This window comes from Chanos chanos, chromosome 6, assembly GCF_902362185.1.
Source record: "Chanos chanos chromosome 6, fChaCha1.1, whole genome shotgun sequence".
NCBI lineage: Eukaryota > Metazoa > Chordata > Actinopteri > Gonorynchiformes > Chanidae > Chanos > Chanos chanos.
Genome location: NC_044500.1, coordinates 28,377,058 through 28,428,596, shown reverse-complemented (window position 1 = coordinate 28,428,596; position 51,539 = coordinate 28,377,058). Strand labels below are relative to the sequence as shown.

General features: G+C 42.0%; 1 protein-coding gene across 1 annotated transcript; it reads right to left on the bottom strand.

Annotated features, from left to right (window-relative positions):
- Nucleotides 1–2,443: 2,443 nt before the first annotated feature.
- Nucleotides 2,444–24,089, bottom strand: nckap1l (NCK associated protein 1 like). Its single transcript, XM_030777275.1, has 30 exons — nucleotides 24,012–24,089; nucleotides 23,495–23,587; nucleotides 22,401–22,457; nucleotides 21,640–21,782; nucleotides 20,753–20,843; nucleotides 20,151–20,288; nucleotides 19,409–19,457; nucleotides 18,699–18,855; nucleotides 18,299–18,355; nucleotides 17,977–18,073; nucleotides 17,533–17,642; nucleotides 16,825–16,957; nucleotides 16,178–16,259; nucleotides 16,020–16,078; nucleotides 15,086–15,231; nucleotides 14,327–14,459; nucleotides 13,732–13,851; nucleotides 12,494–12,633; nucleotides 11,945–12,076; nucleotides 10,562–10,780; nucleotides 10,045–10,175; nucleotides 8,164–8,261; nucleotides 7,710–7,803; nucleotides 6,721–6,803; nucleotides 6,190–6,270; nucleotides 5,318–5,411; nucleotides 5,029–5,145; nucleotides 4,416–4,525; nucleotides 3,098–3,187; nucleotides 2,444–2,560 (listed from the first exon to the last, which is right to left on the bottom strand). The coding sequence occupies exons 1-30, from the start codon at nucleotides 24,072–24,074 to the stop codon at nucleotides 2,444–2,446; spliced, it is 3,234 nt and encodes a 1,077-aa protein (XP_030633135.1). The 5' UTR covers nucleotides 24,075–24,089.
- Between the last annotated feature and the right edge of the window lie 27,450 nt (nucleotides 24,090–51,539).

Below are 51,539 nucleotides of genomic sequence, written 5' to 3'. Positions count from 1 at the left end.
ATTTCTGTTTGTTGACATTTGGTAAGCCCTCTGAACTCTACGTGTTTTCACTAATGCTCACCATGCACAATGTAATAAGACACTGTTGATGACGGGATAATTTCCACCCAATCCCCACCCTACTCTTCCCTTGTCAAACACAGGGCACTTGAGCTTTTTCAGTGTAGTCTCTGACCTCAGTACATCCATTATTTACTGCATGTTTCCTTTTCCCCTACAGATTTGACCCATGGCTGTGTAAGCGCCAAGTTTTTTACTCGAGCCAAAAGATGGACATCATTAACATTTAATATTTGATGTCAATCAGACAAGTTACTTCAATAATTAATTATTTGAGCTTAACCATATTCGTTATTGTGTTAAGTTAATTAAGGAAAACCCATGTTCGAAAAACGCACTTGGTGTATCTCTGCTTCTTAGAAATGAGACCCAAAAACAGCATTTGTTGCTATTCATACTTAGACCACTACATCATTTTCAACATCAAATCAACACACTCACAGCTGAATGAATGTTTTAGCCAGCAACTCTCACAACATCTTAAAAAAACAAAGAAAGAAAAGAAAAAAGTACTATCTAATTCAAAACGGCAGTCCTTATCGGCGAAATTACAGCCCTTTAACAAATGCATCTCAGCTAGTCAGCATCTCACATCCAGCCACATCCACTGTGTAAATAATCAATTCTACACTTCATTCAGAACCTCGGTTTGTATTCCTGTTTTGTAAGCATGAGCTGTCGTATGGCTTCAGCTAACTGGTTCAAAATGCCTGACCAGAAACTCTGGTGCCAGTCTCCCTGTTGCCTGTTCCCTTTTCTCACTGTTAATACTGAGTGTCAGCGCTGACAGGGCGTAGATCAGAGATATATTAGTGCAGCTCTTACAGTGTGATGGAGGGTTTCCAGGAATCCAAGCTGTTGACAGAGTTCTTCTCTCTGGTGTGGCTGGCCATCATGGTGGGCACGCTCTCTCTCTCTCTCTCTCTCTTTGCCTCACCTCTGCTTCGCCTCATCACCCCTGCTCTCACCTTTTATTTTCCATCCTCCGTCAGCATCCTGGCCCCGGGGAGGAAACTCTAACAATCGCCCAGGACAAATGGGACAGAAAATGCTTCTTTACTGCTCCTTGACAGATGAATACTTGACAAAACAGAGAGATACACAGGAAGAGATGGAAAGAAAGCTACTCTGTACTCTTTTAAGATACACTGTTGGGTTATGATTCATAAAGCTTATTCATTAATTAGTATTTCCACCTTGGTCCCATGAGAAATGAGACTATTTGGAATTGGTACTTCAGTTCAATGAAATGCCACAAATTGCTGTTGCCTGAATAATTTGTTTAGGGCTGTGTGTATTTGTGTTTTGCCAGCTGTCTGTAGAAACCTCTACCCTGTTTCTCTTGTTCTCTTTGAAAACCACATGCAAGTATCCACCCACGCAGACAATCACATTGCTACAAGACTTCTCGCCCTGTATTTTCACGCACAATGAAATTTAGCTACCATTTTTTTTAATCTAATCAGACAAATTCAAGAAAAAGGCAGGTCATGTAGAGGCTTTCTGAAAAGACAAGTCTGCCTGATGACCCTGTGGACACACAGATGTGTGTTGTTGTTTTGATTGAGAAAAACGTCTTTGAGAATCTCTCGTATAAATATTTTTTTGTAACCCCTTATGTAATGTTTTTATGAACACCACTAAATGCTGATTTCATCATCTGTAAGTAGACATAAAGCACCCCATTGTTTGGGTGCTTGCTGACAGTGTCATGTGGAGCTTAAGAGGGTAAAATGACAGGGGAGTGAAAAGTAGGAAAAACATTGATGTCCCTGAGATGTGAATTAGAGAGTCCTAATCGAACCTGTTTTCTCTCTCTGTTTTTCTTTCTGTTCGTCTCTCTGTATGTATGTGTGTGTGTGTGTGTGTGTGCGCGTCTGTGTGTATTTGTTTGTCCTGCTCTCATGTTGCTGTATCTGGGGAACAGACCTTTTTTTTTAGCTTGCTGGTTCAGACAGGAAGAGTGTGTACTCCCACTGAGCATACTCACACACACACACACACACACACACACACACACACAGACGTCAAACCCACATTTCCCCAGCATGACAACTGGTGTGAGGACAGGGTATGAATCTGCAGACAGATGTGAGCAGTGCAGTGGGAATTTGTTGGTATAAAGCAAAGAAATAAGCACATTTCATTTTCACACATCACATCTCAGTTTTATTCAGGAAAAATTATGAGAATATGTCATTAAAACTATTACAAGGTCTATATTTTATGAATACTATGACTCTAATGTGAATGACATTTATAAATGATTTACAGCTACGATTAAATTTATTCATTATGACAGTCACAATTATAGATAGTAGTACATAATTAAAATCATCCTTGTCCTTTGCTGTTCTGTTGGGAAAGACTGTAACTTCTTCCATTAGCCCAGTGTATAAATAGAGGTTTTGAAAACCTCCCTGTAAGCATTGCGCAGAAGCACATAAGGGAAACAGCTCTCCAACATGTTTTGGCTCAAAAAGGGCGACTCCTCCACTATCTAACACACACATAAAAACACACACAAGTACATATCAGACAGTATAGAGATAACACAGTCATGAATCACTGAGAAGACTAATAACTTTTGTGATCGAACCACAAACTAGCAGCACGCCTGAATTTTCCTTTCTTTGCTGCAAAGGAAGTTGGGGGCTTATTTGACCTGCAGTTGTTATTCAGGGTACACTCTCAGAAGGCGGGCCATTTTTGAACAGAATGGCCATGATGAACGTTTAGTGGTTTGAGATGGTGCTTGTAGTGAGTAAAAGTAGAAAATCACTGTCAAATTTAGCCTTCTTCTGTGATGAAAAAATGGTACGAGCATTTTGATGGTCCATTACTTATTGAAGGGAACCACTGAAGGGTCAATTGCATTAAGCAGTCATCGGATTCTTTTGTTGATTTGAACTTTCCTCTGCAAATTCCAGCTTAAATGTTAATTGAGAAAATGGAGTGATAGAGCGATTCTAATATTGTTTGGACTTTAAGTTGGAGTTGAAATCTTTGTGAGAGATACAATAAGGGAGACACTCACCATGTGTAAGAGGAGATAAACCGAGTCTCTGTTCTTGATCTCTGTTCTCTCCACGCTCTGACCCAGCTGCAGCAGGGTAGAGGACGCCACCTACACGGAACATTGAGACAGATCAAGATCACCATCTGTGAACTGTCGCACGGACGCTCTTTATGGAAAGATGATTTGGCTTATAGAAGCCAGACAGGGTAACTGTTAGTGAACAGCAACAGCAACAACAACAACAAAGACCACCCAGGAAGCTTTGAATCCTCATAACTGCATTTGTCATCACTCTTTTATAAACGTCAGTGTCTTATTCGCTGGCATTGAAAAACAGGAACATGAAGTGCCATTCAATTTGCTTAGCATCAGTTTGTTAATTTCCCACATTTGACATATGTTTTCCTCTGAATGTATTTCCTCTGAATCTGTTAGAAGTCATTTAATCTCGGCAAGGGTAAAACCTCCTGTTTTCAGTCAAGTTGAGATAAATTGAACTACTTAAATTAAACCATAAGTGGAAACAACAGAAATTCAAACTGGGTGAGAGTCGATTTTAAAGACGAAGAAAGAGGAGAAAAAGGCGTTTTAGTGGGGGCAACTAGATTTAGGGTATAAATATTCATCAAGCTCGCACAGCAGAAAAGAGGCCTGCCCAACGGCATGGAGACATGGGTTTGTACCCTGGTAGAAGCTATGTTTCTGGTTTGCCAAGTCGTCCACACAGGCACAACTGGTAGTGTTCATGTGTTGGAAGTCAGCAGGGGATTGTATCCCTGTTGCTGCCATAGCGACTCCCACTTGTTGGTTAGTGGCACTAAATTAGTGATTTATGATCTGAGGAGCATAACGTGTACCTCAGCACACATTATGGTTTGCTTGAAAAGTCCTCAGTTTACTAGCTCCATAAATCCAACTTCAAAATAGGTTGGAGATATGTGAAAACATGCAGAACTGGAAAACTACATGACTCACTGAAACTATATTATCATAAACATGCTGAAAGTATATTATTAGACTAACTTGAACAGATCATGTCGCCTGAATAAGTAAACTTTACACTTAATTTACTCGAAAAAATAGTCTTGGTTTAAGAAATACAAATTTTGCTAAATTGAAGAGGATAATTCATGTTCACCAACACCATAGTTTTTTCAAGTTTTTTCTTTGTTTCTATTTTTCAGGAGATGCTGTATGCACATGCTCTACATATATATGTGTTTGTTTTTAGGCATAGAGCAAAGTCCTTCCCTATGATCCAATTTTAGATGGTTTCATACGCATCTCAGATGGAGTGGTCTGATAAAACGTATGTCTGTAATGTAGGTCAGCTCACCAGAAGGAACTCTTTCAAATGCTGCTCAATGTTCTTGTTCAGAACGGTGAACATGGCGGCAGCCACCTGGTTGATGGCTGTGGCCAAACAATGAATGTTGTTACGGTGGCCTGTTTTGGAGACAAACAACCAAATCAGAAACGACTGAACCACAATGACGTTGGATGCTTTGTGCTAAACGGACAATGAAGTGTTCTTAGCACACATTACACAGATGTCCACGTCACCCACCCCCTGCCCCCCACCCGCCACCAGCCATGGAAACTCTTAAGGAAAGAAAAACACCATGTAAATGCCATCCTCTGCTTTCTTGCATATTTGGTACTGAGTGAACTTTTTTTTTTTTTTTTTTTTTAGAGAAGTCTCCAAGCCAAGTGACTTGGGACACCAGGCAAGAAGCCAAGACTAACTCCAAACATACACGTCAGCATTCAATGCCTGTAAACAAAAGTCCTGTGAACAAACATATTTAATGTGATCCAAATTCTGGAGTCATCAAGACATTTTGAATTATTGCAATGTGCAGAATCAGTCCACTGGGCTGTGGTAATCGTCTCATAAAAAGAGACAGTGTATTCCAGCAGAGTTATGACCACTGACTGTCCAGTCCTACCTCCATTTTCTCGGCTGTAAAAAGAGTTTTCGTCCAGCGCTAGAATGGGCAGAGATACAGCGATATAGATTAGCAGCAGACAGGCTAGTTTGACTTCCTCTTCACTGGATGAATTGTCTGCAGAAAAAAAGAAGAAAAATCAAAACAAAACAAAAAAAGAAAGAAAAGAAAAATTGGGTTTACAAAGCCTAATTTATTTTGTACACCTTGAATTATGAAACATCATATAAAATCTTGAATCAGTATAGATAAGAGGGCAGATAAACAAGGTTTCTCCCATAGATGATACCTGTGCGCATGTTTGCTATGGCTGTGACCAGGGCAGGATCTATGTCACATGACAAACCAGCTGTGGATGCCAGTTCAAACACACTGAGTGTGTCCTATGCAATATAAAACACAAGGCAGAGAGTGTTTAGAGCCTGAGAGAACAGCACAGTGTGTCACGTCATTCACACTCCTTCTAAACATGCATACAGATATTAAACAACACCAGAGTGTTTTAAATAAATATTTATAACAGAAAGATCACCAACATAAACACATACACAAACGCAAACACACACTTTGGCACTTGTACACACATATACACATACACACATACACTAAGTGAGGAGAATTTTTTAGCTGTGAGTGATGAGATGTGAACGTATTACAGCATAACTAGTGTTGACGTCATTGGAGATGTTGGTCTGAATTTATCATGTCAAGAGAGACGCAAACAGGGACATTTTTACCCACAGACAAACCGCACTGACAGCTGATCAAAGTTCGCTGGCCCCTCCAATGGCTTCAGCGTTTCACACACATGCAGATGCACTTGCATAAACGTTGCATTCAAAATGCAGTCACTTATGTTAAAATAAACTATGTTCTCCAAATGCAAGATACACATAAATGCATTTTACACGTAAATATGTGACCATCTATTCACTTGTATGGACAAATGGTGAACTTAAGTATACCCATGAAACTCTTCAACATTCTCACTTCTTTTTTTGCTTTTTGTGGTTAGCTGAATAACCTCAGACCTTCAGTGCCTTTATCAAGGCTTTGATCTGCTTCAGTGTCTCATAACCTACATAAGCAAATCGTAAACTTTCGGAAGGAAAAACTTCTAGTGCATCTCTGTTGTGGGCCTTGACATGGGAAAGTTTTTACCTTAATGTCTGTGTCAGGGGTGACAAAGTCCCTTAAGCACTCGATTGGTCCCATGAGAAACGGGCAGTGCCTGTGCATGATCTAAAACAGCAAGAAAAGAGAGAGAGAGAGAGAGAGAGAGAGAGAGAGGAAAAAACTAGAACAAACATTCTGTGGACTCTTTGAAGGAGACGGAGCTCTAACACATGTCTATATGGGTGTGCATTTTCATCCTTTAAGACATGGCTTTAAAGTGTTTTGCAAATGACTCATAACCCATCATAGAAATTCTGCTCATTACATATTTCAAGAAATACATAAGAGTACGTAGTCTCTGTTACATGCTCATTGAACGATATAGCCTGACCTTATATGGATATGTATACACTAATAAACATAAAGTGAGATATGATCAGTTGTGACAGCTACTGCAAGATGTATGGATCTTTAGTCAAACATATTGCCATTGGTACGAAAGGAATATATTGTATGATTTAATTTGTTCCATAGATTTGGTGCACAGATTGTAAATGGGGGGAAGGAGTCACATACATCCCCCAGTGCGTCTTGTGCCATTTTTCTGAAGGACAGAATTACACCAATGATTGTCATTCTTTTCAGTACGTTTTCAGACGCTGCAGAGAGAGAGAGAAAGAGAGAGTGAATGAGGATGTGGACAATGCAGTATTATCATTTTTAAAGAGAAAACCGCCAGCTGCCAGTAATCGAGTCCGCAACAGGGCTTGCAAAATTTCTAAATCCCTGGTGGCCCTTCAGGCAGGCATTTGTCAGATTATGGTAGCCCGAATTGAATTTTGACTAGCCCAAATAAAAAAGACCGTTTGTTATGTAGATATATTCGAGAAAGCAATAAAAAACATTTATTTAACAAGCACAAACTGCAGCAATCATCCTGTATAAATCAATCAACAATCACCAGAATAAATATTCATTTAGATCTGTCAATGCACTGAAACTTCAGTATGATAACAAAACAGATTAATGGTAATAATATGTATAACATAGCATACATGCTAGCATAGCTAGACACAAAAAAGTTCAGGCAACTGTTCATATAAACTTTCCAACTTAACACTACATCCAGAGCTGTATTTTTATTCATTTTTGACAACACTGTCCTACAAACCCGTATTTCACTTAGGGGATAATTTCTGATAGACAATTAAGTTTTCCTGTTGGGCTACCAAAATGTAACACCATCCTGCCCGACAGGAAAACTTGATTGTCCCGTGACATCAGGCGAGTGATTTTGCAAGCCCTGCCCAAACTCTTTCAATGCCACTATCTCTCCACCTGTAGTGATTCTTTTTAGAATAAAGATCATCCATTTTAGAAAGGCTGAAGTGATGGATTATACATTTGAGTTGTGTGTTCAGTAAGAGTATGCAGACCCCCCTTGGGGGGGGGGTCTCAAGCAGATCTGCTAGCTTTCATGCACCAAATCAAGCAATGTTTCATTTTCTCTGTCTGACATCATGAAAGAGTTGGAATCCCATTCTGCCACTCAGTAGTCACATCACCTGTCAGTCTCCTCTGAAGACCGGCCATCACCTCTGGTTTATCAAAGTTGGCTCTCATCTGCACCAAGATGTCCATGTTTTCTATGACAAGTTTCTAAAAAAGTACCAAATAAATTATGTGTGGGAAAAGGTCACATTAATGATGTGAGATAAGAGGTGTTCAGTGTGCATCTGAAGGTGATATGTCCATGTTTCTGTTTGTCTCTGTGTTGTATATATAATCGCTGAGTGCAACTCCGAGACATAAAAAACATTCTTTGGATCAGGGTCGTGAAACCACAAGAGAAAGAAAATATTCACATTCACCAGAACGCTTTTCGTTCATTAAATGCTTTAAAGCAGCCAAAGTAAAAGTGGATGGATCCCCTTTTTCAAAGTGATAACTTTATTTATTTATTTGTTTGTTTGTTGGTTTGTTTGTTTATTTAATTGGTTCTGAATGTTGAAGTCTCACCTTTAGCTCTCCAACCTGAGAGGTAATGTGCCACATCAGATTCTCACTCAGAAACTTCAGGCCGTACGGACCAATCAGGTCTGCCAGGGCACGTAACTCTGGACACACAGATCAAAGACCCATCAATCCACAACGTTCAGAACACCAGTCCAGGATTACATGAAGTAATTCAGTGGCTCTCACTCTGTATATATATTTCTCTCTCCATCTCTTCCCGCTCTTTATTTCTCTCTCTACAGTGGCTATACTGGCACTTATAGGGATAATGCAGCTCTCCATTTCCATTTGGATAACATTGCTGCCATAGTCCAGCTACTTGAATAATGTTTCGCAACAGAACTTAGTAACAGCATTAAAAAACAAACAAACAAACAAACAAAATGGATTTGCACATTTTGTTCTACTCACAGAATTAAGCTTGTCAACCTTAACACTCCTAAAATAGACACATGTAGGCCTCACTGTGTATCACTGTGGGTATGTGGGTGATTATCATTTGCCTCATCTGTGAGTTTCTTCATTTCTCTATTAAACCATATGTTTCAGGGCTGGCCTGGGGGGTATTCCAGAAAGCGGATTAAGTGAAGAGCCTCGTGGCTTTTTTTTGCTAGGAGAATGAAGCCATAGGACTCTTCTATTAGGAGGTTTACTACTTGTTCTGAGTTAACTAACTCAGAGTTTTCACTAAACCCGCTTTCTGGAATACTCCCTGAGAGACAGTTACGCTGTGTTTGTAACTGAGATCATATGGAACATACAGAAATATCAAACATACATAATGCATACAGAGATGGAGACAATATGTTTTATAATAAGGCTGCATTAGTGATATGTAACCCTTCACGTAACCAGAGCCAAACTGTGGGCCGAACGTGGGTGTTTTTCCTCTCTCTGTCTCTTTCTCTCTCTCTAGCCTGTAGCCATGTTTAGGTAAGAATATGCAGGCCTGGTGGAGGTGATGAGATGGGTGATGAGTGACTGAGACATGTAGAGAGCACTGAAGTGCCTTTGAAGCCCTGGGATGAGGCAAAATTCAACTGATGGAGCAAAACACATATGGCAGCATGTGTTCTCTCTCTCTCTCTCTCTCTCTCTCTCTTTCTATCCTTCTTTGTACAGTCTCTTAAAATGATTTCCAATGAGGCTAAATCTAGGAAAAAAGATTCTCTTCGGGAAAAAAAAAAACAAGCCTTTTGAAATAAATACCATCAATGAACACCAATCACATACGTTTGTAATATGATGAATTGATCCAATTGGGAAAGAAAATGAAATCACAAACACTCACACATATGAAAAAAAAGAAAGAAAGAAAAAACAAAACAAAAAAAAACCATGCTGCAGTGCCTAAAATGTTCTGCTCTGTGTTATGACACTTCACATTACAGTAGTGTAATCCTGCTAATCATTATTTACCTAACTGGTCCCCTGTGCCTTCAAAAGAGTCTGATTCATTTGTGAAGTGCGTTTAATATGCATGTCAGCATCTCCTGATAAACAGGTGATTAATTGATGACTGAGAGACGTGCACATACTTCTGCTGCATTAGCGACTAACAGCATGCTAATTAGCTAATGATGTGTCATTGTCAGATGTGTCCTTTGAATGGGGCACATTCAAATAATGAGCACTTTGAATCTCTTAATACTAGTTATTCAGCACTTAAATAGCGAAACATCACATTTTAATTTTTTTGTTTGTTTCTTTGTTTTGAATGATAACAACATTATTTCATGGAAATTAAAAAATTCAAGAGATAGGTGTTGGGGAGTGCTGCTTCAGTTCTGCATTTTACTCCCACCTACCCTAGGTTTCACAATAGCTAAGTGGAGAAATAAACGAGGAAGTGATTTGACTAAAACGCTAACTGTTGTGTCTCACCGGCAACGTCTGAGTACTCCTCAGCCCGGAAGGCTTGCTCATTCTCAGCATTCTGGTTGACAAAGCAGTGCATCGTGGGACAGTGGATGATTACCGCATTGCTAGCCTGACGCAAAAGGCCCTCCAAGTACCTGTGGAGGTGGGGATAAGTTAAACCAGTTAGAAGGTTGGAACCGCAGTAACCATTCTTACTAGTAAAAGAGGATTTTTGGACGTTCATAGCAAAAAGATGTTTACAGATTTCTTAAGGCTAAATGAGGTGTGATATGTAAAAGATTGAAACAAAAAGGCAACCCCCCCCCCCAAAACAGCCCTTCTGGAACCTGACCTAAAAAGTGTTTATTATTGACTGGAATACTGCTTTGTCATCATACGCAGCTGTATCATAAAAGAGGTGCTGAGTCATACCAATTGAAGCACTTACTTTACACTGTACCCTGCTCTGTGCACAGATTATGGCGAAAAAGAATTGTTCACGCTAATTCACAGGAGGAATGTAAACCGTTCTAACTCTCACCAGTTGGTGTAGAGTGTGGTGATGGTCTGCGCTCCATAAGAGTCGAGCGGCTGCGTCTGCTGCAGGAGAACGTTCTTTACCAGCCTGGTGACGTCCACGCTAATGTAAGAACTCAGAGTGTGAAGGCCAGCTGTGTAGGCCCGGATCCCGGCCAGAAGCTCTGATGGACGAATAATATCCTGGGTGGTCTGGTTATAATTAGCCATCTGTACAATGATCCTAAAAAGAAAAAGAAAGAGGGGGGATGCAGTGTCTATCAGACCACAGTATTCTCAATGAACCCACGTTGCGCTTCAGTAAACGTTCACTGCAGGGGATTGCTAAATGAGTCCAGCTTTGTTTCCATTTCTACACACACACACACTGCTGCCTGGGGGGGGGCACTGATTATGTCCAACTGCCAATCACAAAAGGTTAACGCCAGGCCACCGGCAATAATGGCAATCACTCCAAATAAACTCAGGCTTTGGGTGAATTTATCTGGAAAAAAAACATGAACGCATGCTGATGGCGAGCCTCTTATGAAAACTCAATTTTGCTTTCTCTCCTAACACAACCCCCTATATCTGTATGTCAAGCTCTCAGATAGATCGTTAATTTAAATTTATGTTGCTCCCATGTCACCCGGAATGGAAAATTGGTAGCTTGCTGTGGAAAGTCTTTTGTGACAGATCATCTCAAGCCTCTCAGAGCTTCTCTCTCTCTGTCTCTCTCTCTCCAGTTCACTTAAGCTGTTTTCTCCCCAGCCACTGTCTCTGTGTTTTTAGTGGGCACTGGCCAGGGAATTTCCCTGTGTCCCTCAGTCCTGGAATTACATTCTAGCCAACATGTAAAGCAGACTATTGGTTTTTGAGGCACAGATAAGAGAGAGAAAAGAGAGAGAGAGGGAGAGAGAAAGGTTGTGAAGTTCGGTACTGACTCTGCCCTGAGCATAGGGACCAGGCTACAGGAAGGGCACTACTCTGAGACAGATCCCAGCTAAGGTTTGGTCGACACAGTCCTTACGCAAAGTCAACAGCAACCTTTCTCCTGCAGAGACAAACTGTTGTAGGGTTTTGTTCCGGGCTTAATCTAGCACACAGGACTGTTATTCATAAACTCACTGGAATTTGGACCAGAATGGAACAAACAGTTGCACACACAGTGTCTCCTTAGTACAAACTTTGCACACTATTCATGTTACATAATGTAAATTTTTTATCAAATCACTTCATTATAAATCTATATTCACTATCAGTTAACTGAAGTTCGGACTATGGTAGGGCTGTCTCATCACATCCCATTGTCAAAGTTAAGTATGACAGAAATGCAATATTAGATGTGACATTACATGTGACATATACATAATGCTGTTTGTCATTTGTGTTAAAGAGATGGCAGTACTTGGCCAGTCGGGTCTCCAGCTGTGAGAGCAGGAACTCAGAGGGGACGATAATGTGCTTGAACACAGTGATGTCTGAGCCGTGACTGAAGGAAGCACACAGCTCTGTCAGCGTCAGATGCATCTTATCCATACTGAGAGAGAGAGGGAGAGAGAGAGAGAGAGGGCGGCTTTGATTAAATGCCTGGAATCGCAATTTTCCTTCAGCATAAGTCAAAATCATGTGGTGGAAAGCATTTCCACTGATAGCGTGGGCAGCCCGGTCTGCGAGTGGAGGCAGAACTTTTCTTGATTATTTGCTATGACTGTGTTGACTGGAAAAAAGGTAAGTGCAAATGTCACTGTGCGGTTGTGTAAGTCTGTGTGAGTGGCATTTGTTTACCAATCTCTCTGATAGCTATAATTTGCTCTAACTTCAGTGTAATTCAAAACTAATCCTATTTCCTCGTCTACTCTAACACAGACGTTTACACAGTGAGCATATGCACCCAGGACACTGGAACAATACGAACGTGCTTCACAGCTAAGAACAAAACTGATGCATATCTCACTTTGTGACGATGAATCTGTCCTTCCTCTGGCTCTCTGTTCCAGGCTTTTCTTTGGGCATCTCGCCTTTCTTTGGCACCGGCTTCTTCAGCTTTTTATTACGCGCTGTGCTTATGGTCTGAGCACTGTGTTTGGGCAACAGCTAGCACACGACACAGAAAATGAGTGTGTTTGATACCAGCTAGCACACAACGCAGAAATTGAGTGTGTTTGATACCAGCTAGCACACAACGCAGAAATTGAGTGTGTTTGATACCAGCTAGCACACGACACAGAAATTGAGTGTGTTTGATACCAGCTAGCACACAACGCAGAAATTGCGTGTGTTTGACAACAGCTAGCACACAACACAGAGAAAAGGAGTCTGTTTGACAATAGCCTGCACATCACACAGAGAAAATGAGTGTTTTTGACAACTGCTAGGACATAACACAGGAAAAATTAGTGTGTTTGACAACAGCCAGCACAGAGATATAGATTGCGTTTGACGATCGCTAGATCACACCATACAGAAAGAGAGTATGCATGACAGTAGAAATATGACATTTTTCTCACAGAACAAGCACAGGAAACAGAGGAATGTGAAACAGTCACAGAAAGTTTTTAATAATCAGTGTCAAGCATTATGTGTTTTATATTTGCAGTCCAAAACTAAAATCATTCAAGACCAGAATAAGCATGTGATAAAGTTATCATAACATATCTACAGCCAGCTGTTGTATTCCCGGTAAAAATCTACACCACTATGGTCAGTAAAAAACTTCTGTCACATCCAAATCCAAAACTGTATCAACACACTTTAAATTTCAAATAAAAGATATGAGACAGTTTATATTACGGCTCTTAAGGCTCCCTGACACATCTGCTTTGACCATTAACTCTGTTTTCTCAGCCTCACGACAGGAGGATTTTCAGTTATTTCTCCAGTTTATTGTATGTACCTTTGTGTCCCCTGAAAAACTTCATGCTCTGTTCATCTAAAAACTTCATCTAAAAGCCCTCTTCATTCTTTGCTCTTTGTGCTAATAAATCGACTCCCCCCCCCCCCCCCATCTCTCTCTCTCTCTCTCTCTCTCTCTCTCCCCTCTCCCTCTCCCTCTCCCTCTCTGCCTTTCTCTCTCTCTCCCTCTCTCTCTCTCTCTCTCTCTCCCCTCTCTCTGTCTGTCTGTCTGTCTATCTCTTTTTATTGAGTTCCTCAGAGGGGGACTAAATGAGGTTACCATACCATGGAGAACCCTACCTGCTCCTCCAGGTTACACTGCTCAGCACATATCTCCAGGATAACTGAACTGGTCTGTCGAGCTATCTCCTCCAGGAAGGTCACGCACAACTTAATGGTTTTCTTCTCTAATAGGTCGGTCTAGACAGACAGACACACACACACACACACACACACACACACGCACACACACACACACACACACATCCAGGACACGTGTGAACAGGACAGGAAGAAAATGTCAGATTCATTTCCTCTACATCTGTCACTCTGTAATGTGTGTGTGTGTGTGTGTGTGTGTCTGAGAGAGAGAGTAGGAGAGAAAGAAAGGGTGAAAGAAAGAGAGAGGAAGAACATGTGTTTGGGTGACTGTGTTTTTACTGCAGGGCTGGACTGTGACCATGCAATCAAACCTAATTGTATCTTAACTGCTTTTTCCATGGCCACAGAAATGGCTGATTGTCTATCAAAGCAACAGCTTTAATCAAAGACAATCTAAAATAACTAAAGAATCAAGTTATTTTAGCTTCCTCTTGGTGAGTTAGCTTTATATATTGGTTACTGAATAGGGACTAGCTGATGGCTGTTTGTAAGTGGAGAGTTGCTCACTACTGACCTCTTCAGGACACATTGGATGTGTGGCCTGGCTGAAGTGAGCACAGACCATGGGAAAGGCCATAAGGTACCGCTGCATGGATGTCTCCTCACTGCTCTGTGAGAACATCTTCTCAAACACACGTGGATAGAACCTGAGAGATGGACATAAACAGAGCTAAACCACGCTGACTTTCAAAACATTAGAAAAAGACCTTGTCCTGTGAGGTTAGCTTCACAAACATTTTTCTTGTTCAGTTTAGAATCTATATCTCATGTTCATCAGGTGATTTGACATTGGTTATAATAAAAGCAAAGCATCAGATCAAACTATATATAAACAATTGAATAAATTATAATGAATTTTATTATTGCATTACTTAAAACCATAAATTCCTTTGCACTGACACATTAAGTAGGAGACGTGTCGCACAATCTAAGAGTTTATTTGATAAATCTACGAGGACTGTCATATCTCACTTCATCTGTGTCATTGTCAACTGTGAGTGAGTGGATGTCTCTGTCCAAATATTCTTTAATGCCTTTTTTCTACCTCTGTCTTCTCATTTTAGTTAACCACAGGGTGGCCAATGAGAGATGACATATTGTAAAAACATTATTTAAATTCAAGACAAAGGCTTTATTAGAATGCCATATTCCACGCCATTCCAAGGGTGTGGACAGTTTGTGAAAAGCCTTTAAAACAGAGCAGAAAAGAACCACTCGTTCAGAGGCACTGAGTACATATTTGACCCAGGTCAGGATCTGCTTTTGGACATACCCGAGGATGGAGAGGTCAGCGGTCTCAAACAGGAGGTTGTCCATATTGTCCATCATCTTGGTGTGGAACTGGATCAGGTTCATGAGCTTGGCCAGATCCGGGTACTCTTTCAGAGCCAGCGTGGCTTTGGCCACACTAGTGTAGGCCTGCATCAACAGAACACAGTACACATCAGCATCAACTTTCATACAGAAAAAAATAGACAGAGTTCAACATTAATCACTGTCCTCACACTGTAAAAATTCTTATTCCGTAAATGTATTCATAAGTTCTTACTCTATAAATGATTTATTCAACTTAAAAATTACATGAGGTGGTTAAAAGGAATTAAATTGATGGGATTTTCTTTCAAATTCTATCCACATTTTCCTTTAATTTGACAAGAAAATATTAAATTAAAACCAGTTTAGAGGAACTAAGAAAATATTTTGCACTTAATAAACACAGTATAGTAGCCAAAGGCCTGTTCTACTTTTGACAGTGCAGATATGGATGACTGTTCAGTCTGATCCAACTGTGTGTAACACAGGTCAGATTTATTCACAAGCCATAGGTGATACACATACATTATGCCTTTTAACTGGATGATGTGAAGTCAGTCTCAGAAGTAAAATTTATGTTTGGTTAATCCAAGGCATCAGTGAGAAAGACTACACATTTTATTTCTTGAAGTCTGAAGTATTTTTTAATCTTTTTTTTTTCATATCAATACGAGGCAAAAGAACAAAACAAACAAATAAATAAATAATAATTAAAAAAAACAGCAGATGTATGAATGATGACGCACTGTCAACGTGACAGAACAGCTGAGCTCTCCATCTGCGGAGAGTACAGAGTACAGAGCTGTGGTTTTTAATAAGGACAGCAGAGAAATTCTCCTCAGATTCACTACAAAAACACATCACTGTGTATGTGTGGATCGGGTGGACAGTACCTGTAATCTCAACCAGTCCAATCTCAGGGACCTGAAATCAAATTCATCTCCGTTCTCCACTGTAGAGAGAAAGACACAGGCAAAACATCAGCAATAGTCTTTTCTCAGCTGAAGTCAAACACATGGCTGGGATGAGCGAGACAGGAGGGATTTCTCACGCTGTTTGAGTGTCATGGCAGACAAGGCAGAGACAAAGGAACTCATCAGCACAGACTCTTCCTCAGGGCAGACATACATACTCTGCGGAGGGAATAAACGACAGAAAATGAACTCCTCTATCTTCCTGTCTGTTATCAGGCAGATTCAATATCTTTATTTTGAGTATGAGTAAAAACAACCTCCTCCGGCGGAAGAATAAAGAGGAAAAAGGAGATAGGAGGGAAAAGAGGCAAATCCATGTGTCTGCTGTTGTAAAAGGCCCTCTTCTTTCTGAGCTGGGTGTATTCTCTCTCACTAATTACAATTCCTGGTTGGTTTTAACTGACTGATTATGATGATGACTGCTTGAGATAAATAATTTCATCAAGTATTTAGATTACATGAAAACCTCTTGTGTAGGATCAAGAGACTGTTTTCCTCATTTTATAATGCTGATAAGTCCTAAGATTCATGTGCAATGAAACCACTAGATGCGGTAAAGAACTTCAGAGAGCATTGATAGTTGAACTTGCTTGCACTGGCAAAGATTAGGTTTCAGAGCTGTGGTCCAGTAAGCTATTCCAATTACTTTCTCACAGCCAAAATGACCTATTTGGCCTCAGTGCGGTTTGTTTCAGTGTTACATTTGAATGGTAGGATTCAGTACCTGGATGGTGTCGTTCAGTGCCAGTGCGTCAAACTGGGCCAGGTATTGTAAGTGGTAACGCTGAATGACGTATTTATGGCGACCCAGAAGACCGCGAAGCTTCTCCATGTAGAACAGTAACTCTGCCATATGCCTGCAACGCAGACATTATCACACACACACACATACACACACATAAACACGCACACAAACACACACACACACACACACAGATGTGTGCGGGTGTCACAACACTTCAAATACAGCAACAAACACACTCATATTATGCTGTTTTACATTACATTGCATTAACATTTCACACTTATTTTATCACATAATTTATCTTGTGAATTAGGATACTTATCCTAGGCAAATACTGAAACCTACGCATCATTGTCATGCCACTGAAGGAATTTATGTGGAAGTGGAAATTCTCATTAAAAAAAAGAAAAGAAAAGGGAAAAATCTGCCAAGGATTTCTTCAGCCTACCAATGTGTACATCATATAAATTTCATTGCATCAATAATGGTAAAACAAAATCTATATTGTGTTTCTGTGCAGCTCAGTTCTAGAATCTTTGTTGCCATTTGATAAACGAATAGAAAATGATTCTTAAAACCATGTTAAACCATGTAAAGAATCTCCTGTTTTCCTTCACGTTGATGATATAAGACAGTCAGGAATAGGCTTTGTAGCTCTTGTCTGCTATCTGTTTAGCATGGACTCACGTGTCAGTGTAATCCTCTGGAGTCTTAGTTTTAGGGATGTTCTCTGAGTGACGGACCAGCCAAAGGACCTCGTCACGGGAGAACGACAGAGCCATGAACACAAACAGGGCCTGTGGGAGAAACAAGGAGGCAGAGAGAGAGAGAGAGAGACAGACAGAGAGAGAGAAAGAGAGATGGAAGGAACAGAGGGAAAGTTAAGAGAAAGAATGTAGCGTCTCCCTGGTAACCGTCAAAAAATTTTTTTTTGGGTACTGATTATCTTTTATCTCCTATTTAGGAAGTTCCCGTCCTCTGACACGCCCTGGTTTAAGAGATGAAGTATGCATGCTCTCACATCATTCTGCAGTCTCTATACACTTGGGTGTGTGGACTGAGAGATGCCTCAGAGAACCAGAGGGGAATGATTTGGACTTTTGAAACAGATAGAAATGTATTGTTTCATACTTTCGGCCCAAGCAGGCCTGGTTCGTCCTCCAAGACCTTAGTCAGCTCCTTCAGTGCGTGTCTCAGGAAGATTCGTCTCTCTCTGTGCATCGCTCCACTGATAAACAAACATAAACACAGCTGGGTACCAGTGCACTTTACAGAAACCTCCTCATTACTTTCAGTTAAGTGGTAAAATTTTACAGCAATTTAATGAAATATTTTTTCACAAAATGCACAAATATGTTGTCTTTTATTCAAATGGTTCATATAGGCTCATTCTTAAAGCATGTGTCTAGAGACCATACTGAGATCACACTGAGGCCAAAATAAACAAGCTCACCAGTTTGCAATAATGTGCTCCTTACACTCTTTGATGTCTGCAATCCGTTTACTATATCTGAAATTTAAAAAAAAACAAAAAACATTCAGTGAATATGTCCATAGACCACAAATATACCACACACATATACACACATATGTATTCACAGATGTACAAACACAGACATACACACACACACACACACACACACACACACTGTTCAACATACACTACATCAACAATTGAAAACTCTTGGTTAGGTATTGGGAACACTTTACACTTGTACCTTAGAGCAGCATTATTTAAAACACATTTAACCACAACTTCTTATTTTAGTTCACTGACTCAGAGCAGCAGTTTGAAGTTGCAGCAGGCTCTCTAAGAGTCATCATCCACTTGCCCTGTGCCTTTTCTCTCTTACCCCTTCATATTGTCAAAGTGATCCTCTGAGACCTTGTGTATCTGAAGGATCTCGTCTCTGACCAGAGTGATGTAGAGTCCACTGCGTAGTCCCATCTTCCACAGCTCCTGAGACGCCTGGTTGGTGTTCAGACTGTTGTGGCACAGCAGGAAACCAACTAAACAGCACAGAGACAGCAAAGGGTCAATACAGAGACAGCACAGAGACAGCACAGCGACAGCACAGAGACAGCACAGAGACAGCACAGAGCCAGCACAGCGACAGTACAGAGATGGTACCGAGACAGCACAGAGATAGTACAGAGACAGCACAGAGACAGCACAGAGATAGCACAGAGACAGTACCGAGATAGCACAGAGACAGTACAGAGAAAGCACAGGAGAACAGGAGCACAGGTTAGAATGTGAAGGTAATGTCTCAAGGCAGTGCATAACATGACACCATTGTACAGATAAGGGGATGCAAATATTGAATGGTATATCAATATATTATCCATAGCATAAAGGCAGACAGCCCTATACACAGTGCTACAAAAGTATATATATCCATAAATGATGATATGTCATTACATAACAACATTTATACCTACCACTTCCACAGTTATTCTAGGCATAGTGTGATGTCAGTCCCATTGAAAAATCTATGTCATGATATGATTTTGGCAGGAGAATTGTAAAAAGCCACTCAGGCTGATGGGGGGAGATACTCACTGATGATCCAGCGCTCCATCACTTCCATAGAGAGATATTCACATGCCATCTGTAAGAACACTCTTAATCAAACCCACTTATACATCATTGTGTATGATATTCACTTATATCCTTTATATGAAATTCCCTTATATTCATATACCCGACCCTGCTCAGCATTGCTTTATTTAGAAACACCTCAGAGTTTGGTTTAAAGTGTATACCCATAATAGTACATTCAAAGAGAAATGTGTTTTCCATTTTAGTGCATTAGAGCTGCATACATTTAAACAGATGTAAGTTTTTAAATTATGCATGCCAATGTAATGCCTAAATGATGTACTTTATTTAGTCCGCAAGCGTTTAACCTTCATTAAAAAGAATAATGAATAAACTGTGAAGTGTTTTGACCACAGCTGCACAACATCAGACATGTTTGGTGATTCACACCCTCATGCACATTTGCAATGCTGCTTTTTTTGTATGGTGTGTGTGTGTGTGTGTGTGTGTGCGCGTGCGTGCATGTATTTGTGTGTGTACGTGTGTGTGTGCACTTGTTGGCTCTTACGCCTGGTAAAAACAAAAAAACACCAGAGAGCGCAGTGTAACTGCAGAATCTTTAATGACAGTCTTTGAGGCAGGCTGGCACCATTTGGCTAGCGCTGTTGGCAGTGGCTTTGAGGCAGACTGGCACTGTTCGGCTGGCACTGTGGGCAGTGGTAGGACCTTTGGTGGTGGGGTGGTGGCAAGAGGAGTTACTTACAGTTTCACAGCAGGCAGGGCTTAACATGTTAGCGGGGGCACTGAGGAGACTGAGGAGCTGGGCACTGCGCCATTGTTCAGCTGGCAGGTTCCTCCGCGGGTACACCAGCTGCAGCGAGAGCAGGGCCTCTGTCACCGCCTGTTAGAGAGAGAGAGAGAGAGAGAAAGATAGTCCGACAGACAGGCAGACAGATAGGTACGTATAGAGAGAGATATTCACGTCAGTGTTGTGAAACAGAAATGATGTCTTAAGAACAGACATAACACAATGATTTTCTGCTACTGATGAATACTGAAAATGTTCAGAAAGGAGAAAGTCTGAAGTATTTGCTTTAGCAGTTAGTGTTTCTGTGCTTTCTTCTACACGACTAGTGTTTTATTTAGGAACTGAGTTAAAGAATGCCGTGGGTAAACGTTTCTATTTTTTTAGAAGTACAGTTCTAGTCCTTTTTCCAGTCAACACAGCACTCAGAGACCCTGCCCTCACTTGGCCTCAGTGAAACATCATGAAACGTGAAACACTGAAATCTTTTGGTTAATCCTTTTATTTACTTATTTATTGGTCTGCATGGGCTTGTCTGTGCTCAGCTCAGCCTAGCTCACCTTAGTATGAGGCCCAAACTCCTCAGTCAGCTTCTTCAGAGGGTGATCATACTCCACAAACATCTGTCCAAGCCGAGGGTAGGAGGGGTCACTGCAGAGTCAATACGTCAATCAAATGAGCTACTAGTACATCACAGTAATGACAAGTGACCAATCAGATGGCTCTGTCAGGCCCACTCTCACATTATTGCAGGTAGGGTGGTGTTTTTAGGTCTTATTAGAATAACCCCACCTACCATACCATGGTGAGTGTGGCTATGAATTACCCAAGGCAAAATCCAGTTCTCTTGAAACTCATTGTTTGTGTTTTAACTAGCATGACAAGCCTATAAATCAGATATGGATCAGATCAGTTGGGGACAACGCACACGAACGGTCTTTGGAGACAGAGAGGGTTTTAAATGTCATTGCGATGCTACGGTGTTTTCTAGAAAATTCTAATTAGGATCCACTGTGTACTCCACCCAATTAGAGTGCAATTTGTTCAGGGATAACAATGCATAATTACAGGTAGTCATTATTGAACGGCGTGACCATTCAGTGTCTCTGTAGGCCTTGAAGTCAGTCATAGGAGGACGGTTGCTAGGCAGCTGTTGTCCATGTCAGAGTTTGCGTGAGATAAATTAATAATCACGTATATGATCTGTCATTCATGCATAAGGACAAGGTAAATGTTAACATAATGATGTTTGGTAGTTTGTGGGTGTCTGTCAAGCTATTCTCCCCAATGGATGAAACAAGATAAAAGAAAAAACGTGTGTACGTGTGCATGTGTGTGAGAGAGAAGTGTAGAGAGAAAGAGAGAGAGAGAGAGAGAGAGAGAGGCACCAAGAGAGAAACAGAGTGAGGTTGAATCCAGAGAAGTGAAAAGGTCAGGGCAGCTTTACCTGCTCCCGTTGGACATCTCATGGGCACAGTTGTACATCCCCACCAGCGCCTTTCTGTCATCAACTCGGCCCAGCATGAGAATGACTGAGGCGTAGGTGGTGATCAGGTCCAGGTAGTTTTTAGTGAAGTCGAAGTTCACTGCCTATAAACAATTTTCAACCAAAAGATGATATTAAATTTGCATTTACAAGACATGCTAATGCTTTGCTTTTTTTTTTTTAACTTATTATTAAGACTGTATATAACCCCATTGCTGTAGTTCTCTTTATGGCATCATAGTTAGTATTATAATCCTGTTTATGACCTCAAACGTAACAGTGTAGTCATGCTTGTTGTCTCATAGTTATTGTTGTAGTTCTGTTTATAACACCTCATAGGTATTATTATAATTATGTCTGCTACCTCATGGTTTATAAGAATTGTCAGTTTGTCTTCACATAAGATTAAACTATGTGCAGAAAACCAATCAGACACAATTGTTTTATTGTATTTTAGCAGAGTGGCATGAATGAAAATATAATGATCATCAAATCCTTTCAGCTGAAAACATAATGACTGTCTATTATCAAGGAACGAAACATGAACTTTAAAAAAAAAAAGTATTATTCATCCTAATTAATTAACCTCACATTCCCACATTTAATTTAATTTCAAACCTTTAATCTATGGATACTGTGAAAAGATTACATCATTCAAGTGTTTAAAATTCATTGAGTTATTTTCTGTGAGAAGACCTTTTTGTCTCTAACACAATACTTACAATGTTAAAGAAGCATTGGCATGCATCTATCGTGTTAAGCAGTTCATAGACATGATCCTGATGAGAGAGAAAGAGAGATTTTGGGGAGGAAAATTAGAAACAGTTCTGACTTCTTGACCCAGTCACTCTACACAGAGGAAGACTAAAAGGATGTTATTTACTTTGCTCCTGCAAGTGTTCAGGCCTTTCAAACACAGATATGTACAAGCAGTTCAAAGCCATCTTACTTTAGAGAGAAAGGCCATATTATTGAGATGAGCACAAGCAGTTCAGAGCAGTTTTAATTTTGAGAGACAGGCCATATTATTGCCTCCACTGTCCACTGAGCCATAGTCAGCACCTCATTAATGTTCGACACCTTCCCATTCTACACGTCTGTAATTTTCCTCACAGAGAATACAGTCTGACAGGCTCTGTATGAGCCAGGAGAAGTCTCTCTCTATCATTTGAGGTGACTGTTACCTTTTCTTCGGGAAACGAGAGAACAGTAATGGACAGATTCCCTGTAATGGCTTGGTAAATGGCCATGATGAGAGGAAAAGACAGTTGAGGCTGATAGAGAGTTAGTTTGACAACCGTTAATGAAAAAAAAACTGTATGACTACACTGTGATAACTCAGTTATTGTGTACTGAATGAGAATGCTCTGAGTAGGGTGAGAATCTTTTATGTTGAATATACTATATTTTTAGGGCTTGTTCTATGTTTTATGTATTGAGAAGCTTTTAATGAACAGAACATTTCAGTACAAGTCCATGTGTGCATTCGTGTGTGTGTGTGTGTATGTGTGTGTGTGTGTGTGTGTGTGTGTGCGTGTGTGTGTACGTGTGTGTGTGCGTGCGTGTGTGTGAGTGTGTGTATGTGCGTGTGCGTGTGTGTGTGTGTGTGTGTGTGTGAGGGTGCGTGTGTGTGCGTGTGTGTGTGTGTGTGTCTGTATACACATTTGGCTCCACCTGCTGGTACTGCCCACTCGAATGCTTTTTGGTCAAGACAGCTTCAGAAACTGTTGTAGTAACCTATTTACCCTATAGGATGGAACTACCAAAAACAGGCCAGAGAAACTGAATTCAGTGTGAAAAGGATGAAGAGCCTCACCCTGAACTCCATGACGTCGATGAAAGAGTCGTAAAAACTGCTTAGCCCGTCCATCACGGCTGACTTCTGTTTTTGAATACTGCCCAGGGCTTGCTGCAGTATACATGTTAGGGACAGAGTTAGCCCGTGACAAAATCACACATTCACAATGTTTCGGATTCAGTTAAGAATTATTCTATGAAATATACAGTAATATCTGTATTGTGAGCTACACTGTCAGTTATTCTAGAATACACTGTATCAATAACCGTATAATAACATTAATAACATTTACATTACATTGATATGTTATCATTTGGCAGATGCTTTTATCCAAAGTGACATCCAAGACAAGCAGAAAACAAACAAAGCATATGACCATTAAGAAACTGTCTGTTGTGTAAGTGCCTCTGCTCAGTTCAGTATCAGACCACATACAAGTGCAAGGGTGTTGAAGGAAAAATAAGAGAGAATGAAGCAGAAGACCCCATAACAGGTATTCAAAATGAAAAGATAAAGGTTGTGACAGAGTACTTACAATGCTTGCTCTGAAGTCTATGTTGGGGAATTTCTTGTTGATGTATTTGACGGCAGGTTCCATGGCTTTCTCAGCCAGAAAAGATGGCCTGAGTTTAGGATCTGTACAAACCTGGGGTTAGACAGAAGATCAAATACGATTACAAATACAAATGCAAGGTCAAATACAATCTTTAAGTGACGAGGCTTCTCAGTAGATCTGTGTGTATGAATGGTTAATGCCGTTGTTGATTATAATTTCCTCTTGAGGTTATTCACACTATGAGAGTTTTGATATGACCTTCAACCTTTCAACCTTGCTGCCATCTCATTGACCTATAATCAGTGTAATTATCTTGTGTGTAATTTGTAATTCAGTGTATTTATTAATGGGTGCAGTGTGCACTATTTGCAATAATCAGTGCAGGTTTTTGTAATATAATAATCCATGTTGAAATAAATCAGCACAACAAATGTGGAAAAAATGATGGTTGAATTCGGGTGGAGATTTATACACAAGGCTGACAGCGCTGTTTCCTGTTGTGTACTTCCTCTTTCACTATCTTTCTCTGTAGCCTTGTAATGCTAAAGTGAGCCGAGGAGTTAAAACAGTTTGAGCGAGGTTTAAAAACCGGCTTACGACATTACTCCTGCAAACTGTCCTCCACATTCAGCCAAACTCATAAACACCATTTACAGATGCATCTTCAGCAGAATAACCTGTCAAAATGTCAAATTAATACCTAAACACAGATTACAGCCATTCTCAATGACGTGACAGAATCTGTTAATTCTTCTCGAACCATCTCCCATTACAAGGTTAATAATTACAGTCTGATTCTGTATGCACCATCTGTTCTGTTCTGCACCACCTAATTGTTTCTTTCGTCTTGTTGTTATTTACGGGTGTATCTTCATGTATGGTGCCAACACCCTTGCATTTCATGTGGACTCTTGTACAATTTATGATTTCAGTGTTAAATTTCAAAACATTCTTTTAATTTGCCTCAAAATTTCAGATAAAATAACCATAGTTGTGTGATCTTTTAACAGAACCAGAAACTCACTTTCTCTCTCTCTCTCACACACACACACACACACACATAAACATACACAAAAACTCCGGCACCCATCACAATGGCTTTTGTTCCTTCTTTGAGTTTCCTACCCTGACCGATGTGATATGTCTACACAGACACAGTGTAGCGCTCTTTCCTCGTACCTTTTTGATGTGGTTCATCCTGATCAAAACCCCTCGGCCCCTCTCGTTTAGAAGGGTGAGCTTCTCCGCCAGTTTCTGTTGGTAGGCCATGGTCCCGGTCAGACCGGAGGGACCTGCTGGAACTGGGATGGGGCGACACAGGAGATCTAACCTTCAACGATCACTGAACAAGTGCACCCAGGTCACACCCTGCGAGGGGAGGGCGTCACGACCGAGGGCAGGAGGAGTCTTGGCTGCGGTACTTCAGTTTGGACCAACTGATGGTTAACCATCTAATAAGTCAGGAGCTGCGTACTGCTGTATGGGGTGGATTTCCTGCATTGACTTTTAACATGGCAAAATCATATTTCATTAAACTGAGTTTATGTTTAGGAAGAGATAAGAGGACGGTCACAGAGCAGAACATGGCGGAACTGGGGTTATGACTTCCTGTTTGTTGGTGCAGCTGTCTGACTTTTCTCCCCTCGTCTAAAAAAGAGAAGAGGATTTCTTCCTACATTTTATTCTTTGTTCCTCATTTTCCTTGAGGTGTTGTTTTTTTTTACCACACAGCACATTGAACTGGTTTGCCTTGGTATGTTGCTGAGTTTGGTTTGTAATGCCTAATTTGTCATTTGTTGCTCAGATACATCAACAGTAATGCAACCTGCCACATAGTGATTCTTCTTCTTCTTCTTCTTCTTCTTCTTCTTCTTCTTCTTCTTCTTCTTCTCCTTCTTCTTCTTCTTCTTCCTTCGCTTGCTGTTTTTATGTGTGTATGTATTTATTTATGTATTGTTATTGTCATTGTAACAAAGGGATGTTTAATGTAACATTTGTAATCAGTACGTCTGAAGGCTGATGGATGTTGTTACAATATTTTACCACAAGATGGAGATCTTTCTTTATACATTCAAGTGCTGCTGGTCTGGACCAGGGAAATGTTCCATTCTCTCAATTTCAGCGGCAGATCGCCTCCACCCCCATAAAGCCTGGAGGAATACATCATATTCCAGAGGACTGATCACGTCCATTCAGATTCTACTTTTATGTTGGAAAAGAAGGACCTCACTACCTGTTCAGCCTACTCAGGACCATTAACCTTCAGAAATACTTTGAAATTGATACATGACAAACATTCTGTAAAAGTTAGTATGATAAGACTGTCAGTGTACATCACCGATAATTGATATGATTGATTTTGTAGAAATGTTTGTGAACATAGGACGTAGTATCTGATATAGCAAGGATGATGGTCCACAAGCCTGAATGGATTCACACAGTCCATTCAGGCTTGTTTGCTGTCGCAGGGTTTGAAATGAGCCAATGTTCAGACATTCTTGTGAGAAAATCAACAAGCGGAGACTCATTTAGACTCCTTATCATATATGTGTCATTTTCTCAGTGACTGGAGACACGCATTTATCTGTGTCTGCGTATGTGTCTCATTTTCACGATGTTCCATGGAGAAGTATGTACCCAGACAGATAAACAACTATTTACATGTGCTCACATTAAATTTTCTGTCTGGCTGTCTGTTTCTATTTGTATAGCATGTGTGTGTGTGTGTGTGTGTGTGTGTGTGTGTGTGTGTATTTATGAATGTGGGTGAGTGCCAGACAGCATACAGACTGCAGCTTTCGTGGGTGGAGTCTTCAGTGTGGGCTGATATCCAGATGCTGAGGTGAGTGCGGCAGGTTTACGGCAGAAACAATGTACAGAGCAGAGGGGAGGGGAGGGGCGGCTCCTTGACACACAATTTACAATTTACAATTTAGTTATTTGGCAGACGCTTTTTACCAAAGCGACTTACAATTGGTGCATCAGTCGGATTTCTAATACCTTCAACAGAGATCATAATAAGACTGAGCGTCAAATTGCCCTTTCGCATTGCGCCCCTGGAATACTTTTACAAACAGAAATACAAGACAAAGGTTTTTTTTTCCTCTAGGGAAGGGAGGTTAGGCATTGGGGGACAGGTGTGTTCTAAAGAGGTGGGTTTTCAGTTTCCTGCGGAAGATGGTAAGAGGCTCCGCAGTCTTGACTGCATGGGGGAGGTCATTCCACCACCTCGGGGCCATGGCAGAGAAGAGGCGTGGTCGGGAGGAGCGGCTGCCGGGTTCCCGGAGTGAGGGGACCGTCAGTTGTCCGGAGGACGTGGAGCGGAGGGTCCTAGTTGGGGTGTAAGGCACACAAGTGCCCATGCCTCCATTTGACCTCAGGTTTTAACCAGGCGAGACGTGGTTGTCAGATTACATGTCAGGGAAAACAGGGGACTCAGTTGCAGACTCACTGATGAATAAATAAAATGTTTATTGTGCCAGGCAGAAGTCTTTCAATACGCTAGGCAGAAAGCGGAATCCAAAAAACAAGCAGAGGTCGTACCACAGAGCAGTCAGAGGGAGGCAAACAATCCAAAACGGCAGGCAAAGGCAAAATCCAGAGACAGGCAAGTGTTCAAAAGCAGGTACAGGGCAAGGCAGGCAGGCAGGCAGAAGAGGCAAAATCCAACAGGCAAAAGGTCAAAAAAACAGGCAGAGGTCAAGAACAGAAGACAATCAGGATAACAAAAGGCTAGGACGACACACTGTGGAAGGCGGTACGAACTGACAAAGGGTAGAACAGGCAGGGTTTAAATAGACAGACTAATACTACTTCAACGAGACACAGGTGAGCACAATAAGTGAGGGGCGGGGCCAGGGCACATGGAAGACCAAAATAAACAAAAGCACATGACAAAACCAAAAACAAATGACAGCTGTCACCAGACCTGACCAGCAGGGGCACAATAGAGAGCAGGTCACGCAGGAACCCTGACAGTACCCCCCCTCCTACGGGCGCCTCCTGGCGTCCCAACTGGTGGTGTGGGATGGAGACGGTGGAACTCCTGGATGAGTGTGGGGTCAAGGATGTCCCGAGCTGGGACCCAACACCTCTCTTCGGGACCATAGCCCTCCCAGTCCACGAGGTATTGAAGTCCGCGACCCCGGCGCCGCACATCCAATAAACGGCGCACCGTGAAGGCCTCTGAGCCATCAATGAGGCGGGGGGGAGGAGGGGGCTTGGGGACAGGGCAGAGGGGGCTGCGGATGAAGGGCTTAACTTGTGAGACATGAAATGTGGGGTGGGTACGACGGAGAGTGGAGGGCAGTCTCAGCCTCACAGCTACAGGACTGATCACCTTGGCGATGGGGAAGGGACCAATGAAACGAGGGGCCAACTTGCGGGAATCCACCCTCAGGGGAATGTCGTGGGCGGAAAGCCACACGCGCTGACCTTGCCGATAGCGTGGAGCCGTGCTGCGATGACGATCAGCATGTAGTTTTATCCTGGCTGTGGAACGAAGCAGGGCCCTCCGAGCGCGCCTCCAGGTCCGTAGACATCTCCGGATGAATGCTTGTGCTGAAGGGACTCCGACCTCCTCCTCCTGGGCAGGGAACAGAGGGGGCTGATAGCCCAGGCAACACTGAAAAGGGGACAGACCAGAGGAGGAAGAGGGTAGGGAGTTAATAGCATATTCAACCCAGGGAAGTTGTTGGCTCCAGGAAGAGGGTTCTTGGGAGGACAGGCAGCGGAGCATCACTTCCAGTTGTTGGTTGGCCCGTTCAGTCTGGCCATTAGTCTGTGGGTGAAAACCAGAGGAGAGATGGACCTTTGCTCCAAGCAACTTACAAAAAGCCTTCCAGAAGTGAGAGGTGAACTGTGGTCCTCTGTCCGACACTACTTCCGTGGGTAAACCATGAAGCCTGAAAACATGATGAATGAGGAGGAGGGCAGTCTCCTTAGCAGAGGGTAGCTTGGGAAGAGGGACCAGATGCACAGATTTAGAAAAACGGTCCACGATAGTTAATATGGTGGTGTTACCATTAGATTGAGGCAATCCAGTCACAAAGTCCAGTGCTATGTGGGACCAGGGTCTCTTAGGAACTGTCAGAGGCTGTAGTAGGCCTGAAGGGGGTCGGTTGGAGGACTTGTTTTGGGCGCAGACTGGGCAGGCTGAGACAAAGCTATGAACATCATCCCTCATGGAAGGCCACCAGAACATCCGACTGATGAAGGCAGCCGTACGTCGGATCCCAGGATGACAGGAAAGTCTTGATGAGTGTCCCCACTGGAGAACCTGGGAGCGGACAGATTGAGGAACATACGAAAGGTTAGGAGGACAAGAGCTGGGTCCAGACTCACCCTGCTGTGCAGATCGGACCACCGACTCGATATCCCATCGAGCAGCTGCGACCAGACATCGCTTGGGGAGAATTGTAGTGACCTCCGGGGTGTCCTCAGATGCCTGAAACTGACGAGAGAGGGCATCTGGTTTGCTGTTCTTGGAACCAGGGCGATAAGACAGGGTAAAGTTAAACCGAGCAAAAAAGAGAGACCAGCGAGCCTGACGGGAATTGAGACGTCTTGCAGACCTGATATATTCAAGGTTCTTATGATCAGTCCAAACCAAGAAAGGAGAACTTGCCCCCTCGAGCCAGTGCCTCCATTCCTCCAGAGCAAGTTTGACAGCCAGTAACTCCCGGTCTCCGATGTCATAATTACTTTCCGTGGGGGTTAATCTGTGGGAGTAGAAGGCACAGGGGTGTAGCTTACCATCCACAGCAGAAAACTGAGACAAAACGGCACCCACTCCCACGTCAGATGCGTCAGTCTCAACAATAAATTGGCGGGCAGGATCAGGCTGGATGAGGATGGGAGCCGAGGTGAACCGCCTCTTCAACTCAGAGAATGCCCTCTCGGCAGTTGGGCTCCAACAAAATCTCAGTTTGGATGAAGTCAGGGAGGTGAGGGGGGCTGCCAGGGTACTGAAATTGCGAATGAAGCGGCGATAAAAATTGGCAAACCCTAAGAACCGTTGCAAGTCGCGACGGGAAGTGGGCTGGGGCCAATTCTCTACCGCCTTTATCTTTTGCTGATCCATTTGAATCCCTCCTGCCGTGATCACATAGCCCAGGAACGAGATGGTGCTCTTGTGGAATTCGCACTTCTCCGCCTTCACAAATAACTGATTCTCCAAGAGACGCTGGAGCACCCGTCGGACATGTTGGATGTGTTCAGGGAGTGATCTGGAAAATATTAAGATGTCATCCAGGTAGACAAAGACAAACAGATTTAGCATATCTCTAAGGATGTCATTAACAAAGGATTGGAAGACGGCAGGGGCATTAGTGAGACCAAATGGCATAACCAAATACTCATAGTGGCCTGATGGTGTATTGAAGGCAGTCTTCCACTCATCTCCCTCCCTTATGCGGACTAAATGGTAGGCGTTACGGAGATCAAGCTTGGAGAAGACTGTGGCACCTTGCAGCAGCTCAAGAGCGGATGACATCAGGGGTAGCGGGTAGCGGTTCTTCACAGTGATATCATTGAGGCCTCTGTAATCAATGCAGGGACGGAGAGACCCATCCTTCTTGCCGACAAAGAAGAACCCCGCCCCAGCTGGGGAAGAAGAAGGGCGAATTATGCCAGCTGCTAGGGAGTCCTGTATGTACCTGTTCATGGCTTCCGTCTCTGGTGGCGACAGGGAGTACAAGCGGCCTCTGGGTGGTGAAGTCCCTGGAAGGAGCTCTATGACGCAATCATATGGACGGTGAGGCGGCAGAGAAGTGGCTCGTGCTTTGCTAAATACCATGCTGAGATCCCGATATTCAGGGGGAACTGAGGACAGGTCAGGGTGCTCCTCTGGAGACGAGGGAACCGGGGTTGAAGGAGCCTGAGCAGCACGGAGGCAGTGATTCGAACAGAAGGAGCTCCATTCTAAAACCTTATTGTGGGACCAGTCAATGTGGGGATTGTGCTGAGCTAGCCAGGGATGGCCTAAAACAACAGATGCCTGGGGTGAATCAATCAAATGAAAAACAATGTTCTCCCAGTGATTGCCAGAGATGAGAAGCCTCACCGGAGCTGTTGTGTGAGTGATCCGAGCAAGCCTTACTCCCGTTAGTGCGTTGGCCTCCACAGGGAACTGCAGCGGAGTGGAAGGGATGCCAAGTTGGGCGGCCAGACCTGCATTCATAAAGTTCCCCTCTGCCCCAGAGTCGATGAGTACTGAAATAATGTGTCTATGGCCGTCAGTGACAAGGTAAGCTGGTAAAAGAGTACGTGTGGTAGAGGGCCGGGAAAGCGGAGTATTGCTCACCTGTAGTCCTGTGTTCAAAGGTGAGCGTTTAGCTTTTACTGGACAGGTGGACACAAAGTGGCCGGGCCGGCCACAGTACAAGCAGGAATTGGTGCTGATCCTCCTTTGTCTCTCTGAGACGGACAGACGGGCATGGTCGATCTGCATGGGTTCTGGGGTGACAGTCGATGGTGACGGATGACTTGGCGCAGACGACCCTGATTCAGGCTGGCGAGTGAACATATGAAACCTGGAGGGACCCCGTGCTCCTTCAGTAATCCACTCCTGACGACGTTGCTTCATGCGGTTGTCGATTCGTATGGCCAAATCCATCAGATGCTGAAAGCCAGTTGGTAGCTCACAGGTGGCTAGCTCGTCCTTAATGGCCTCGGACAAACCGTTCAGAAAGGCATCATATTGGGCCTCTGTATTCCAGTCGGTCGTGGTGGCAAGAGTGCGGAACTGGATAGCATAATCTGAAACTGAGCGGACTCCCTGCCGGATTCTCAGCAATTCTCTGGCGGCCTCTCTCCCATGCTGGGAACGATCAAAGACCCTCCTCATCTCATCACAAAATGCCTGGTAGCTGTCACAGAATGGAGCCCGAGTCTCCCACACTGCCGTTCCCCACTCTCTTGCTCGACCAGACAGCAAAGTGATGACATATGCAATACGGGCTCGATCAGTGGGGAAGGTGGTGGGCTGGAGCTCGAAAACCAGAGAGCACTGAGAGAGGAAGGACCTGCAGGTTCCTGGTTCGCCGTTGTATGACTCAGGTGGTGGCAGACGGGGCTCTCGGGCCAGCTGAGCTGGAGGGGTTTGCTGGGGGGCGGATGACGTTACTGGTGGTGAATGGCTAGGTTTCAGTGCCAGCTGGATCTGTTGTAACTGGGAAGTGATACTGGTCAGGGTGGCAGAGAAGGCCTCCATTGTCTGGTTAACGTTGGCAAAATGGCCCTCATGTCTTCCCAACATTGCACCCTGTCGAGAGAGAGCCTCTCGAAGCTGGCTGGAGTCTGCTGAGTCCATTATGGTCAGTTCGTGTTGTCAGGGAAAACAGGGGACTCAGTTGCAGACTCACTGATGAATAAATAAAATGTTTATTGTGCCAGGCAGAAGTCTTTCAATACGCTAGGCAGAAAGCGGAATCCAAAAAACAAGCAGAGGTCGTACCACAGAGCAGTCAGAGGGAGGCAAACAATCCAAAACGGCAGGCAAAGGCAAAATCCAGAGACAGGCAAGTGTTCAAAAGCAGGTACAGGGCAAGGCAGGCAGGCAGGCAGAAGAGGCAAAATCCAACAGGCAAAAGGTCAAAAAAACAGGCAGAGGTCAAGAACAGAAGACAATCAGGATAACAAAAGGCTAGGACGACACACTGTGGAAGGCGGTACGAACTGACAAAGGGTAGAACAGGCAGGGTTTAAATAGACAGACTCATACTACTTCAACGAGACACAGGTGAGCACAATAAGTGAGGGGCGGGGCCAGGGCACATGGAAGACCAAAATAAACAAAAGCACATGACAAAACCAAAAACAAATGACAGCTGTCACCAGACCTGACCAGCAGGGGCACAATAGAGAGCAGGTCACGCAGGAACCCTGACATTACATTGAAGAATCTTAGAGTGACCTCTGAGGAAGATATCTGTGTGTGACTAAGTTTAACTTATTTGAAATATAATTTTGTCTTTTCTTTTGATTGCAATTTTCTGCCCAATGTGTTTCCATGAGTAGAGGCACTTAGTAAAACAATGTAATCATAATCAAAGGTGGTATTATAACTGGCAATTTCCTTCAAACTTTATGTGGAAGTTTAATCACGCAGATGTGATTGCCTCTGCCACTCTTGAAATAATGCAATACTGAGTTTAAATTTCCAAAGCTTTTTAAAAATGAAACACAAAAGTATGCCCTGCAAATATCTAAGCCTCTTTTTGTCTCTTTACATTCTTTAATATCTCTCTGTATGGCTGTGTTACTGTACAAACCTCTGCTTCATTGCTTCAGTGCTGTTTAGGATGAAAACCATGACATTAGAATGAAGGGAGCCAGTGAGAGATTGGACAGAATGGGAATTCTTTCAGCTGTACTGATGCATGTCACACCAATCACACTGATGCCTGTTCATAGCCTATAGCAACTACTCACACTTATATAGGTGAAGGGGTGTGTGTGTATGGGGCGGGAGGGGAGAGGAGGGGGGAGGGGGTCTCGTGTGTACATTTGTGTGACAAAGAACGCGTTAAAATTGTGTGAAGGTGTGGTTGCGTGTGTCTGAATGTATGTGTCCATATATGTGTGTTTGTGCAAGGATATGTGTGGTTTATGTTTTTATTCAAGCATATGTGTGTGTTTTTGTGCTTGTATGTTTGTCTGTACCTATCTGTGTGTATGGGTTTGTCTTTGTTAGTATGTGCGTGTATCTTTGTATGGTTTGTTTGTTTATTCGACCTTATGCGTCTCTGTGTGTGTATGTGTGTGTGTGTGTGTTTACATTTGTGCATGTATATGTATCTGAAAGCCTTTGCCAGTGATAAACTTTGCCTGGGGTTCTGACATGCTGGTGGAGTGTAATTACAGATGTAAATTGTGATTGCCATGCATTAGTTGAAAGACAAAGGCAATGCATTCCCCTCAGCCTGTTCAGACATGAGCTGAGAAAGAATAAGAAAAGTCTCCTACACAAAGAAAGACATGAGACAAGCATAATGTACACCGAAAATTCATCTCGCTCATTGCACATTGGAGGAAAGCAATGCAGATGATCATTTAACCAAAATATCCCAAAATCAAATCGTTTGATTTAGCCTTCAGCGTTTGCTTTCACAGTATCTTTAAATATGTTTTATTCAGGGTTTAAAGTTGAAACAGACTATTTGTGCACATCTAAGACTGGTGTGACTTTAATCAAAAGGTGATTCCTAACATTTAACTCTGAAATGAACATTCACAGACTGTTGAAACGAAAGACAGCTCAATCACTGGTGTTTCCTATAATTAAAAAGTCATTACGTTAAAAAGGTTTTCCTTTTCTTTAGAACATTTATTTGTGACCAGAGAGTTTCAAACACATTTCTTTGAGAGGGAGATAATGTGCTGTGTTATTCTCAGAGAAAGAGAGAAAGAGGGAGGGGATAAAAAGAAGGAAAGTGAAGGAGAAAGATAGTCAGTTCATTTCCCTTAGGTATCAAAGTCAGACTGACACAGGAATGCAGACGCGTTTGCTGGGAATGGGCTTGAAAGAAAGCATGCAATTAACCTGGGCCCTACACTTCCCATAACTCACTGTTCTCCAGAGCAAAGACCTAGGGCTTCCAAAGCCTAGTACTAATTACAGAGAGAGAGAGAGAGAGAGAGAGAATGAGAGAGAGTGAGAAAACAAGAAGTAAGAGACAACATGATTAACGGGGACATGGAATGGTTCAGTGAACTGAATAGGTTTGGAGTGCCAGGGCATCTGATGCCAAATGCCAGTCGACAAAGCAAGATGGCACAGAGCTGGGTTGGCATGGCATCAGACGGGCAAAAGGAGGAGGGCACCAGCGTCTGGACCTGACAGTAATCTGCCTCCAACGACACTGCTCGTCTGGGAACAGACTCTGCCCAGACTGCCAGGCAGGCTAAGGTAATGGGCTCAGAGCTGGGAGTTTTATCCCAGTAAGAAACATTCACCTCAAAGACCAAGGCTAAATGACTGAATACATTAAAAGACACAGGGCTGAGATGAAGAAACAGGTTAAGAGGACTGGAGAAGCCAGAGAATACAGACACACGACACAGGGAGACAGCATGTACACACATACACACACACACACACACACGCACACACACACACACACACACACATAAACACACATGCATGCATGCTTACATAGGCACACACACACACACACACACGCGCACACACAAAGAGAAGACATGTAAGATAGAGTAACAAAGTAGACTCGTGGGAGATACACATATTATTACACACTCAAAAAACAGTGTGAAGTTTCTTTAGGTTAACTGAAAAAATATTTTTTTGTTGGCTTTACATATATTACTAGAAAAAAATGTGTCTTCAGCTATGTGGGTGTAGAGCATGTTGACATAACTAAGATAAGTAAATGTTTTTTTTTGTGATACCGGACACACAGAAAGGATTTTTTCTCAAGCCAAGGTCACAGATACTGGCTGATGACACAGGTCACCCTGTCCTGAGTGCTGTCTCTCCGCAGTTTCCACGGTGACCTTCTTCAACATTACACACTCCTCCAAAAACCATACTACAGTCCACAAAAGGATAGCCTGGGATTTTATCATTGAACCAAATTTTGTAATTAAATTAAAAAAAAAAAAAAAAATTCAAGTTATTGAGTCAAAAGACTATCTGAGACACAAAGTGTCAGTGACATGTTAGCGTTTTGAAAATGTGATGGAGCTGGTCATATTCCTGTGGCCTGATTAGTATTTGTAGCTAATAAGTTTTTATTCATTCCCTCTATGTCCTCACACGCTCTCTGTCCTCTCCCCCTGGTCTGTCTGAGTGGATTATACACACAGAGAGACACCCGTAGCTCTGACCTCGTTTCTCTCTCTCTTTCCTTCTCTCTCCCCTCAGCTCTCCTCAAAAATATATGACTTCAGACATGAGTGGCAGATATGTTGTTTTTCCTTTATGGAAGAGAAAAAAGTTCAAAATCTCTCTCGTCCGTCACTCTTCTTGTTCTCTAAATACATTTGAGTTACCGACCGAGCGGAGCTGCAACGGTCTGTCTGTCTGATTGCTGTATGCGTAATTTCATTAACGAGGTGCCAGGGTTTGGGCCAAACCTCGGTGGAGGAATGAAAATTGTTCTCAGACGAGTCACCGCCTCTCCCAAAACCCGGTCTGATTCTGGTCGACTTCTCAGCTGGTGGTGGAGATTAAAAGACAGATGGTCCAATTTACTCATTTCCTACTGCTGTTTCCACCTCTTCCTTCACCTTTTTTTCCCTTTACCCTGCTCTACCCTTATTTACCAGTGAGAGCTTACCTTCCCTCCTTCCCCACAGACCTGAACCCTTCTCTCACTCCCCACCTAACTGAAGCCACGCTGCAGTGGTATGCAGGCCTCTGTCTGGTACACACTTAAAGCATCTCAGCTATTTTTAGCATTGATATCGTTCCAGGACCCGGGTGTATTTGATAGACAGAGGTATTTTATCTATCACCAGTACTAAAAAGGGCAAGCGCCAGTCCCCACAAATAAAATGATAATTATAATGTAATGTTTTTTTATGACTGCTTTAATGTCTTTGTTGTTTGTTGCACCTTTCAGCTTGCATTCAGTATTCGTATGATATATGCTTTTCTGAAGATAACACATTATTACGCTAATGCACCGGTCCTCTTACTGAAGTGCTTGTCTTCAATTATCAGCTGTTATTTTATCCCTGGTCCAGTAGCAGTCTGTGATGGAGCAATACACTGGACTAGTGTATAAGTATTGTCATAGCTATGTGTGGCCGGTTGTGGAGGATGGAGGTCAGAGACGGAGCGTCTGAAGATGGCTATGGAGTAGCTCCACCACAGGCCCTTAGAAGACCACAGTAACCAAACTGTGGTTCACTGCACCATGCTTTTCCAAAGCTGTCTCGTGCCCTGAGTTTTTCTGCCCTTTCTTTTCAGTAGGATTGTATTGAACGCGGTCCTTCAGTGACTCACATTACATAATGCGAGAACACTTCAGCTTTAAGAGTCTGGATTCCTGGCACCACTCCCAAATCAAATCATTACAAGATCCTGGAGGTATGGAAAGAGTTGGCATTAACTCTTTAAGTGTTGTGTCTAGGGGAAAAAAGCATATGTTATCCAAATCCATAAACCATAATAAATAAACCATGTACAGATATTATGAAGTACAAGTCCGTACAAAAAGCAACATAAGTATGCGAACATTTTTGAACGCTGGTACACTAATTATTGATCAGAACTGTATATATTACATATTTAATGTAATCTAATTTTAAAAATGAACCTTTAATGGGTTTTTTCACCTTAAGACCAGTGGCTACAGAGAGAGCAAATCTATAAATGTTTTGTGTTTTATGGAGTGAAACATCTTGGCAATGTTTAGTTCTTTAGCTGTGTCACCGGATGTCAATTTGGGAAGTCCAAATGTTGTTTGATCCATCGCTCTTTTTTATTATTTTGTTCTGCTTTGTGTGTTGTACACTGTGACTTTTGATGTTGAGGGTGATAATTTATGTTTATAGTTCAACATTTGTCATCGGTGAGCACCGCCTGGAAAACAGCACAGCCAGTCTGTGTGATTTACTGCACAGAGCCATCTTTGCCAGACTGAGAGAGTGATAGAGAGAGAGAGAAAGAGAGAGAGAGAGTTTTTCTCTGTTAGAAGGCTCCCCTATTTCCCCTTATACCAACACAATAGGACTAGTTCCACACTTGGAATGCATTGTATCGCCATGGGAACAGTTACAATACATGGCCCCTAGCATAATGTTGCCTTGGGATTCTTGAGTTCAGCAACATTTCAATTGTAAAAGCTGCCTCTTTTTCTTAACCTCCTCCTTTCTTTTCATTCCCCCCCTCTTTCTCTGTCTCTTCTTTCCCCTCTGCCAGCTAGGCAGTCTCGTTGTGACCTAAGCAAGTACGTATGCTGGAGGAAATAGCTTGAGCGTTGCAGTATCCAAACCACTAAGCTGCCCCAAGGCTTCTACTGAAATACAAGAGGGAGAATGACTGTGCAAAGGTGCCAGTGTTCTAAAAATTACTCCAGACAAAGACGTTTAATGAAAGTTTGAATGCTGTGAGGCTACCCTCCATTACCATTAAAGCAGCCTCTCTCTCTTTCTCTCTCTCTCTCTCTCTCTCTCTCCCTCTCTTTCTATCTCTTTCTGTGTGTGTGTGTGTGTGTGTGTGTGTGTGTGTGTGTGTGTGTGTGTGTGTGTGTGTGCGCGCGTGTGCCATCAATGCTTTGGGCATGGTAGACTCTAAATCATTTTCTAGATTTTTATTCGATTTTTTTGTCAGTTTTTTCTAAGTAACTATATGGGTGCAGTGAAGGTGCTGGCCACTAGGTGGTGCATTCTCTCTCTGATTCTAGCTCCAGTAGACTGTAAGAGATTATGGAGTCAATGGTAAAGATAGCATTTCCCTGTGGTGGTTACTGCAAACACACATCTTTTTAATTACCTTTTTTCACACACACACAAATAAACACACACACACACACACACACACACACACATACATACAGCCCAGTGTTTCAGGCTATAAACCAGAGAGAGAGAGAGAGAGAGAGAGACTGCTCTCATACATGCCTCTCTGGCCCTCTCTGTCTGCATATTCTACATCAGCTGTTCACACTTATTTTTCATTTTCACTCCAGGATTTAATCCCAGCTCTTTTTCTTCCATGGGACTTTGACATCCAACATCCTTTCCTATGTTTTCATAGGACCCTAGAGTTTGTAGGTCCATAGAGTTTTCACTGCGCATGCTCAACCTTAACACTTCCTCTGTTTCTAAAGGTTTTAGCTACACTCTCCCTACACTATCTAGACAAACTGACACTTCTGTTCTGTAAAAAAAAAAAAAAACGGTATGTTTTTGAGGTCTACATATACCGATAGTAGTAGCTAACGGGTTAACTACTCACATTTGACAGCAGATTCCCTTTAGCCTTTAGCATGCATGCTAAACCAAAACCATGCTCAGTGATTGTCAACAGCCAGAATCTTTGACTAAAAACAAATTACAATATTTGTTCTGCACACGCTAGAATTCAGTTTGATCAGATTTGGACTAAAAGACAAGTCCCTTAAAATTCAGTTTCAACATGTTCCTTGACATGCTCCATGACACTATGTTTACAACAGTGTTGAGTGTCCTGACTGTCTTGAGTCGGAGATGTACTATTTAGCCGTCAGCCCAACCCTCCCACCTACCTGAGTGACGTCCACAGCTCATTTAGGGGTTGGTGGTGACTGATGATGTAATTGTTGCCTGCCTGTAGAATGTCATAGCAATGACAGATGTCTCTAAGAAGAGTGCCCAGCTGCTTACAGAAACCTGGCCCTTCACTCCGCAACTTTCCCCTCTGCCCTCCAAACCCTGTCATTAGAGATCAAGTCAATGAAGAAGAACCACGTAAAGAGGGAGGCTACAGAAACACCTCTTGAAGAACTCCCGTTATTCTTCTCCCGATGTGTTCTTTAGCAAAGCAGTGTTGTTTTGTGTGCAATCCTTCATTTTTAAGTCAAGAGATGTTCCCACTGTCTCCTTTATTGTGTTGATGAGTAACTGAATGGTATTGAGTGACCTGACCATCTTTTTATTGACCTTTTTTTCTTGGTTTGTGCCTGTTTTTAATCAATAGAACAGCATCACATGACCTGAAGAATCCTAAGTGAGAACAGAGAAATGAACAGAGAAGGACTAGGTTGACCTAAAAAGGCATCCTTCAATTACCACTACTACTACAACTAACACTACTACTCCTCTGGAGGAGGAGGAGGAGAAGAAGAAGAAGAAGAAGAAGAAGAAGAAGAAGAAGAAGAAGTAGAAGAAGAAGAAAAAGAAGAAGAGGAAGAGGAAGAGGAAGAAGAAGACAACAGGCAACATTTCAAAACTGGCTTTTGTGTTTATAAAACCTTACTCAATGAGTGGCAAAGCTTTGTGTTTTAACATCATAAGAATCCCTGACCAGAATTTCTCCCAGGAAGGACTCAACCCACAAATTTTACACTAATGAATGAAATTGCTTTCCTTTTAGAGGAAACAAGATCCCAGATAAATGAATATTGAGTCTTGCACGCTCTGCGTCAACAGCTTTATTAAAGTCAACGGCTTTACTGTTTACTTCTTTCTTCATGACTTTCCCTGAAGTCTGTGTCCTAATTAGTACTTCTGTGTTGTGCGCTTTCAAGTCACGGCCAATTATAACAGGCACACAACAACAACGGTATAAACAGTGAAACTCCCTCTCCGATTCTTTGTGCCGATAGACATTATGTGGGGACACAGAAGCCTTTTAACAGAAAACAGGATGTCACATCTCAACCAGGCAGTGAGAGGGAGAGTGAGTTGCCCAGTCAAAATAAACACAACCATCTCAATACACAAGATCTGCCAGTCGGAAGCATGAGGGCCACCCATAGCTATGTTTGTCCTTTTGATCTCTTCTGATCTCGTCTTACTAATATTTCAAAGTAACTAATCGAATCCAAGGAAAACTGCTGAGTCTAAATCAAATTCACATCAGAAAAGATCTTGTGAGAAGTTATGTTCTACGTGATGACATGAAAATGGATAGGTTGAATCTCAGTTCCATTAGGGGTGAAAAAAAAAGAAACAGAATTAGTGGACTGACCATGTTTACACAAACCAGAGTGATTTGCCTGTAAATATTACAGCTTCCTGAAATTACCCAGTGCACTGAGAAATGAAGAACTTTCCCTGCTGTTCCAGAATTTTCCCTGCTGTTCCAGTTGCATCATGTGGTTTTGAAAGAGCAGAGCAATCTTTGTCTAGAAGCATGTCAATTCCCAATTCCTGTAAGCAAATCCTGAGGCCTACTTGTCTTGCTGGTTTTTAGAAGAGGGGCCTCCACTCCATGGAGAGAAGAAGGTGGACCCTCATTTCCTCCACCATGTGCTGGGATACCATAACCCCCACGGTGCCTGGGTCTCTTCCCTCCAGTGGATATCTGAGCATGCAGATCCTAATCCACGGCCTCTCCATGTTGCTTTAGTGAATTTCTCCTTGACTTTTTTTTTTCTGAGAGGGGGACGTTTTCCGTTCCTCTTCAGATGAATGGCAGCTTTGTCCCAGTAGCCACCATATTGAGTCTTGGGCTTTTGGGTAAAACACACCCCATCCTAAATACTGAGGTCTAAGCCCTCTCTCTCTCTCTCTCTCTCTCTCCCTCTTTCCTTCTTTCTCTCTCCATCCCACACCCTCAATCTCAGACAGGAAGAAAGCACAGCCGGGTAGGGAAAGGCGCTTTGATCCAGATGGGTACGAGTGCGAGTTATGCTCAGGAGCTGAGCTCCAACAATAGACGCTTAGTCTACCAGTTTAATGCTTGCAGGAGGGAGTGAAAGGTCTGCCTCTGTTTCTTTTTTTTTTTTTAAACCATCATCTCTCGACATCAGCAAATTCTTCATAAAGCATCGCTCCCTCCTGGAGCCTATCTTGGCATTCATTCACAAGGCTATTAGGCAAAATGAAAATAGGGGTTCAAAAGACAATAACCTCTGTGAGACTTGTGGAGGCTCTTTTTACTAAGCTGGATAAACAAGTTATTAAGTCATTCTCCAGTCATAATCTGCTCTATTTATACCATGGTCTTTGCTTTAAGAAATGTAATTTTATTTATTTAAATTTTTTTTTTTGAAAGCTCAGTCATCATACAAACAACATACAGTTTGAATGAGAGGAAAGCGCTTTGAGAGAGGAGTGAGAATACAATAATATGTTGATTCAACAGTTTGCTGGGTGACCTTAATTTTAGATGTCTTACGAGATGGAGACTAGTCTTACCCTCAGATAAATTGAATCAGGTTGAGTGACCTTGTGAACTGTCAGGGGTCACCTATACATACCAACCACCAGTGCATATCAAGGGGTGACCATATTTGGACTGTGAGGGTTGTGGCTCTGTGAGAGTGAGCTGATGAAACGTGAAGGGTCTCCATGGTTACCCCAGCGTATGAAGGTGTCCTTGTCTTGACGAGCTGCTGGTTGGTCACAGGCCACTGGTATGGTTTGGCTGCTGTGGAGGTGAAACAAACAAGGGAAAGAGGGTTCGTTTGTTTGGGATTCCAACAAAGAGATAGCAGTTCACATGGCTTCTCTAACGGGAACCAGCTGGACGCTAATGTGCCAATGACCAACCTATGACTGTTTGCTTTCCTTATGGGCCTTTTTAGCCAGGACTGTGTTGGTGTGGTATGGACTGGTGCATGAGGGAAGGGGGAGGGGGACGTATGTGTGTGTGGGGGGGTGTTGTTTATTATCCTTAACCCCACCCCAAGCTCCCTCCACTGAGAGCGGAAAAAAGTGTATATTGCATTTGCCTAACATCCGTGGTCCTTGTGGGGCCACTGTTTTAATTTTCCCAGAGAAAAGAACTTTAGCTGGAAAAAATGCCCAGTGAAGTGTCTGTAAATCCTAGTGTCTTTGCTGTCCACTCTGCTTGTCTCACTCAGTCTGACCACAGGAAGTTGGAAATATTTGTGAGTTTAACTCTATCGACTGAAGGCAACTGCATATGTGGTTAGGAAAGCTGAGTCAGTCTCTCTACAATGACATAGATTATGAGACAGATAGGATACACAGATGGAAATCAAATTAGTATGTATACAACAAAACAAAAATCAGTGGTGTTGTCAGGTACAGGACTTTGAGGGGTTTTCATTAATGTAAAGTCGATTAATGCAATCTTGCAGCTCCTTTTGGACCACAACAGTGAAGTCATTACTGCAAAATAATGCCTCAAAAGAGGTATCAGAAATGAATTCTTGGCATTTTATTTTGCCTGTCCTCCATTCTGAACTGGAACAGTGAGAGCAAGCAAGATTGGAATGACAGTTGCCACCAACCATTCTATACAACACACTATCGCTGTCACAACTGTTTAATACACAGAATGTATTACCTTACACGTCACAGCAGAGCATTATAGAAGAGTTACATATTTTACAGAATGATTCCAGGATTCCTTATGGAATGGGTGGCAAACCCAGACATGCCCTCGATTTACTTTCATGTTCCGGAATGCAATTTTGCTGCAAGACTTTCAAGTCAAAAACAGAACAAACGCGTACTTCAACCCAACAAATGTTATGCTGAATTATGACCCCCAAGCGAGTAGATGAAGTGGTAAAAAATAATTTGGCTAATTCAGCAGCTGGTACTTGGAGCTGATTCATGGAATACTGCATTTGTGTTTTTTTCTTTTCAGTAGCACAGGCTGAAAGTAATGTAAATGAATTCAAAAACAACACACAGAGACTGTCTGTGTGGGCAAGCAAAACTGAGTGTACTTGTGTGTGTGTGCGTGTGTGCGTGCGTGTGTGTGTGTGTGTGTAAAGAGTGTGTAAGTGTTTAGTCTGATCATTTGGCCACACCTTGGTTCTGTCTGGGTATTCACAGAGTGAGAAGAAATAAATAATTTGGCCAATGCTGAACAACAAACACATGACAACTTAAGGCAGATGAGAAATATTTAACCCATCTGTTTGAAATAATTCTCCGTGATTTATCGAAAAAGTAAGCAGCATCTCAGATTTGGAGACTTTGACTAGAGTTCTCAGACTCAAACCTCGTTTGTCTCTGTAATAAATTCCCTGTCTGTGTAATCCTTGAATATGTGTGTGTGTATATATATGTAACAGAGAGCAAAACAAAGACCCAGCTGAATACACCACCCTGGACTTAGACAGCACACGGAAACCTTCGTACAATGGAACTGCATCAGTTTTCACAATTAAGTCAAGAAATACAGAGGCAGAGATCTTAAGTAAATCTTCTCAGTTCTTGTTTTTAAAATATATCAAATACATTTTTTGAGTTCAAAGTAGTACTGCAATAGTATTTGACCTTAGAATATATTAAAAGTAGAGCAATGCCATATCTAAGAGACCCTACACATCCATAAAAATTACATAACTTTGTTCTTTTAAAGTACCACCTACGCTGTCACAAGCATGTGTGACAGAAGAAAAGGTCCTGTCTATGACATAAAGTATATTCTATATTCCCTCTCCCTCTGTTACTGTAATGGTTCATACTACTGAAAAGGTGTCTCACAATCACAAGAAACATCAACAACATCTAACCAGTTGACTTCATTATTACAGTCATTCAAGTTCTGTGAGTAAATTAACAATACGTTAATAAATAATCTGAGTTTCAGCAACGTATAACGAATCATACATGAAACAGCCTAAGTCTAAAGTAATACAAAGCAGTACCTGAAAGAGACAGCATTCCATGCAAAACACAGCCTCAGTTATAACGTAACTCACAGTTTGTTCAGCCATAATTTTCTTTTAAGTGGTTTCATTTATTGATTTACCTTGAATAGTTACTTTTGTCTTTGGTTTTGCTAAGGCGCCATGTCACTCTACCTCATGACCATTGAGGAGCAGTTGACCCCTTCAGCTCCTCTGTGCTAAAAGGTTACTGTACACTGTGGTGTGAAACAGGAGTCCAGGAAGCCAATGACTCACATAGGAAACACTCTCGCTATTCACACACTTCTTTCAAATCCAGACCCAGAACTCAAAGAACAGTCATTTCCTCATTTCTGCATGAAAATTACATCCTTTAAAAGCGGTCAAGAAGTTTTCATTTTTTTAAAAAAAATTAATAACAGAAATGATCTTTTTAAATAAGCCATATTTGAATGGACTCCTTGCACATAAGAGTTAGTGAAAAAGTAAGTTGCTCATCAGCTAAATGTAGTGATATATAGTGGCTAAAAATATGCTTTAAGCCAAAGAGAGCACTTTCTCTGAGACCTGGTGGTTGTTCATAGTGCAGGGATGTGTGTATATATATGTGTGTTTGTGTGTGTGTGTGTTTGTTTGCTCTGTGTTTGTGTGTGTGTGTGTGTGTGTGTGTGTGTGTGTGTTTGTCTGCTCTGTGTTTGTGTGTGTGTGTGTGTGTGTGTGTGTGTGTGTGTGTGTGTGTCTGCTCTGTGTTTGTGTGTGTGTGTGTGTGTGTGTGTGTGTGTGTCTGCTCTGTGTGTGTGTGTGTGTCCATGTACTGCTAGTTCACCCTCACTCTGAAAAACCTGATTTTATACCTCATTTAGCTCATTGATAGACTCTGAAGGCACTAGCCATATTCCCACAGCCCAGAACCCTCCCAGACTGCCACCCAGACAGTGCTAGACCGAGCACAGCCCAGCCACCCTCACTTCACACACGGCTGCTCTGACAGTCAAACCCAGGGAAACTGCTTTAAAATCAACACCACACTAATCCCTCTACACTCAGCTCTGCTCCACTGTTCACCCTTATTACTTACTCAAGACTCAGCTTTGCAGTTTGCTCCTTATAGAAATGCTTTTATGTTGTCCACTCCAATACTCTGTTGAATCCCAATACCCTTTATCAGTTTAATGCATTTATACAGTAATAAAGGAGCCAAAGAATCATGAATATCTTCTTCTACAGCAAGAGTAATCAACCCTGCCCTTGGTCATTGGGTGTGCAGCGTTATCTAATCTAATCTGGCTATTTTGACCTTCTGAATCTCTCTATATAACTGATTAGCTGCCTATGTTTTTAAGTATGGCATCAAGAAACTATACTGAATAAGAAAGTCAACTGGTATCTATGGTCAGAAAAGAACAAATGAACAGTTCTGCCCTCATTTCCTCTCTCTCTCTCTCTCTCTCTCTCTCTCTCTCTCTCATGTAACTTTGTTTGTTTTCTATACATGGGTTTCTAACTGATTAAGCACTAGGGTATTCAGAGCTGATTGGGGTGTGATTACTATATGATTTCATTAAAACAGGAAGGCTAGGCACAGTGATGAGGGGCTAGTCACGCGACTCCATTGGCACCATACTATAACAATGCTAGAAACAAAGACACACAAAGGAAAACCAGGGCAGCACCAGAGACATTCCACATGGTCTAACACAGCCAATGGCGGGATGGACCACTATTTTGACACTGAAACAACTTTCCAGTCATTTGGCAGACTCTAAAAATGCCTTGTTTCACAATAGATCAGAATGTGAAAATTCTTACTGTTTAAGCTATCTTCATTTCACAGAAGTAATTTTGATGTTTTCATGAATCTTGACTATAGTCTTTGGCTTTCCTCATGTTTTCCATGCCTCAGAGAACCATGGCAGAGACATATTTGCTCTGTGATGTTTCTCTAGAGTAACACTGTTTGTGCCTGCCAATAACCAAAAGGGGAGAAAAGGATTATGCAGCTGTGTACAATCAGTTTAACAAATGGAGTCATATATTCTTTGTTATACTAATATCACCTCTCTTTGGTGTCACAGTAATTAACACCATACTGTGAGCATTACCGGTGAAGATTCAAATCGACAACTAGAGCACCAATCATACAGGGCATATACAAATGAACAGGAAATACAACTTAACAACTTCAGACTCAACTCCTAGGCCTATTCTTATACACTCATGAGCAATGAACATGTGTGAGAGAACAAGACTGTTTGGGTGCGAGTAGAACATTTCACACACACACACACACACACACACACACACACACACACACACACACACACACACACACACCCCTTAGAATATATGATGTAGGTTTAATCATGTCAGATTAATCAAGCACTTTACCTGGGTCAAATTGCTCAAGTGTTTTTACTAGGAGACGTCTGTCAGTAATTATTTAGCATAGCGTTGCTCGCTAGCTAATCAGATCTCTGTGTGAAGTATATAGCACATTCGCTTGCTAACACAGGCTCAAACAACTTTCTTGTCTCTGTTGATGCACTGCTAATTCATGACCCCACTGGTTCACAGACCACACTGTTTAATCTTACATTTAATGTTGTGAAGTCATATGGAGTCATTCACTGTACATTTGGTGTGTTTTGATATGTGTCTGCCAATAATTCACAACATGCAACACAAAGTTCCTCATCCTTAGTTGGAAACTATTACAACCAATATTAGTGATTAGGGCATTTACTCAGTCATTCAGTTTTGTCATATTAGCTTGCGTTCACTGTAGACCTACCTTCTTACACACTTTATGATCTCGCTGTTATTATTTTTCAATTACAACTCCGAGTGATCTGTGGTTCTGCTTTCAGTTTCAAGTTTCCATCGGGAGATTTTTTCCCCCTATATTTGTTGAGCAGTGATCACATCCAGTTTAGTGTTTATATTACCTGTAAACTGTCATTCATGTTAAATATTCTTTTCATATTCATGTTTAACTTATCCTTGATACGTCATCTAGAGCTAAAAAGAAGGATGGTCAACATACTGTGAATTCCCTGGACATAACAGCAGTATGCACAACAGGTGTTTCATCTGAAACAGGGGCTTGATTTGGCCTCCAAGACTGAAGCTTCAGAGTAGCATAAAATGCATTGTGACCATCTCTGTTTATTAACATTGCGCACTGTCTGGTGTGGATTAGCATGCTCTTTGGTTCTTTGTTGATGGGCAGATGAATACTGGTCCTCTCGCCAAGCAGTTGGAAATCATTAGCCTCTGCAGTTTGGCTGGCGTGGACCCAGATCTCTCTCTCTCCCCCCGCCCTTTGCTGCATGTGCACAGCTGCATGCATGCGCTAGATCTGAGCTACTGTGCTTCAGCAGGGTGGCCACGTGCCTTGGCCATCAAGAGAGACCCCTCTCCCCAAAAACACACACATGCACACGCGCACACACACACACACACACACACACCACACCCCCAGTCCACACAATACCATAGCGTTGTTACATTTACAACTGAGAAGGGGGGAAAACTTTTTTACTTGTGTGTCAATACAAACCAACACATCTGAGTACTTTGAGGTTTTTTTTACCATTTGGAATAAACATCTGTGTGACCTTAAATATTTGTGTGTCAATTTAAACAACAAATGCCCCCTGCGATATGCCAATTAACAGGCTTTCTCTTACTCCTGGTTTGCAAGATGTTTTAATATTTTTAGGGTTTTGTTTTGTTTTGTTTTGTATGCATTAATATTGTGTGACATTATAGCAAAGCAGCACAAATACAAACATCCTATGTCTCTATTTTTAGCTGTTGAATGAATTCTAGCACGCTGCAGAGGAATAGGTTTATCCAGTAATAAAAGACATTAATGTGGCCCTCAAAAGAGGGAAAGCTGCAAATGAGTCCAACACAAACACAAGTCCTAAAAAAAAGAAGAAGAAGAAGAAGAAGAAAAAAACCTATGTGTAACTTTTCAGTTGGGGCAGTGATTTAGACATAGATGGAAACTTCATTTGCTTTCACATGTTCATCTGGAGTGGCACAGACTGAGTGCGACTGTTGTTTTCTATACAGTAGTGAACAGACAGGCAGGTCACTGTGGCTTACTCCGTTGGGAAAGGCAGAGAGGAGCAGTGTTTTAACAAGTCCTCCTGGAGACTTCATCATTTCCCTGCTGAATAGAAAAGAGAAATGAAAATATGAAAACAGAAAACCTTTTCTTACGTCGACTGGAAAGGGTTTTTCGTCGGCCTTTTGTCTCTACAAACTAGCCTGCTGTGAATAAAAGCTAGAATAGACTAGTGCTCAGTGCTGCAGTTCCTCTGTGCTCCTTTCATGAGTTGTATGTCAACACAACCTCCCGAAGCCGATAGTCAAGACTGCTTGGCAGAGCACTTGTTTAGATCTGAATTGGCTTTGAGCATATATTTTGATATATTCAAACACTCTGTAACAGTTAAATTATTATATAACTGATACATGTGTGTTTCTGCCTATTTGACATTTATATGGGCTCTCTAAACTACAAGAAATTAAGATTTATAGGCTTGTTTTCTGAAGTCAGTGTGGTTTTATGCCCTTTTGTATTTCTTATTAAATCCAGAAACTGTACAAGACAATATAATTTGCCTTTGGGAATTACAGTCACTCTTGTGAAGCCCCTGTATTGATTTAGGTGAAAGAACAGTACGATTATAGTGTCATGGGTCTAATATCAAACATCTCATCACAAAATCTTATTTAATCACAACAACGCGCTCCGGTTGAACACAATGAGCAGTGGGGCATGTAAAAATCATTCGTGGGACATGTAGTAAGGATTGTATATCCTGGTTTTTCTCAAGAATGTTCTAGAAGGCCCAGTGTTAAACACAGACTGACACTACTGGAAATGAAGTGAAAAGGATCAATGTATTCATATTTAAAGCAAAGATGGTATGGAAGTACCAAAATATACAGTATAGCCCACTGCCAGGACATTTGGAATATTCTGAATCCCTTGAGTGTATCCTTGTGTAAATTACTGAGCATTAAAATAACAGATATAAACTGAAAAATAGGAATTTCCGCATTAAGATATTTGAGAGGAAATTATAGGAATTGACTTATGATTCGAAGAGAAAACTTCAAATAAATTCTCCATATTTACAGTGAAAATATTGTCCATAGCTATGACGACAAGGATGTTTTTTTTTTGTTTGCTGGGTTTTTGGTGGATGGTGCCACTGACTGGGTGCTTCTGGGTTTCAGCACAGCCAAAACTCTGTCTGAGGAAACCTGTTACCTATCCCAGTCTGGCTCTACCAGGCATGCCCCAGTTCCACACTGGCACATTTCACACAATATGCCCCATCCAAGTCACACTACCCGCTCGCCCAAGAGACCTAAACCATGGTTTGAGGTGAAAAAAACAAAACGAAACAAAAAAAACCCAAATAAATTACGACATATATGTACTAGAGAAAGAAGTGAAATGCATTAACTATGGCTATTGAGTTACTGTATAGCATTATAATTGTTTTGGTTACTTTTCTCCACAGCTGTGGTTTTAGTATGAAGACAGAAGCCTCTGTGGAGCCCAGGGAGAGTTCAGTGCTGTGTTCAGGGTTAAAAATGGCAGGCAGTGTCTCAGGGGAACGGGAATGCAGCTCTAGCCTGAGCAGCAGCCGCTGGTTTAGCTCCACACAGGGACATAGAGAAGGGCTCAGAGCCAACCTGCATTTGGACTGAATAATAGGCTGTCAGTCTCTAACTCGCAGGCACGATGTCTCTGTCTGTTTTTTATCAAAATACACATAAACTTATTCGCTGTGGTGTGTGTGCATGTGTGTGTGCGTGTCTGTACGTGCGTGTGAGACAGAGAAAGTGCCTGCCTCCATTACATTTCTGTAATCTGAATCAAGTCCCATTGCTGTCCAGTGCCACAGCTCACTCATTCAGCAGTAATTGAGGTGGCATTCCACTGTGAACTGCATGGCCAGACAAAGGCCTCTAATACGGCAGATTTAACTCAGATCTCTGTACCACTCCTAACTTCATAAACACTTTCATCTGTGAAGTCTATGTCTAATCTGCAGATTTTCCAAACTAAGTCTGCAGTGGAGGATAACACTCCAAATAAGATATTATCAACGGTTGGAAAACAGAGGTAAACTGTTTTCATTTGTGTTTAGATGATTGTCCAGTTGACTACCCAGTGGGCCTTTGTGTAGTCTGTCCATGTCCCACATTAGTCTGGCTTGAGTCACCTCACTTGGCCTCTTTGCAAGAGACAGATCATGAAAATGAAAATAAATGAATAAATAAATAAATAAACAAACAAAACAGCTGTGAAATTGAAATACCCCTTAGTTTAAGCTATTTTTAGGCCCTGAAAAGAGAGGTTCAGATGATATCTTTTTAAGTTCAGGAATATGAAGAGAAGAGGAAAAAAAGCCACGGACGTTGAAAAGGGGCTGCTGGATTCATTAGATGCTAGCCTCCAGGAATGTTCTGGTTGTTTAGTCATGGGGTGGGGGGCAGGGGTGTGGTGGTGGGGGGCACTGAAGGGGACAAATTCTGCTGCAAAATTATAGTGAATTACTGTGGTTAGGTCCCAAACTGCTAGCAAACATTTGCTGTGCTGTACACCACTGTTGGAAGAGCAAACATGGCATGCAGGTCAGGCAGCCAGATAGTCCCACACAGTCAGGCCAAGGAGCAGTTACCATGAATACAGAGAAGCTCCGCCCACCTCCAACATTGACGCTGTCTACCTGAAGCTCAATTTTTCTGTTTTAATACAACATGTAACTAGGCCCAGATTATATCCCCTTATGATCCTTGCTTTTCAGTCAAAAGCACTTAAACTTGCATCATTTAAAAAGTTTGAAAAGTCATGTCATAAAACCTTCTCTGTATAAATTAATTTAGAAAATATATATTATCTGTATGCATCTGAGGCCCAATAACTGATTGAAATGAGTATGTAGAGACATTATTTTTGTGTGTGTACATTGATGGAGTGATAATAGAGTGAAACAGAGCACAGTGATACACATTTATTTTTCCAATAACAAGCAGCTCAATATTCATTTTCATTGTAGCAGTGTGACTGAATTAGTCCCTTGGTCAGTAAATGCACATGCTAGAAAGAAACATGACCAAAATGTTGTTCCAAGACAAGGATGACAGATTACCATCAAAACCACAGTGGTAAGCCATATGAATATGCTTTTTAATAGCTATACGCAAAAGTCTGGCTGGATTTGTCTTTCTGACACAGGCCCTGTGT

What these genes read in the sequence shown, in the direction of transcription:
- nckap1l (XM_030777275.1), bottom strand. Translation starts at nt 24,074, where the DNA reads ATGGAACCTGCCGTCAAATACATCAACAAGAAATTCCCCAACATAGAC. An exon ending in TCGACGTCATGGAGTTCAGG is followed by an intron (nt 22,458 to 23,494) that starts GTGAGGCTCTTC and finishes CTCTCTCATCAG; the next exon opens with GATCATGTCTATGAACTGCT. An exon ending in TCTTCAGAGGAGACTGACAG is followed by an intron (nt 6,804 to 7,709) that starts GTGATGTGACTA and finishes CTCTCTCTGCAG; the next exon opens with CGTCTGAAAACGTACTGAAA.